General features: G+C 44.0%; 4 protein-coding genes across 12 annotated transcripts in view; 3 read left to right on the plus strand and 1 right to left on the minus strand.

The window, feature by feature from the left end:
• The window catches only part of LOC307042389 (uncharacterized protein), a 25176-nt gene extending 6710 nt beyond the window's left edge, over positions 1-18466 (plus strand). For 4 of the 6 annotated variants that reach the window (XR_013809093.1, XR_013809094.1, XR_013809095.1 and 1 more), the window contains 2 exons: positions 10007-10223; positions 10900-18466. Coding sequence is in view for 2 of the 6 variants with exons in the window: in XM_079686249.1 (XP_079542375.1) it covers positions 10900-11735 (836 nt within the window). In the remaining 4 variants the exon portion in view is untranslated. The remainder of the gene's footprint in view (positions 1-10006; positions 10224-10899) is intronic. The other 2 variants (XM_079686249.1, XM_079686248.1) reach the window with 1 other exon arrangement.
• A 3289-nt stretch (positions 18467-21755) lies between these two features.
• On the plus strand, positions 21756-30040 carry LOC307044548 (uncharacterized protein; the record flags this gene model as incomplete). Its single annotated transcript, XM_079689859.1, has 4 exons — positions 21756-23515; positions 26310-26411; positions 27142-27457; positions 29970-30040. Exons 1-4 carry the CDS (start codon positions 22448-22450, stop codon positions 30038-30040), a joined length of 1557 nt encoding a protein of 518 aa, XP_079545985.1. The 5' UTR covers positions 21756-22447.
• On the plus strand, positions 27435-39097 carry LOC307043928 (uncharacterized protein). The gene is made up of 8 exons (XM_079688889.1): positions 27435-27545; positions 29970-30102; positions 30189-30288; positions 30499-30605; positions 36685-37266; positions 37356-37499; positions 37807-38062; positions 38289-39097. Exons 2-8 carry the CDS (start codon positions 30100-30102, stop codon positions 38948-38950), a joined length of 1854 nt encoding a protein of 617 aa, XP_079545015.1. The 5' UTR covers positions 27435-27545; positions 29970-30099; the 3' UTR covers positions 38951-39097.
• Positions 39098-50724: 11627 nt separating this feature from the next.
• LOC307045238 (homeobox protein orthopedia B-like) lies at positions 50725-56493 on the minus strand. Of its 4 annotated transcripts, none has more exons than XM_079690765.1 (3): positions 56374-56493; positions 55628-56019; positions 50725-52498 (listed from the first exon to the last, which is right to left on the minus strand). In XM_079690765.1, the coding sequence occupies exons 1-3, from the start codon at positions 56408-56410 to the stop codon at positions 52004-52006; spliced, it is 924 nt and encodes a 307-aa protein (XP_079546891.1). In that variant the 5' UTR covers positions 56411-56493; the 3' UTR covers positions 50725-52003. The 4 variants fall into 4 exon arrangements, with proteins under 4 accessions (XP_079546891.1, XP_079546890.1, XP_079546889.1 ...); XM_079690764.1 differs by having other exon boundaries at positions 55607-56019; XM_079690763.1 differs by having other exon boundaries at positions 56335-56488.
• Between the last annotated feature and the right edge of the window lie 15351 nt (positions 56494-71844).

The raw sequence follows: 71844 nt of genomic DNA on the forward strand, positions 1-71844 counted from the left end.
TCCACCTGGCCCTCCACTCAACCATTGGCCCCTGGGACCTCTATGATGGACTCCACCTACACAGAGAGAGGGTGGGGATATTTGCAAAGACCCTCAAAGATGCAGCCCTGGGACGCAGTCCTCCCACCCCCTCCTCTAGAGGCCTTATAGACCCTCCCACACCGCTTCCTCCCCATCACCACCCCAGGATCACCACCCCTGCTGTGAGGACACACAACAGCTCAGCCTGGACCTCCCACTCCCCACGCCCCCAACACACCCAGAGGAGGCTGCTTTCACCCAGCTCAACACCTGCACAACATCAGCAGCAGAGATATGCAGCAACAGCTGCTCCTTGTCTCCCTCCCCGCCTACAGCAGCGGAGCTATGCTGCAGTTGTAGCCCAGCCTGCTGCCACCCTCCCTCCCCCTGCTACCTCTGAACTGGGAGACATCAGGATGATGCTGCACACCCTGTGCACCCGACTTCTGTCCAGCTAAGACATTACATTTATATGTTATCGTAGTAATCAGTACAATAGCAATATTAGTGAAAATAGTTGTTTTATTTGTTGTTGTTTTTTTTTATATATTTGTCTCACTATACAGGTTCATTTTGATTGTTTTGTATTTTTTAAAAGATGCGTTCTTTTCATATAAGCTGTTGGAATATTCAGGGACTCCACTCCTCAACCTTTGAGGTTAAGAGTGAGAATCCAGAGTTCTTAGAATCTATCAAAGATGTTGATATAATTATATTAACAGAAACATGGTGTAAAAATGATCTGCTCACTCACTGTCCTCCAGGTTATAATGAAGTAATGGTGCCCTCTATAAAATCAAAAAACATACGCAAGGGCAGAACATCGGGGGGGATCTTGGTGTGGTATAAAGGAGATCTTTGCCATCAGATCTCAGTAGTAAAACAAGGTAAATCACACATTTGGCTAAGGTTAGATCAAGCCCTGGGCATAACTGACAGGAATCTATACATGTGTGCTATTTATATACCCCCAGTAGATTCTCCTTATTTTGAAGAAGACATTTTTGAAACTCTCCATTCAGAAATAGCCTATTTTCAGGCCCAGGGAAATGTGCTTCTAACTGGAGATCTGAACGGACGAACAGGAATTGAACCTGATGTCATAGACCCACAGGGCAGCCACCATGTATTTGGTGAGCCCCCCCTGTTTACCACACCAACCGTCAGCCATCGGAACAGCCTTGACTCTGAAATCAATCAGAATGGCAAAGAGATAGTGCATCTCTGTCGGGCCTTAGGCCTGTACATAGTGAACGGGAGGTTCAGAGGGGACTCTTTAGGGAGATTCACATACTCCTCAGCTCTAGGGTCTAGTGTAGTAGACTATGCAATCACTGACATGGACCCCTCCACTATCAGTGCATTCACTGTCAGACAGCAATCCCCCTTTTCAGACCACAACCAAATCAATGTGTTCTTTAAAGTCTCAGGTCCAATGAGTGACACAACAAGGGGACCCAGTAAGCTGTATACATTAAATCCTACTTACAGATGGGCCCCAGACAGTGGAGACAAATTCACCATGGCCTTGAACTCACCTGATCTGATGAATGACATGTCACTATTTGACCAAAATCAATATGTTCCTACCAAAGATGGTGTAAACATGGCCATTGATTATATCAATATGATATTTCACAAGGCAGCTATTAAAGCTGACCTTGTAAAACAAAAGCGGAAGCCTGTTAAAAGGCAAAACGCTGACAAATGGTTTGACCAGGAATGCAAGACCATCAGAAAAGACCTGAGAAAAATAGCAAATGAAAAACATCGGCAACCAAACAACCCAGCCTTACGCATTAGATACAATGACCTTTTAAACAAATATAAATGTACAATAAGGAACAAAAAACAAAATGATACCCACATGAAACTTGAGGATATTGAGAAAGCCATTGATCAAAATCAATTCTGGGATCTGTGGAGCAACTTCAACACAAAACAACCGCAAGCATTACCCATCCAAAACGGTGACATCTGGAGAGAACATTTTGAAAGTTTGTACAAAGACATACCAATAAATCTAATGAATTCAGATCAATGTATTACAAAAGAGAAACTCCAAACATTAGAAGAAACTATTAAAGACAACCAAAACCCCCTTGATTTCCCAATGACTTGGGAAGAGTTGACCACACAGACACAATCTCTCCGGCCAAGGAAAGCTTGTGGCCCAGACAACATTAAAAACGAAATGCTCAGATGCAGCACCCCAGAGATGCAGGGTACAGTATTAAAGCTGTTCAATATCATATTGCAGTCAGGATGTTTTCCTGACATCTGGTGCAAAGGGCTCATTTCCCCCATTCATAAGAGTGGAGACAAATCAGACCCTAATAACTACCGTGGCATCTGTGTCAGCAGCTGTCTGGGGAAATTATTCTGTAGTATTCTAAATAAAAGAATACAAGATTTCCTTAACCGACAATCCATCTTGAGTCAAAATCAAATTGGCTTCCTTCCAAAACACCGCACCACCGACCATGTATATACCCTTCACACTTTAGTTAACAAACATGTACACCAAACAAAACATGGTAAGATATTCACTTGTTTCATTGATTTCAAAAAAGCTTTCGACTCTATTTGGCACGAAGGGCTCTATTATAGACTTCTACATTGTGGTATAGGGGGCAAAATGTACGATCTGGTTAAATCAATGTATTTAGGGAATAAGTGTGCTGTTAAAATTGGAGACAAACAAACTGAATTCTTCACCCAGAGAAGAGGTGTTCGTCAGGGTTGCAATTTAAGTCCCACTTTATTTAATATATATATAAATGAACTTGCTGTTCAGTTGGATCACTGTGCTGCTCCTGGCCTCTCCCTCCTAGAGAGAGAGGTGAAGTGTCTGCTTTATGCTGATGACCTTGTTCTGCTGTCTCCTACTGAACAAGGACTACAACAACAGCTGGACATAGTAGACCAGTACTGTAAGAACTGGGCCCTGGCAGTCAATATGAAGAAAACTAATGTCATGGTTTTCCAAAAACGCCCCAGATGTCAGGAGAACAAATACCAGTTTACCATAAATAATCATATCATCGAACATAGTATGAGTTACACCTACCTCGGTTTAACCATAACAGCATCAGGAAGTTTCAACATGGCAGTGAATGCACTCAAAGAAAAAGCCAGAAGAGCTCTTAATGCAATTAAGAGAACATTTTATAATGTCCAAATTCCAATTAAAATCTGGCTCAAAATCTTTGATAGTGTGATCCAGCCCATTGCGCTGTACGGTAGTGAAGTATGGGGTCCACTCAGTCACCAGAGCTATACCCGCTGGGACAAACATCCAACAGAGTCTTTCCATGCAGAATTCTGCAGATACATTTTACGTGTTCAGAGAAAAACACCAACAAATGCATGTAGAGCAGAATTAGGCAGATACCCACTGATCATTAACACTCAAAAGAGAGCACTGACATTCTTTAACCACCTTAGATCCAGCCCCCGAGACACCCTCCACTCCAAAGCCCTCCAAAGCCAAGAGCTAACCCCAGAGAAGAGTCCCCTATGTCAGCTGGTGCTGAGGCTAACTGCCCCCTCTCAGAGCCACTCTGACCAGTCTCTCAACAACACTGCTCTCCAAACACCAATCACAGTCAAACGCATTATAACACAATGTAAAGACAACTATTTACAACATTGGGAAGAAGAAACTAAAAGCCAAAGTAGATTAGAATGTTACCTGGCTCTAAACAGAGAGTATGAGCTGGCAGAGTATCTCTCTACTGTCAGAGATAGAAAGCAGAGACAGATCCTAACCAAGTACAGGCTCAGTGACCACAAACTGGCAATCGAAACAGGAAGACTCAAAAGATCCTGGCAACCAAAAGAGAACAGAATATGTGGTCACTGTACGACAGGTGAGACTGAGACAGAGATGCACTTCCTCCTGAAGTGCCAAACATTCAACGAAGTAAGGAGCATTTATTGGAACAAGTTGAACTCTGTAATCCCAGGTTTCAAGGAGGTTGATGACCTCTCAAGACTGAGAGTACTCCTAGGAGAAGGAGACAAGGCACACCTTGCTGCCCAATATGTATACACATGCCACAACCTGAGGGACAGTGAATGAGACTCTCACACACACACACACACACACACACACACACACACACACACACACACACACACACACACACACACACACACACACACACACACACACACACACACACACACACACACACACACACACACAAACGTGTTGAAATGTAATTGTATCACTGTATATATATATATCATCAATAATATGTACAAATTTGAAATGTCTGTTAATGTTGTTAATTATTTTGTATTGTGATGCTTTGGCAACATTGTTTAATTTAACTTTCATGCCAATAAAGCCCCATTGAATTGAATTGAGAGAGAGAGAGAGCCATTAAGTTACTATTCAACAATCATCAAGTTTGCGTATGAAGTCAAATACCTACATTAATTTATTACCTTAAAAGTGTAATGTTGATGCAGGTAAATGGTAAGTTTAGGTTATTAGGCAAGAAGCCAGTACTGTATGAGAACTAAGCTGTTTAGCGCCTTACAATGGCGTTTAGTAGTGCACTAGCTACCAACGAATAGAGCATGGCACCGCAGTAGGATGTATTTTAAAATGCTAGCAGTGGGCGTGCTTACACTGACATTTAATATCAAGGTTTAACATTTTAGACAATCGGGTATATCGTTGCATTATCCCTTGACCCAAAGTCAGAAGTAACTTAATCATTAATGTGTTTCACTGCACTATTTTCACTGTCTCATGGCATATCAAAGTTTAGCTATTCAACTTAGCTTAGAATGGCGTTTAGCACCGATCTAAGAATGGTGAACACACGAGAGCAGGTGCATTTGCTAATGTAATGTAAATGATTATTATCAAGATTTAACATTATTGACAGTCGGATATAATTGTTACATTTCCCCTTTACCCGAAGGCAAAAGTTATTTCGAGCATTTCAGCTAAAACTATGTGTTAATATTAACAAATATACCTTGCACTGGCTGTGCAGCTGCGGGTGATGGTCTCGTAGATGAGTGAGCAAATTCGATGTGTTGCTCCCTTTCGCGGATACCTTCCGCCGGCATGTCCTGCACACGGGGGCACCGTCCTCCACCAGTTGCCCCTCGGAGTTTTTTAAATATCCAAAGTAGGACCACACTTCTGATCTTCTGCGCTTAGAAGGTGGAAAAATGGTACCATCGCGGCTTCCTTCTTCTGCTGCCATGCTTAAAGTGAGAGAGTGTGATAAAAGAACCTAGGACTAGTGGCGCCTGCGAACGTTCGAAAGTGTCACGTGTGTGGTGTAGAGCTCTAGTAACGCACATAGATAACATTATGTTTTGAAATGCAAAGTATTTAGCGCGGTAACAGTGTAATACAGTGTAACCGTGGGAGTATTAGGGAAATGAAAGCTCTCCCGGTGTAACGGTGTGCGGTAATTTAACCCACCGACATAACACCGTGTTTTGAAATTCAGAAGGTTATCTCACCGTCAAAATATTTTAGCGCAGTTACCGTCTACACCGGTAACCGTGACACCCCTAGAGACATCCTTTAAATACAATTGAATAAATGAACAGGGGGAAGACCAAGATGCAGCAGTGCAAATATCTTCCACTGACATTCCTCCGTGCAAAGCCGCGGAGGAGGACATTCCTCTGGTGGAGTGCACATTGATGTTCTCTGGGGGATCCACCCCATGAGGAGACATAAGCCTGTGACACAGCTTCACACAGCCAGTGTGACAGCCGTTGTGCAGACAGAGGCTGCCCGAACGAGCGCTCTCTATAATGCACAAACAGGCGCTGAGAATGGCGCAAGGCAGCCGTGCGCGCCACTAGCAAGACAGCGCGCGCACAGGACAGAGGAGATGAGACGCGGCTTCTTCCTCCGACCTGTGAGGAGGGGGAAAGAAGCCATCCAAGGTGATCACTCATGACTCTAACGAGTTTGTGATGACCTTTGGCATAAAAGCCGGGTTAGGGCGTAAAACAGCTGAACTGCCATCTCCTTGGATCCGGAGGCATGACGGAGCCACAGAGAGAGCAGACAAATCACTCACCCTTTTCGCTCATAGAGCCAAAAGTAATACTACTTTGGCTGACAACAGTTTAAGGGTAACCTGGTCTAAAGGTTCAAATGGGGCTTTGCTTTAGTGCGCCTAACACCAAAGCCAAATCCCACTGAGGCGCCAGTGCGCGTGACACAGGTCTGAGTCTCCGTACTCCTCGCATAACACGGCTGCTGCGCTCTGCGAGCCCCTCTGTTCAATTCGCCGGGAATATACATTGCTCTGATGAGAGCAACGTGTGTGCGCGCCCAGGACAGCAGCCGCCTGGCTAAGTTCAGAAGCTGCGCAGATCGTACTCCTCCCTGGCGATTGAGGTAAGCTGCTTCCATAGCCGTGGCCTGTTGTCTGTGCGAATCAACACATTGATTGTACAGCAACGGGGCGACTCCCCCGTTTTTTTCAGAGATTTAGAAAAATAGCGGAGTAAAAACCGCGCAAGACACTGTTCCTGGGATGACAGGAGTGTTTCTTGTATCCCATGGAACTGCTGGGGGGGAGAGGCTTCTCTGTGATGTGCCGTAATGGTCGTCATGGTGAAGAGCCACGCCATCACCGCCGCTGCTCGTGAGGCAAAAGGGCTGCGAGGGAGTTTCCACACGCTGCATTTCACTCCGTCTCTCATCATGAGGCGCGTACACGCCCAGGGGATGAGAGGTGTGTGCATGCTGTCCACACGAGGCGTTATAACGGTGCTCGTGGCTTATTATGACCGTGTGTAGGAGGCATATCTGGGACAGAGGAATACCGCGAGCTCTGCAGTTTATAAACCAATAGGTTAAAAACAGCAGGCTTCTGTAGCGAATGAACCAACTCTGGAGTCCCCCTGTTGGAAGAGACCCAGGGGTATCATCACGTGACCAGCTGACGCCAACGCAGAGCAGCTGCGTCACGGAGAGGGCTGTGTGGGTTGTGACACGCCGGAGGAGAGCTGTCAGTTCCTCCACTCGCTGCCGCGAGAGCCGCGCTCTCATGCTGGCTGAGTTTAATTCCACTCCCAGATAACGATTGTCTGAGAGGGAAGAGGACAGCTCTTCTTCCAATTTATTATGAAACCCAGGCTTTGAAAGGTGCGATACGAGATGTACCGTCTGTGAAGCAACTTCCTCTCTGGAGCGAGCCAGCAAATAGCAGGTCGTCCAGAGAAAACCACACTCTCATCCCTCCTCTGTTTAGTGGCTCCAGCCTTCTCTACACAAAAAAAAAATGCGAGGAGCCAGGAAATATCCAAACGACAGACGATTGTCTGGTCTGATATTCCCTGAAATGAGAAAACGCAGGAATTTCCTGTGTTTTGGAATGATGGGTACGTGGAAGTATGCATCCTTCAGGTGGAAGTGAACCAGTCGTCCTGGTGAACACATTCCAGCACCTGTTTGATCGTCAGCATGTGGAATACTGACAGATCGAGGATGTCTCATTCCCCCAGTCTTTTTCGGGATTAGAAAAATAACGGGAGTGAAAACGCCTAATTTTCCTCCCTTTGAGGAACCCTGGAAATATCCTCTTTCAACAGGAGTTCCAGCGGCTCGGATTGGAGCGCAAGACATAGCTTCTGGGATAACAGGAGTGTTTCCTGTATCCCATTGAACTGTGGGGGGGGAGAGGCGAACTGCAGGACGTATCCTCTGCTGATCAGCCTGCTCATCCATCTGTCCATCAGACACACGCGCTGCCACTCTGAGAAAAACTCTGAGAGCGGGCGCATGTGCTCAAGATGTGTTTTTGGTCGTCATGGTGACGAGCCACGCCAGAGCCCCTACCGCCGATGCCCGTGAGGCAACCCAAGGTTTGCTTGGACCGAAAGGGCTGCGCGGGGGCCTCCACACGCTGCGTCTCACTCCGACTCTCATCATGAGGCGCGTACACGCTCGGGGGATGGATGGAGGTGTGTGCAGTGCTGCCCACATGAGGCGTTAACGGCGCTCATGGGTTTATTAAGGCCGTGTGTACGAGGCGTATCTCGGACAGAGGAATGCCGCGAGCTCTGCAGTTTATTAACCAACAGGTTAAAACCAGGCTTCTGCAGCGAGCCCCGCTGTCTACTAATCAACAGATTAGTGGCAGCCGGCTTAATTAGTGCGCTCTGAAATTTATTAACCGACAGGTTAAAACCAGGCTTTAGCAACGATCCCTGCTGGCTATTAACCGACAGGTTATAGGCAGCTGGTTTACAGATTTAGCACTCCAGATAGGACTCACATGGGTGTGTCCCAGTCAAAAGCCCAGCGGATCCCATTGGCTGGGGGTGTTGCCAAATTGCTAGAGGGCTTTGCCAAATTTCGCCATTTGTTCGATTACAGGATTTAACCATGAGATGGCGCTTCATTGACAAGTACACAAAGACAACTGGGTGTTGTAGAACTTAGTCTGTTTGCAATGTTTGCAGCTCTGCAGTTGTGTTTGTTGAATACTGTAGCATTTAATCACTTATTTGTTATGGTTTTCACAGGCTACTATAATGAAAAAACATCAATATTTTAGATCAAATAAAGTAGTTTGCTTTATGCAGTATATTTTTTGTAATATTGTTGGGCTGTTTTTACACAGTACAGTAGATTGAAGTAAATCAATTTATACATTAAGATAAGATAAGATGGACCTTTATTAATCCCCGTGGGGAAATTCAGTAGTTCAAACAGCAACAGGGTAAGAGTGAAAAACAGGATAGCACAGATTCACACAGATTAATAAAATCTAAAATAAGATGAGCGATACAAATAAAAATAATAATAATGAGAAACTATGAAATAAGAAATGAATAAAACTAAAATATAATTATCATATCATATATTATAATGTATTGTATTATTGAGTAATATCATACATTAACCCCATTATATAGATGCCACATTGAATGGATGAACACATTTATGCATCAATAATTACAACAGAGTATTTCTAAATACAAGTTGTAAAAATACAATATGTATTTAATATTAATAACATAATGATTCATTTCAGATGATAATACTTTTCAGGGTTAGGTCCGGTCTGACAGCGCTTAGCTCTCTGCTGCAGAGAAGACCACTGCTCTAAACAAAGTCAAAAATCCTACATCCAAACGGAATACATATAATTAATTATTATGAATACGTTAATATGGAGCTATTTCAGGGTCATAAGTTTTGATCATTCAAAAAAATACAATTTATTTGAAAGTTCAAGTTTTTATCCTGAACTTTGAAAAATACAATGATGTATTCAAAATAAAAATAAGTATTCGAAATCATTTTACAGGTTGAATATTATTTTGATTCAGTTCAGCCATTTTTTTAAATAAAATATTTATTTTCAGATTTCACTTTTATACATATTTTGATATTTGAATCCTTATTTTTTTTCAGTTACATTTTTATCGTTTTCAGATTCAAAACAATTATTTTTTCAGTTTCAAATCTTGTTTTTTCAGGTTTCACATTGCTTTTCACCTTCAGATCGTTTTTCGCTTTCAGATCTTTTTTTCTCGCTTTCAGATCTTTTTTTTTCGCTTTCAAACTTTTGACCCTGATGTTGCGTGGGGGGGCGGGGCTTGTAGTGGCAATTTCTTATGTTACTTTATATGGTAAAGCCAAATGATTATATTATGCTTAGAAATTGTATTGGAGCAACTCAACCTGTTGAACCACAAGGGAGCATCCCGCCAAGGTCGTACCTGAAGAATCCGGCCCTCCCTAAGGGAGGATTGTAAGATAATAGTTTTCTGTAGTTGTCTTATCTTTTACTTCCTGCACAGCAATCAGTCCTCTATAAAACACACACACACATTATACCCTGTGTGCACTCCTGCAGACTACTCTATACTCTGTGAGACATGTACCTTCGAGGCGCCTCGAATAAAGAACTTAAAAGACAACGCTGCCTGCTTTCACCAGTTTATTATTGATTACTCTCATTGTACATCTTTACAGTATTGACGAGTTTAAAACATCCACAACAAATTGGTGTCAGAAGTGGGATCTCTGAAAGCTCCGTCGGGGACACCCAGGTACGCTGGTGGTTGGCCGCCGGGATCCTCGGATTCTCCTCTACCTCGACAGAAAGTGTTACGGGACGAGAGGACCAGCGCCTGAGTGAAACTGATTGACTTCACGAGATCCAACGAACTCAATTCCTCTAAAATATCTGGTGAGATGTACAATTTCTAATTGTTTAAAAGTAAAGCGTAATTAACCTCCATGACATTTATTAAGCGGGTTGCTCAAAAGTAGGATATTTGGTATATCCGTAGGATATTTGGTATATCCGTCGTAAAAGGTTTTACGATCAGTTTTTGTGTGATTTGTACTGAGGAACAAATATCACATCACCGACGGGTGAAAAATAGTGTTTTGGTAACACGGGGTGTTTTGGTAACACTTAAAGACTTTCTCCATGAGGACAAAGCAAAGTAAGGGGGCAGAGCCTCCTGAGGGCCCAATTGTAGATGTCATGCGAGCAAAATATGGTGAAAGCAGTCTGTCTAAATTAAATATATGGACGGAAATGTTCGGATTTCCAAAGGGAGGATCTTTGAGTAAATTAAAAATCAAAGACCTAAATGACAAATTACAAGAGTGTGAAGATGGAATGAGAAAGAAGAGTACAATTAAAGTAAAAGAGTTGGAAAAGATAGAAAGTCACAGAAAGTGGTTAAAATACTGGGAGGGTGAAGCAGAATGCCGTGAAAGGAGGCAGTTGGCCTCGGCAATAAAGAAAATAAAGGTGGATGATGAAAGTGAAGGAAAAAGGGAAAATAAATGTTGTCCGAAATCACACAAGCCATTCCACCAGACATCCACTTCTCTGTATCCATCTCTTACAGGTACGAGGGACCCTCTCCTCGACCACGGATTTCCGTTCCACCCTCAGGCCCATCCACCTCCCCCGTCGTATCGAGACCCAAACCATCTGGACGCCGGTGTCATGGGTGGGGATCCAGCAGAGGCAGTTCCACCTGTTCGGGCATCTCCATCTACAACACCCAAAACGGGGACACAACTCAGCCCGAACACCTTAAAAAAAATCATAGAGAAAGGAGAAAAACGCCAAGACGCCGCAAGAAGGAGAGTTCCTAGAGAAAAAGCTAACAACTCTGAAATATACAAACAGCACCTCCGGGACTACGACCAAACCAACAATGACGACAGCGAGGAAGACGTTTCGACAGCGGAGGAGAAAGAGAAGGGGATAATGCAGCATTCTTTCCCTATGGTCCAGGTAGCGGGACACGATGGACCGTCTGTCGTGTATCGCCCTTGGACCATCAGAGACATGAAGGACATGATGAATGACCACCTTCCTGACATTCAACAAGACGGAGAAAGATTCTCCACAGCCCTTCTCCTTTTCTGCCAACAGTTCTCTCCCACCATGCCTGAGATAAAGACATTGCTGGCATTAAAAATAGGCCCAACTCATGCCAGCCATTTCACTGGTCTGATGAACGGTCACCAACACCAGATGAATACAGAATGGCTCCACCGCAATAATGAGGGATACCGCAACGCAATTGCCATCCTCTGCGCAGCAATTAAAGCAAAATTCCCCGCAAAGGTTGATATGGAAAAAATCACCGCCTGCAAACAAAATCCTGATGAATCGGTAAATGACTATTACCACCGCTTGCACCTTGTTTTTAAGCGGCATCCAAGAACCTGATGGCTACCCAGTTGGGGTTGTAGGAGTTTGGGAAACCCATCTCAGCAACGCTTTTCTCAACGGCCTGTCCTCTGCTATCTCTACATATGTGCGAGCCTCCTGCATTGGCGTTATGGACGGTGCCCGTCTGGAAGAAATCCGCCGACATGCCATACATGCCGAGAAGCGCCTCTCAGAAGAAAAAGCTAATGACGACAAGAAACGCCGCGACCGAAAAGACAAGGCCCAACTGACCATGGTCCAAGCCGTTACAACCGCCTGGTCACACCAACCCCAAGGAGACGGCCGTGGCAGGGGGGGCCAAAGAGGCAGGGGAGGTGTCCGAGGCCGTGGAGGTTTCAGAGGAAAAGGCAGAGGACGAGGAGGCAACTACACTGGCAATAATGGTGCTTGTTTCCACTGCGGTGAAATGGGTCACTTTATCGCTGAATGTCTGAAGAACACCCAAAAGAAAGACACTCAATCTGCTCAAAACAATGACAATTCTTCAAACTGAAATCGTCTGCGGGAGGAGGTGGAGGAAGAGGAGGGAATTCGGTCGAGTGAGACGGGACCTCTGCCTGCAGCATCAAAACAGGGAAGTGCCACACACACACACATCGTGCAAGCGATTGATACATTAGAAAAATTAGGAAACATGCCTGTGGTTAAAGAGGGTACATATTTGAAATATGACACTGAAACAGCATTTAAGAAATTTCCCACACTAACTCTGGCTATCATGGGTGTAGATGTTACATTTTTGGTTGATTCTGGGGCTACACATTCTGTGGTAAAACTGGCAGATTTGCCAAATTGTAAATTTAGTGGTAGATTTATCCACTCAATAGGAGCTGCTGGTGTGACTGTAAAGGAGAAGTTTTCTGTACCAATTCAGTGTAGAGATAACGGTGATGCCAGCCATCCATTTCCCACATCAGTAAAACACAGTTTTCTTCTGTCATCTGTCTGCCCTATAAATTTATTGGACAGAGATCTGATCCTCCGGTTTGGCCTTGATCTCATTTCTACAAATGAGGGTCTAAAGGTCAGACGACCATCTCCTATGATGGTCCAAAAACTCGCATTTGACGAAGAATTGTTGTATGTGTATCAATGGCTGGCAACATTTCCTGATTCTCAGAAACTGTTGCGTTTGGCCCGTCAGCGTGTCTCCTCACTGGCTGTGTTTATGGAAGCTCCTCATTTGCATTGCACTGCTAGTGTTTCTGATGATAAATGCAAATACTATGATGAACAGTTTCTGTTGGAATGTGTGAATGATGAAATCATGCTTAAAACGATGTATTGGAGCTCGCTGCGCAGCGCTATTTCTGTCACACTCACACCTGCACAACACCAGCTGTATCAAATCCCAGGGGCGGTCCCACACATTTCACTAGCAAGGGGCCCCACTGATAAATGGAGGGATTTGGGTCCATTCGTTAAAGATTGGGAATCTATTACTGATTGGACAGCCACACACACACCTCAGATCATGTACTCTATGTCACATGATGTGTTTAAGTACGATGTCAACTGTAATGTACACGCGCTGCGTACTCTGGCTCTGATTGGGGATGATTCTGTTAACCCTGTGCCAGGCCCAGGGGAGCCTGTGTTTTTTCAGGTTACTCTCATATTTCTGAGCTTCCTGCCGCGCTAAAAGATGTGCCTCCGACACTCTGGGCAGCTCACAAATATGATGTTGGTCTAATCCGTTCTGCCGAACCTATTGTTATCACCCCAAAGTCTACCTACCGCCCAAACCAACCCTAGTACCCATTAAAGCGTGAAGCTGTTGATGGCATCCGGCCAGTTTTTACCTCTCTGCTTAAACAAGGGGTTATTGTTCCATGTAATGATTCTCCGGTGGGCACTCCAGTGTTTCCTGTTAAAAAGATCCGGGACAAACCTCCTGACGAATGGAGATTTGTGCAGGATTTACGAGCTGTAAATGAAGCCGTACATGCACGTGCGCCGCTCGTTCCAAATCCTTATTTCATTCTCTCTCAGGTTCCAGCCTCTGCAGCCTTTTTCACTGTTGTAGATCTCTCAAATGCATTTTTCAGTGTCCCTGTACACAAAGACAGTCAATTTTGGTTCGCATTTGAATATGAGGGTAAGCCATACACATTCACACGTTTGTGTCAAGGCTACTGCGAATCTCCCACTGTGTACAACCAAGCATTATGTACAAGTTTGGCCTCTCTACAAGTTTCCAAAGGCACCGCTCTCATACAATATGTTGATGACCTCATGATTTGCGCACCCACAGCAGAACAGTGTGAAGCTGATACCATCTCCTTGTTACAACACCTCGCAGCTGAGGGCCACAAGGCCAGTTTGTCTAAACTTCAGTATGTGCAAAAGACAGTTACATTTCTGGGTCACATCATTTCAGGAGAGGGAAAAACACTTTCAGATAAGCGTATTGCATCATTGGCTGCTCTGCCAAAACCTGTCACTAAGCGACAGATGATGTCATTTTTGGGTATGTGTTCATACTGCAGGTCATTCATTCCTAACTATTCTCCGCTCGAACAGCCACTCCGTACAATCACGCATGTCACCGGTTTGAAACCTGCGGATCGCCTTATATGGACGCCAGAAGCCGACGAAGCCTTCATTAACATGAAGCTGGCTCTCCAATCCCCGCCGACGCTAGGTCTGCCTGATCCTACCAAGCCTTTTACACAGGCAGTAGATGAACGCGATGGGTGTATGACCTCAGTTCTCCTTCAAGATCATGGGGGAAAACAGAGGCCTGTTGCCTATTTTTCCTCCAAGCTGGACACTGTAGCTGCTGGCCTGCTTAAATGTCTCCGTGCAGTTGCTGCAGCTGAAAAAGCTCTCAACTCCTCACGTGACATTGTAGGTTATGCACCTTTAACACTGTTGGTTCCACATGCTGTTTCTCTCATCCTCTGTGAACAGAGAACATCACACCTCTCTACTGCACGTTATCTTAGGTATCACACATGCCTGTTAGGCATGCCTGATGTTGAAGTCAAACGCTGTACCGCTCTGAACCCAGCATCTCTTATGCCTCTCCCAGAAGACGGTGACGAACATGACTGTGTTGCCGAGCTTCTTATTGTATGTACTCCCAGACCTGACTTAAAAGATGTACCCCTGACCAACCCTGACCTTGTTTTGTATGTTGATGGGTCCGCCTCTCGCGACCCTGTGGGCACTAATCGGGTGGGTTTCTCTGTTGTTTCAGATTCTGCTGTCCTCTGTTCCGGACCGCTCCCATGCCACCTCTCAGCACAAGCAGCAGAGCTCATAGCACTGACTGAGGCCTGCACTTTGGCAAAAGGCAAATCTGTAACTATCTACACTGACTCACGTTATGCCTTCGGGGTAGTACACGATTTTGGGGCTATCTGGAAGTGTAGACAATTCCTGAAATCTGACGGTAAGCCAGTGCTTAACCATGTCCTAGTTGCAGGCTTATTGGACGCCATTCTGCTCCTGTCTGAGGTCGCAGTATGTAAATGTGCTGCACACACCAGCAACACCGACCCCGTTTCATTAGGAAATGCTGCTGCTGACTCAGCTGCAAAGGCAGCCGCCCTGATTCCTCTCACACCACACGCACACTCGTTTGTTAACATCCCTGTTTCCTCCATCACTGACAATATGTCGTCACTAACTGCCATGCAGCAGTTAGCTCCACCAACAGAAAAAGCACAGTGGAAAACTGCTGGTGCTACCTTTGACCCCACCTCCAGCATCTGGGTTGGTCCAAATTCCAATCCATGTCTCCCGAGGCATTTTTCTCACATTTTGCAAAATTGACACATGGGTTGGATCATGTGTCAAAAGGAGGGATGTTAGAAGCTATCAATCAACATTGGTTCACAAGGGGATTCACAGTAACAGCTCAAAAGCATTGTGAAGCATGCTTAATTTGCATTACGCAAAATTCTGGTAGACCGGTAAAGGTTACAGGAACAGGTGCACACCCACCCCCAACTAGACCGTTTGAGCACCTAATGCTGGATTTCATCGAACTTAGTCCATCAGAGGGTAAGAAACACTGTCTTGTAATGGTTAACATGTGGTCCAAATGGGTTGAAGCATTTCCGGTAAACGCACAGACAGCAAATGCTGCGGCTAAAGCTTTACTAAGGGAAATTATTCCTAGATGGGGGATACCAAGCAAGATCTCTAGCGACAATGGTTCACATTTTGCTAATGAGGCCATTGCACAGATAGGAGAATACCTTGGCATGGACATCAGAAAGCATTGTGCTTACCATCCACAGAGTGGTAGTGCGGTGGAAAGAGAGAATGGTACAATCAAAAACAAGCTAGCAAAATGCTGCGCAGACACAGGTTTATCCTGGACACAAGCCCTGCCCATTGTGCTGATGTACATGAGGATGCGGAAACGAACACGGAGTCAACTCAGCCCGTTTGAGATCCTTTTTGCAGCTCCTCCACAGATTGGGATCAAGGCTCCAGGATGTCCTCTCCCCTCCACAACTTTGTGTGAGGATGCTATGTTGTCATATTGTGTTAACCTGTCATCCAATTTAGCAGATATCAGATGCCAGGTAGCGGCAGCTATACCTACCCCTACTACTGGTCCACTCCACCGTATCCAACCAGGCGACTTCGTGCTGGTCAAGGACTTCCGGAGAAAGAGCTGGAGATCCAGCCGTTGGCAAGGTCCCTACCAGGTGCTTCTCGTCACCCAGACAGCGGTCAAGGTCGCCGAGAGAGCCACGTGGGTCCACGCCAGCCACTGCAAAGCTGTCATCGCCGCCCCAGTCTAGCCGGTCGAGTAGAAACAGACGACGACAAGTGACGTGCCAAGTCACCACCAGCACCACACACGCAGCACATACACCCTAGTACCACACACAAGACTCATGGGCGACGGCCAGCTGTGCTTTTTCATATGCCTCTGGTTCCTCGTCTGTGCCGTCATGGTGTGGGGTTTAATTGACATGGTCATGAAGGCACGGGCTCAGTCAGACTAGACACATCCACGAAGCAGACGACGACACCAACATAAACTGTTTGCCTGATCGCTGGCGAGTGATTGAAGATGGAACCCCTCGTACAAGAATTGGCTAACGCCCACCTGGAAAGACGACAACGCAACCGTGAGCAATGCAGAAACTGTTGGAGGGTCTGGACACTAGTAGAGTGGATCCTTTGCATATTCCTTATGGGTTTTGTGTTTGCCATAATCCTATACTTCATGTATCCATGGTTAGTACACAACCCTCTAATCAAAGTCAAAGTAGCAAAAAGGTACGTTGGGGAATCCGGGAGAACCGTATGGTCAAAGGGGCTTATCAAAGCAGGGATTGGTAACATTACTCTGGGAGAAGGGGAAGATAGCACAGTGCAGTTAGACCCGTGTAACTACTTCCCTTGCCCCGACCCTATGAAGCTGGGGCGGGCAGACGTTTACATCTGCTATGTAATAGATGGCACTTACACTAGTACCCACTGTTCCGGAGGATGGGCTTTGGTTTTATGGACCACCTCACGCAAGGACTGGGGTTATACCTTATGGGCCGACAAAACAAAAATCAAAAGGAGACTATCTATCTCTAAAGTCAACTCATCAAGTCCCGCCGTCCTACTACAACTACAGAAGGCCAAAATATCAGACAGGGGCTATTACGTTGTTTGCGCATATGTATCTGGCAAAGACCCATGTGGCGCGTTTTATATAGACATCACCCCCAAAAATGACACCCCTAAAGCCAAACCTCTAACACAACTTCTAACATCAATAGGTACATCAACCGTTCTGAAACATGACCCTTCCGTAGGTAACAGCATTGACGACTTAAAAGACGACGTTTGGAAAACTAGTAATAGACTAGACGGTAACGTATGGTGGCACACTCTAAGGTCATTTCTGCAGGCCGCAGGGCAAAACGGTTCATGTTATGCATGCACCCTTTTCCCCCAGGACTCATCAATGGCATTACCGGTTCGCCCACGACCTCTAAACAACACAGAACAGCTGTGTGCCTTTATGGCCCTGACCGGGTCTACCAGAGGGTTGAATAAATGGTATTTTGAAAACGCCTCTCTTCCAGCACCATGTGTTTCTAGTATGATCTCCTCTGCATTCGTACAATACACCGCTCTACCTCAAACCATTGACAAAGTTACGACCAACCCAGATTCAGCCCCCACTGATTCCGACACTGAAGAGTCAGACACTGAACTGTAAAATTGTGTGTAAAATTGCCATTCCCTCTTTTCAGTATTCTTTTTCTTTCTACATACGGAGTCTGTCCTCCACAAAAACAGCCATTTTCCATGATATGTTTATGATGTGTTTACTTAAACCAGCGATGGAGTGTATTCATTGATGTGTTATATCAGTCTATCCTGTCATTTGTTTTATTTTCTTGATTGATCAAATATGATCAAAAGGGGGGAATGTAGTGGCAATTTCTTATGTTACTTTATATGGTAAAGCCAAATGATTATATTATGCTTAGAAATTGTATTGGAGCAACTCAACCTGTTGAACCACAAGGGAGCATCCCGCCAAGGTCGTACCTGAAGAATCCGGCCCTCCCTAAGGGAGGATTGTAAGATAATAGTTTTCTGTAGTTGTCTTATCTTTTACTTCCTGCACAGCAATCAGTCCTCTATAAAACACACACACACATTATACCCTGTGTGCACTCCTGCAGACTACTCTACTGTATACTCTGTGAGACATGTACCTTCGAGGCGCCTCGAATAAAGAACTTAAAAGACAACGCTGCCTGCTTTCACCAGTTTATTATTGATTACTCTCATTGTACATCTTTACAGTATTGACGAGTTTAAAACATCCACAACAGGCTTAGCAAAGAGTAGTTTGGCATCCTGAGTGACATGCCTCCCTCTGTCATGTTGCCTTCATGGATGTTAGGTAGCGCGAGAAATATAACTCAATACTTTCTATACACGATACTCCCGTGATAGGTGGGAAATAAAACTGATACCAGCGTCAAAGTTCCGTTAAGCGAGCTGTTGAGCATCGTAGTTGGCAACAATCAAGGTATAACCGCAATAAACTGTGCTAGAATGTGCTAGCAGGTTGTTCTGGTGGACCTGACGCCATCCCCCGCTGTCTCACGGAGAGATACCGCAGGTCCTTCCTTCCTGCAGCGGTCAGACTATACAACCAGCACAGCCTCTAGACCCCGCACAAAACAACTCAGACTATAACACCTCTTGTTGATAAATACCAACTATGTGCAATATTTGCAATATGTGCAATATATATATGCCGTTAAAAACTGTGCTGCTAAATCCGCAGAACTGTTACAGGGTGTGTATTATGTAAAATGTGTAACTTTAAAATATATAATTTCTTTTTTTAATCTTTAATACTTTTTTCATGCATGCTTTAGGTAGCATTAAGCTGTCTTTGGCTCTTCTCTGCTGTAACAATGTAAATGTATCCCCTGTGGGACTAATAAAGGTAATCTGATTCTGATCGCAAAAACCAAGCCAAACTATGCGTTCATGGAGCTACGTGGAAGTGGGGAAGGACAATGCTTGATTGCGGATACGTAATTTCACATTCTAGCACAGTTTATTGATCTTATACCTTGATTGTTGCCAATTACGATGCTCAGCAGCTTGCTTAAAGGAACTTTGACGCTGGTATCAGTTTACCACCAATCACGGGAGTATTGTGTATAGAAAGTATTGAGTTATATTTCTCGCGCTACCTAACATCCTTGAAGGCAACATGACAGAGGGAGGCCTGCAACTCAGGATGCCAAACTACTCTTTGCTAAGCCCCGCCCCCCCACGCAATATCAGGGCCAAAATTCTGAAAGCGAAAAAAAAAGATCTGAAAGCGGAAAAAAAGGTCTGAAAGTGAAAAACGATCTCAAGGTGAAAAGCAATGTGAAACCTGAAAAAACTAGATTTGAAACTGAAAAAATAATTGTTTTGAATCTGAAAACGAAAAATCTACAACTGAAAAAAATAAGGATTCAAATATCAAAATATGTATAAAAGTGAAATCTGAAAATAAATATTTATTAAAAAAAATTACTGAACTGAATCAAAAATAATATTCAACCTGAAAAATGATTTCAAAGACTTATTTTTATTTTGAATACATCATAGTATTTTTCAAAGTTCAGGATACAAACTTGAACTTTCAAATAAATTGCATTTTCTTGAATGATCAAAACTGATGACCCTGAAATAGCTCCATAGTTAAGTCTTGTTCATTGTTTTTCACTTTTATTAAATGTTTGATATTTCCGGCACAGACCCTTTCTTACCGGCAATGCGCGATAGAAAAAACAGAAAGTCCGACAGTTTAAAACATGCGAACACAAACCTACAGACTGGGGGTTGGGAGATCATAGGAGGGGGGAGAGCTGTGGAATGTGACCACCATCCCCCTTGGGAGACTTACTCCACACATTCCGATGGCCAATTCGTTTTAAACAAAGAGTTTGCAGCATTCAGAGTAGGCAACATGGGGGGTTGGGGCTTCTCAAAGGAGAAAATGCAGATATAATTCACTCTCTCAACTCGCTGGTATCTTGAGCTGAGCGCTCATTGGTGGTTTGTACCCCTTGCTGCTGATGAAACTCTCCATTGGCTTTGCAAAGGTTTGTTGTTGTTTTGTGTCGCCACTTCCATTCACATTTTTCATCATTGTTCCACAATGTTTATCATGAAATTAATATCCATATATTTTATACTATACTTGCACTGCTTACCGTTTTCATACTTTATATATCTTAGCATATTCATACACACTGTTAATACTGCTCACAGGCTGCTGTGTATATCTAGTGTATTCATACCCCTCACTGTTTATTCATCATTCAATTAATTCTATATTTTATTCTGTAGATCATGTACATTACTTTTCACTTTACTGCTTGTTGCACCGTTAGAAGTTAAACTGCATTTCGTTGTCTCAGTACCTGTAATCTGTGCAATAACAATAAAGCAGGCATCTTTATTGTAGCCTCAACAATCAAGTTCTAAGTAGTGCAATATGAAATAAAAACAACTACACTCTTTTGGCAGTGTTGTGGTTGTGTGAGAGATGGGAGTCGGAGGCGGGGTATCAAAGGTACAAGCTAGACTTTTATTTAGCATCTAAAACCATTGTAAAGAACTTCATGCCCGGGAAGCGAAGACCGGCGGAAACAGGAAGTCCGGTTCACTAAAATGTCCGTGCAGAACAATACCCCAACCCATAGATCCGTGGGTGAATAATGTCAATCACCACAGTGTACACATTAACAACAACTACACTATTTTGGCAGTGTAACAATTAAACAAGAACTACACTCTTTTGGCAGTAACAATTAGATAAATAATAAACTGTCAGACTGACACTGAAGACAAACAAACTCTTTTCAGCAAACAATCTATTTAGTTGACTCTGGGTGACATGTGGCGATTTAAAAAAATCGTTTTTTGGCTGTTTAGATGGTGTTGCTCCATCTGGGTCACTGCCGGTGGTTGAGACGGTGGGGTCTTTGGCGACTAGTTTTATAACCCCATGTACACTACTTAGGTGCTTCAGGAGATTGGCATTGCTGTTATTCGATGTGGACAATGCTTTCTGTCCTGCACACAGTTTACATTTGACCGTAATATGTTGTGCGTCCTTTATCCCCACAAATTGAAAATAGTGGTTATATCTAGGCCTGTCACGATAATTAATTGTTTTGGACGATACATTTTTCTGGAAATTATTGCGATAAACGATAATATTGTCGGCACCGTTTTAAGACCATTTTAGACATAATGATAATATATAATAATAATTCAAGTACATCCTTTCAAACATAACTTTTTATTGAACATTCAACATTGCAAATGAAATGTGAAATAATATTAAAATATATAAATTAATAAATAAAACAAATTAATTAAATTATAATAAATTAATTAAATCACACACAACCAAAACAATAAATTAAATAGAGTCAGGCTGGAAAACAGAGCTCTCTTTCTCTCATATATATATATATATAAATAAATAAATATGAGCACACATTATCTCACAAGCAAAGAAAAACTCCTTAAAACAACAGTCAAGTGTACAGTCCACTGTCAAAGACCCAGATGCCTCAACAGGCCATATCCAAATCTGTTTTTCTAAGTTTTCGAGCAAGGAACACCAACATGTTTGCATTGTCGGGCGGGGGCTCTCCATCTCCAGCTGCCGTGTTTGCTCCCAGCTGGGAAAACGGAATGGGGTGGTTGTGTTTTAGGTGGTTTAAAATGCGTGGTATTGCCTGCTTTTGTCGCTACCTTTTTTAAACCAATGTGACACACCGCCCGGCTCATTCAAGTCCGTAGGTTCGCCTCATTGATTTGGTTTGAATCCAAAGTACTGCCAGACCGGAGAATCGAGATGTGTCGTTAGGTTTTGTAACTGTGGCAGCGGGGTGTGGTTTGGGCGCTGGCTGCTGGAGTGAAGGGAGTGGCTCGGCCGGAGGCCAGACAGCTGATCGGAATCAGGTAATCAGTGCGGGAAGAAAAGCATGTCTTAACCTGGTTCTGTTCTGTGATGCAGTAGGCGGGATCCTGGAAGGTCGCGAAAGGACCTGTGAAGTTTCCCACCCGGGCAACGTTTGAGACCCGCGCATATTGTTGTTTGGAGATAATAAACGCCTGTGGTCAACCAACCTGCTCTTTCCGTCCCTGTTTGAACCCTGTGTGAGCGGAGAGGCTCACAGTGGCACCTGAACAGGGACCTGATGTCGGAAGGAGAAACCCCGCTGGGTCAGGCCCTCCAACGTCTCGCTCACATGCAGGAGACCACCACAACACTGCAGCGACAGCAGAGCGAGGCTCTGCTCGGGATCGCCTCGAGCCAGCGCGAGGACCGGGCTCTCCTACGGGAGCTGCTGCAGCGTCCGGCCGCTCGGGAGGCCGATCCCGCTACCAACCCGGCCCGACCGCCTTCAATTGCCCTCCAGAAATTGACGGCAGAGGATGATCCGGAGGCATACCTGGACATCTTTGAGGGCACAGCGGCGGCGTGCGGTTGGCCGGAGGAGGAGTGGGCAGCGCGGCTATTGCCTCTGCTATCTGGGAGTGCGCAGCTAGCCGCCCACAGCCTGCCAGCAGCCTCTCGGCATGTGTACCGGCATCTGAGAAAGGCCATCCTGGACCGGCTTGGCAGCACGCCAGAGGGACACCGCCGCCGGTTCCGGGCCCTCCCCTTCGAGGACGCTGACCGGCCCTTCTCCTACGCGCAGCGGCTCCTGGATGCAGCGAGCCGCTGGCTCCAGCCGGGGGTGCGCTCCGCTGAGGAAGTCGTCGGGCAGGTGGCGCTGGAGCAGTTAATCGCCGGCCTGCCATCTTCGACGGCGAATTGGGTCCAGTGCCATCGCCCCGCCAACCTGGAAGCAGCCGTCGTCCTTGCGGAGGACCACCTCTCGCTTCCCCGGCGGAGCATGAAAGAGGAGCCCCGACCACCAGCCGTCTCAACGGGCAGACCCGTCCCAGCCCCGAGGAGGAGGTTTCCTGGAGCAGCTGCCCTTCCCTCCCCACCATCACACGGCCCCAACCCCGCAGCCCCGACACTTTCCCCCCTAGCTCTACCTTACCCTCCTGTTTTTATCTCTCCCCAGGGTCCGGCCTACGCTTCTGGTCGTCCGGTACCACGGGGGGCTCCTCAGACGTCAGGGCAGGATTGCTGGTGGTGCGGGCAGCCCGGCCACTTCCGACGGGAGTGTCCTCTCATGGAGGTCGGACAGCTGGTTCGGGTGGCAGGACCGCCAGTTGCCGCCCCCGATTTGGAAGGGACGTACCGTATACCGGTATGTATACAGGGGGGTACACACCAGGCTCTGATGGACACGGGCTGTAATCAGACGATGATACATCAGCACCTGGTTCAGCCTGGGGCATTGATTGAAGCATCGTGGGTGAAGGTGAGGTGTGTGCATGGGGATATTCACCAGTACCCGGAGGTGACGCTGGAAATGTCTTATAAGGGAAAAAAGCATAGAGTCAGGGCTGGAGTTAGCACTCGCCTTACGCACCCTCTGATTTTGGGAACGAATTGGCCGGGGTTTGCTAAGCTAGCGGGGGCTATGGGGGTGCGTTCACGGACGGCAGGGAAATGTGAGTTGTGTGCTGTGTTTAGTGGAGAGTCGGAGGCGGCTGACGACGTCGAGGGGGAAACGGACACGGAGGGGGCCGCGGAGGTCCCTCTGGACCCGCTGGTGTTTCCCGTGGAAGATTTCCCCCTCGAACAGTCGAGGGACGAGACCCTTCAGCACGCCTTCGGCCAGGTGGTGAGTATTGATGGCTCCCAGCTACACCCAAACGCAGCACTCACTCACCCACACTTTACGGTGGTTAGGGACAGGCTGTATCGTGTAAGCCGTGACACACAGACAGGAGAGATAAATACCCAGTTGTTGGTGCCAAAAAGCCGTCGGGAAATTGTTTTCCAGGCGGCTCATTATAACCCCATGTCAGGTCACCTAGGGTACGACAAATCACTACACCGGATAATGGCCCGATTTTATTGGCCGGGCATTCGCGCAGATGTGAAGCGGTGGTGTGCATCTTGCCGTGAATGTCAGCTGGTTAACCCGCCGGCCATCCCCAGAGCGCCTTTGCGCCCGTTACCATTGATTGAGGTGCCTTTTGAGAGAATTGGAATGGACCTCATCGGGCCATTAGACCGGAGTGCACGGGGATATCGCTTTGTACTAGTCCTAGTGGATTATGCAACGCGATATCCCGAGGCAGTGCCGCTGCGTAATATCTCTGCAAAGAGCGTCGCGCAGACACTGTTTCGCATTATCTCCCGAGTCGGGATCCCGAAAAAGATCCTGACTGACCAGGGCACAAAGTTTGTCACGCACACTACGCGAGCTGTATGAACTATTGGGCGTCCATTCAATACTGACTAGTGTTTACCATCCGCAGACCGACGGCCTGGTGGAACGGTTTAACAAAACACTAAAGAACATGGTTCGTAAGTTCGTTCAAGAAGATAGCCGTAATTGGGATAAATGGCTAGATCCTCTGTTGTTTGCAGTGCGGGAGGTGCCCCAGTCCTCCACGGGATTTTCTCCCTTTGAGCTGTTATTTGGTAGGAAGCCCCGGGGTGTTTTGGACCTAGTTAAGGAAAACTGGGAAGAGGGTCCAAGCACCAGTAAGAACGAAATACAGTACGTTATGGACCTGCGAGCAAAACTCCACTCACTGGGGCAGATATCACGGGAGAATTTGCTCCAGGCTCAGGAACGTCAGCAGCGCCTGTACAACAGAGGGTCAAAACTGAGACAATTTTCACCGGGAGATAAAGTGCTTGTATTACTCCCATCCTCTAGCTCTAAACTACTCGCCAAGTGGCAAGGACCCTTCGTGGTCACACGACGAGTGGGGGACGTAGATTATGAGGTGGTACGTTCTGACAGGGGGGGAGCAACACAGATTTACCACCTTAACCTCCTGAAAGCATGGAGGGAGGTGGCGTCGGTTTCTCTGGCCACCACGGTGATTGAGAGAGATGAGTTGGGACCGGAGGTCATTAAAAGCAACAAAGTAGCCCCGGTCTGTTGTGGCGACAATCTCTCATCGGGCCAGAGAGCAGACGTTGCTTCGGTGCAAAGGCAGTTTGCCGACGTGTTCTCTACGCTGCCAGGGCGCACCTCTCTCATACACCACCGCATAGAAACGCCCCCGGGCGTGGCCATTCGTTCACGGCCCTATCGGCTGCCTGAACACAGGAGGAAAATTGTTCAGGCGGAGCTTCAGGCTATGCTAGAGATGGGAGTGATAGAAGAGTCCACCAGTGACTGGTGTTGCCCCGTCGTGCTGGTACGTAAGTCCGACGGGTCAATCCGGTTCTGTGTGGACTACCGCAGGGTGAACGAGGTGTCCAAATTTGATGCTTATCCAATGCCCCGGGTCGACGAACTCCTGGATCGGCTAGGCACTGCTCGCTTTTACACAACGCTGGATTTAACCAAAGGCTATTGGCAGATTCCCCTTTCTCCAGAGTCTAAGGAAAAAACGGCCTTCTCCACTCCGTATGGTTTATACCAATTCATCACACTTCCTTTCGGGTTGTTCGGAGCTCCAGCAACCTTCCAGCGGCTCATGGACCGGGTGCTGCGTCCCCACTCTGCATATGCTGCTGCTTACTTGGATGATGTCATCATTCACAGTGAGACATGGGAGCAGCATATGCAGCAGGTGGGGGCGGTGCTCGAGTCCCTGAGGCAGGCGGGACTCACGGCCAACCCGAAGAAGTGTGCGGTTGGACGGAGGGAGGTACGGTATCTGGGGTACCACTTGGGCGGCGGGCAGGTGCGGCCACAGATAGAGAAAACAACCGCCATTTCAGCCTGTCTGGCGCCCAAGACGAAAAAATAGGTCAGGAGGTTCATGGGGCTGGCCGGCTACTACAGGCGGTTCATCCCGTCCTTTTCGGAGCTGACCAGTCCCCTGACCGACCTGACCCGAAAGGGTGCTTCAGATCCGGTCCAGTGGACGGAGCGGTGTCAGCTGGCGTTTGAGAGGGTTAAAAAAGCCCTCTGTGGTAAGCCGCTTCTGTATTCTCCTGACTTCTCTCTCCCTTTTGTGTTGCAGACCGACGCCTCGAACAGTGGGGTGGGGGCCGTTTTGTCCCAGCACGTAGAGAGGGTCGACCGCCCCGTACTGTACATTAGCCGTAAGCTCGCCCAGAGGGAGGTAAGTAAGTAAGTAAAGTTTATTTATATAGCACTTTTCACAGAAAGGATTCACAAAGTGCTTCACAGTGAGATCACGATAAAAAGGAGAATACATGGTGTAAAACAAGGAACACACAGCTACATATACACATCAAAACACAACATCAAAACATAAAACAAACTGTCAAAAAGAACCTTCACCTTTACTAAAAGTCTGTCTAAACAACAAGGTTTTCAGCTGCTTTTTAAAAAGCTCCACAGAGTTTAAAGTGCGCAAGGAAAGTGGCAGCGCGTTCCACAGTCTGGGGGCCACTGCTTGAAAGGCTCGATCCCCTCTGGTTTTAAAGTGCGTGTGCGGAATGACCAGCAGGCATTGGTCAGAGGATCTAAGAGAACGTGCAGGATTATAAAGTTTCAGCAGCTCAGAAATATAGGCAGGGGCTTGATTATTTAGAGCTCTAAAAGTGAGGACTAGTATTTTAAAATGTATCCTGACACTGACTGGGAGCCAGTGTAGTTCTGCTAAAACTGGTGTGATGTGCGCTCTTTTACTAGTGTGGGTTAAAAGCCTTGCAGCAGAGTTTTGAACAACCTGGAGACGATGAAGATCCTTCTGGCTCAGGCAAGTAAAGAGACTATTGCAGTAGTCTAGGCGGGATGAAATAAAAGCATGAATGATCATCTCTAGTTCCACCTTTGATACTAAGGTTCTCAGCTTTGAGATGTTCCTCAACTGGAAAAAAACTGAGGTGAACTACAGTACGGTGGAAAAGGAGTGCCTCGCCATACGGTGGGCGGTCGGCGCCCTGCGGTACTACCTCCTGGGGCGCCCTTTCACCCTCTGGGCGGACCATGCCCCGCTCCAGTGGCTCCACCGCATGAAGGATGCCAACGCTCGGATCACTCGGTGGTATCTGGCGTTACAGCCTTTCAACTTCAAGGTGATCCACAGGCCGGGTAACCGGATGGTCGTGGCTGATTTCCTCTCTCGCTCGGCGGAGGGGGGGGGGGGGGGGGGAGTCAGCTTGCGGCCGGCGGGATCCCGGCCTGAGTCGGGCGGTGGGGGTATGTGGCAGCGGGGTGTGGTTTGGGCGCTGGCTGCTGGAGTGAAGGGAGTGGCTCGGCCGGAGGCCAGACAGCTGATCGGAATCAGGTAATCAGTGCGGGAAGAAAAGCATGTCGTAACCTGGTTCTGTTCTGTGATGCAGTAGGCGGGATCCTGGAAGGTCGCGAAAGGACCTGTGAAGTTTCCCACCCGGGCAACATTTGAGACCCGCGCATATTGTTGTTTGGAGATAATAAACGCCTGTGGTCAACCAACCTGCTCTTTCCGTCCCTGTTTGAACCCTGTGTGAGCGGAGAGGCTCACAGTAACCAATTCCATTTCACTTTAAATTCCCCGCGAGTAAGTCACACGTTGTCTCCCGCTTGTCGCTATATTATTAATTTGGCTGCTACGCTGCTGCACGTGCACGCGGAGTGTCCTGACCTGGCTGTGTGTCAGCCCCGCCCCTCACAGCGCGCCTGGCAGCCACAGCGCTCCAGGCTAAAATGCTGGTCACATCTTTATGTAAACGGCAATTTATCGAGCTCAGAAAAGTTATCGAGTCCATTTTTATTTATCGTACGATAAGTCAATTTATCGATTATCGCGACAGGCCTAGTTATATCTCCAAGTTGTAAATGCGCTGCTGCTCTCGCTGATACTTGCATCTGCCATAGTGTGTGTGCTGGTGGTGGGCGTTGCCGTGTATGTGTGTGTGTTAGCAAGTGTTTGTGTGTCTGTGTATTTTCCCCATAAGGCAAGACTCGCCCAACTCTGTCTCTGATTGGCTTACCCTGAAATGTTACCCCGCGTTAACCAATCATCACTCCTCTCTGGTCACTTTCACTTTTACATGGTACTGTGAGAGGACATCGCTGTATTCAACTGTAAATTACATCCGCAGGGAGATTCGGTTCAGTTGGATCACATAATGTAACGCAGTGTAACCCATTTAAATCACAGTAACTATAACGGCGTTACTGAATGGGAATAGGTAACTAGTAACGTTATTAATTACCGCAAAAGGTAGTTGCGTTACAGTAATGCGTAAGTTTGTAACGCGTTAGTCCTAACACTGATACACACACCTGAGAGGCACCTGAGAGCTGCCGTTTCATTCAGACTCTTTAAAAAACAAAAACGGTCTCATTTTAACAACTCGATGTGTGATTGTTATAGCAGTAATATTAGACACTAATAATACAGTAAACTATTAACACTGTACATATTATTGTTTGCCCGTGGGATTAGGATTATCGGTAGTGAGAGCCGTGCTGCATTTTCCTCCGGTCGGATGTGATATAAAAACAAAGCGATTATTTTTTGTTGTTGTAAACTCACGTGGATTAAACTAGTTGTATTATTGCATTAATTTCAATTCGCAAACATATGATACATTAAATGATCGTGAGGATGATGAATGAAAATCGTGTGTTTGAGCCGGGCTGCATTTCCTGATGAAAAAACATAGCGATGGTTTTGTACTTACGCCAACGTGAATTAAACAACATTATTTTGTTAAATAAAAACATGGTGATGTTTTGTAAATGATTACATGTCTCTTATTTAGCACAGAATATGATCCTATCCGTGACATATGGATCTTAACAAATATCCGCTATATCAGATACCTGTAGATCTATCAGCTGTTTATTTCACATGAGTTCCAGTGTGGCAGCTTTTCACGGCTCCCCCTGGTGGATCCATGATCCATTGCAGCTGGTTTCATAAAAATTACATTTATTTATCAAGGGGGCGTATCAAGTCCTGCGGGGGGGTTTTCCTTTTCAGCAGGGGCCCACCCCGTGCAGATCACGGACCCGCACGGGTAGGCGTCTGAAAAGAAGTGCTACATCTGTACACAGGGCTTGAGGCAACCCAAGGTGGGCTTGGACCGAAAGGGCTGCGCGGGGGCCTCCACACGCTGCGTCTCACTCCGACTCTCATCATGAGGCGCGTACACGCTCAGGGGATGGATGGAGGTGTGTGCAGTGCTGCCCACATGAGGCGTTATATAACGGCGCTCATGGGTTTATTATGACCGTGTGTAGGAGGCGTATCTCGGACAGAGGAATGCCGCGAGCTCTGCAGGTTATTAACCGAGGTTAAAACCGGCAGGCTTCTGCAGCGAGCCCTGCTGTCTACTTAATTTGTGTCACATTTTCATTATTATGTTGATGTATAACTGCATAGTATTTTCATTATTTCAAACATAAGGTGACTAAAAATGGCAACCATATTTTCAGTTTTGGCAACCAAAAGCTGATGCCTGGTTGCCAGCCTGGCAACCACTTTTAAAAGTCAGCGTTGAGCCCTGGTGTGTGAGAAAGACGAGGTTAAGGTAGCATTAGTGTACAGTATTTAATGGGTGGGGGGCCTTTCTCTCTGAAATCTGGTGTTAGTTCACATCTATTTAGATTTAGATGTTTCCTTTTTAGAAAATGCATTTGTCTTATTTTATAATATGTAGTGATTGCATGAAATTGTATGGTTTTATTCTCTATTTTAAAACTTTCTTTGTCACGATATTAGAATTCAACGTGAATTCTATCGACTATCGGAGAAGACGCTTCAACTTGCCAAGATCAGCACATGGCACTTGAGCAAGGCAGATTAGCAGAGTTTCATGGAAAGAACTTGGATGAAATGACAATAGGGCCAGATGGTATGTTATTTGTTCATTATGTCTTTTTTCTCAATTTTTCTAATTGCTTCACAATGTTTAACCTGTACTCGGTATATCTCCAACAGAAAGAGTTCTTGGTAGTGATGAAGAAGAAGAGGAAAGAAGAAGAAGAAGAAGAAGGGAACGGGGACATAGAGGAAGGAAACGTTGCTTCTGCCGTTGATGGTATGTTAAGCACTTTAGTTTGCTACAAATGCAGTATATACACTATTACATACCTTTGGTCAGGGTCACAGCAATAGGACCAGTCATGGAAGTGAGAAAGTGTTCTCTCTTTTCCAAGTGTGATCAATTTCCTCTCCAATATTATTGGTTATGGTCAGCATTTCTACAGTAAAGTTAATGAAGAGCTTTTAATTTGTATAAACCCAACAGAGGAGACTATTCTACCTACTGAGGGGAATAAAATCCCTCAGAACCTGAAGACACCCAGATTGCCAACAGCAGAGGGACACAAATCGCCTGAAGACATACTTCAAAAGGTACATTTTACAATGTTCTTTTTAATTACATTATTTTACATTTGGCATTTGCCTGATGAACCTGGGGGCTGTGTTGTCTGGAACCTTGTGTTCCTGGTAGGGTCTCCCATGGCAAATTGGTCTCAGGCAAGGGGCCAGACTAAGATTGGTTCACAAGACCTCATGAAAGACGACACACGAAGTGAGGATACCCGGCCCGGAGGAAGCCCGGGGTCCCCTTCTGGAGCCAGGCCCAGAAGGAGGACTCGTCGGCGAACGTCTGGTGGCCGGGCTTGCCACGGAGCCCGGCCGGGCACAGCCCGAAAAGGCGACGTGGGCAACACCTCCGCTTCTCCGTCCCGCGGGCCCACTACCTACGGGAAACAGCGATGGGGTCGGGTGCGCTGCCAGAAGGGTGGCAGTGAAGGCAGAGGGTCTCAACGGACCAGACCCGGGCGACAGAAGCTGGCTTTGGGGACGTGGAACGTCACCTCTCTGGGGGGGAAGGAGTCGGAGCTTGTGCGGGAGGTGGAGCGTTACCAGTTGGATCTGGTTGGGCTCACCTCTACGCACAGCGTCGGCTCTGGAACCTTACTTCTGGATAGGGGTTGGACTCTATTCTTCTCCGGAGTTGCTCAAGGTGTGAGGCGCCGGGCGGGTGTGGGGATACTCACAAGTCCCCGGTTGGGTGCTTCGTTGTTAGAGTCTACCCCAGTGGACGAGAGGGTTGCCTCCCTACGCCTGCGGGTTATGGGGGGGAAAACTCTAACTGTTGTGTGTGCTTATGCACCCAACAGCAGTTCAGAGTATACGGCCTTCTTGGAGACCCTGGAAAGAGTCCTGTATGGGGCTCCTGAAGGGGACTCTTTAATCTTGCTGGGAGACTTCAACGCACATGTGGGCAATGATGGAGACACTTGGAGGGGAGTGATTGGGAGGAACGGCCCCCCTGATCTGAACCGGAGTGGTGGTTTGTTACTGGACTTCTGTGCTAGTCATGGATTGGCCATAACAAACACCATGTTCGAACATAAGGATGCTCATAAGTGTACGTGGTACCAGAGCACCCTAGGCAGAAGGTCCATGATCGATTTTGTTATCGTATCATCGGACCTGAGGCCGTATGTTTTGGACACTCGGGTAAAGAGAGGGGCGGAGTTGTCAACTGATCACCATCGGGTGGTGAGTTGGGTCCAGTGGCAGATAGACCTGGTAAGCCCAAACGTGTAGTTCGGGTGAACTGGGAACGTCTGGAGGAGGCCCAAGTTCAGGAGGCCTTCAACTCACACCTCCGGCGGAGCTTTTCGGGCATTCCTGTGGAGGTTGGGGACATTGAACCAGAGTGGTCGGTGTTCAAAGCCTCTATTGCCGAAGCCGCGGCGGGGAGCTGTGGTCTCAAGGTCCTAGGTGCCTCAAGGGGCGGTAACCCTCGAACCTCCTGGTGGACACCGGTGGACAGGGAAGCCGTCCGACTGAAGAAGGAGGCCTTCAGGGATTTGTTATCCCGGGGGACTCCCGAGGCAGTTGCAAGGTACCGACAGGCCCGAAGGGCAGCAGCCTCAGCCGTGGCCGAGGCAAAGCAGCGGGTGTGGGAGAAGTTCGGAGAAGACATGGAAAAAGACTTTCGGGCGGCACCAAAGTTGTTCTGGAAAACTGTCCGACACCTCAGGAGGGGGAAGCAGGGAACCATCCAAGCTGTGTACAGTAAGGATGGGACGTTGTTGACCTCAACTGATGGAGTGTTAGGGCGTTGGAAGGAGCACTTTGAGGAACTCCTGAACCCGACAACTCCGCCCTCTATGTTAGAGGCAGAGCTGGAGTATGACGGGGGATCGACACCAATCTCCCGGGGGGAGGTCACTGAGGTCGTCAAACAACTTCACAGTGGCAAAGCCCCGGGGGTGGATGAGATCCGCCCAGAAATGCTGAAGGCTCTGGGTGTTGAGGGACTGTCATGGTTGACACGTCTCATCAACGTTGCGTGGAAGTCGGAAACAGTACCGAAGGAGTGTCAGACCGGGGTGGTGGTTCTAGGCTTGGGCGGTATGACGGTATTACGGTATACCAGGGTATTTCGAAATACCGTCGGTATGATTTTCAATACCGTGACGTCACAGACTGTGCGCCAAATCATAGATGCGTTTCATTCTATTACACTGACACGGAGTTTTGACAGGGACGACATTGGTTGTAATGCACAGCGCGCGCCAGCAGAGGGCAGGGGAGGGCAGTCCGTCTTTCCCGTTCTCAGAGCTCAGCACAGAGCTGAGCTGAGCAAGATGGCGGCAGCATTTGCCGGCCCCGAACTCGGACAACTAGTAAAAAAGAAAAATGCCTCTGCTCCTGTTTGGGACTATTTTGGGTTTACTCGTCGCCAGTGACTTCATCCAGCACAACGAGAGATGGAGGCACTTCTTTGGGAATGTTTAAGACGGGGTGAGTGAGTGTTGACATTTTTTAATCCTATGCAACTGGTTGATGGTTTTGTAGTCGAGGTCGGACGGTTTTACAAACGAAAGCATTTACGTGCTAAACATTCACGCGAGTAATCCAATGAATCAAATAGAAATAAGGTTTTTAACACATGCACGGAATAATATTGCCAAACTAGTTAGTGAATATAGCAAACTTTATTCAATAAGTGTTAGAAATTAAAATCAATGTTTTAATGGGGAAATGTAGTTTAAACATGCCGTCAGTTTTAATGCTCTTTTATACTGAAAAAAACAGAAATTCTTGTGCACAAGCAGTTAAGCTTTTATTCTGAAAATCCTTCATTACGCATGTAGCATGTGGCTAATATACGATTTCCTAAAGAGGTGAATTTAGTAGCGAAATGATATGGAGTGGTGCAAACCGAAGCCTACTGATTTAACACTACAACTATATATGTCGAGATACTACCATGCTGAATATTAAATGAAGGTACAGTTTATTTGAATACATTATTGTTTACAGACGAGAGTAGCATGTGACAACATCCGGAATGACCGGAAACCAAACGAGCCGAGAAGTATTTTTTAGAGTATTGATTACAGCGTTTAGAATGTGTTAAACGAAAAGTGATGAAAGAGAATATGAGGAGAAGAGGCGTGTTGAGCATATATTGGATGTGAAAGGAGCCAATCCTCTGTTTAAATGCAACAACGGACATTGGAGACGAGGCGAGCCGGCTGGCGGGGAGGAGCCAGCAGAGGATATATAACAGCACCGGAGGAGAGATCCAACTCTTGGCTTCCCTAACGAGGAGCGGATCACAGCTGTTTGTCTGACTGAACAATATCATGCTTGTGACCAACCCGCGCCTTTTTTAATTAAAGTACCCAATTGAACTTTCACAGAGACTCCATTTAGTCTCCTTTTAAAGCTTCTCTCCTGGACGGGAGAATAACGAACACAGTTTACATAAGTCAAGTATTTACTCCCGGAAAATGTTTATGTATGATGATATATTGTTAACTTAGCTCACTATGGAAACAACGTCGGACATCTACAAACGCGTCCTGTATCCGATCTCAAAATGTGCCATTTGCACAATGTGTCATGTATGCAGCCCTTGTTTTGCACTTGCGCGCACGTCGCGGCACTTTGCGAGCGTCTACCGGCTCGGGCTGCATTTTACACCGAACATATAATATACCGTTCGAAACATCTATTTGCCGCCGAACGCCACCTCACTCAAGTCGACCCAAGTCATACCGTCAGTGGCGGCTGATGGAAAATATTTTTGGTGGGGCTGGCTGTTGATATAGTGAGTAAAAAAAAATTGGCGGGGAGAAATTACCCCTTAAATTGGGACTGATACCGTCATATACTTTATACCACGGTATGAAAAAAATGATACCGCCCATGCCTAGGTGGTTCCCCTTTTCAAAAAGGGGGATCAGAGGGTGTGTGCCAATTACAGAGGCATCACACTACTCAGCCTCCCCGGGAAAGTTTACTCTAAGGTACTCGAAAGGAGGGTCAGGCCGATTGTCGAACCTCAGATTGAGGAGGAACAATGCGGATTCCGTCCTGGTCGTGGAACGACGGATCAGCTTTTTACTCTCGCAAGGATCCTGGAGGGGGCCTGGGAGTACGCTCATCCAGTCTACATGTGTTTTGTAGACTTGGAGAAGGCGTATGACCGGGTTCCCAGGGAGTCACTGTGGGAGGTGCTGCGGGAGTATGGGGTGAGGGGGTCTCTACTCAGGGCCATCCAATCTCTGTACTCCCAAAGCGAGAGCTGTGTCCGGGTCCTCGGCAGTAAGTCGAACCCATTTCAGGTGAGGGTTGGCCTCCGCCAGGGCTGCGCTTTGTCACCAATCCTGTTTGTAATATACATGGATTGGATTTCGAGGCGTAGTCGTGGGGGAGGCAGGGTGTCCGCGGGGTCTTAAAAAGTATTAAAAGTTGATAAATCAATTTAGCGAAAAATAAGGCTTTTAAAAAGTATTAAAAAGTATTAAATTGCATTTTCCAAGGTATTACATTTTGTAGCTTGTTTGCAATAAGTATATAAATTATATTCTAAAGTTTGCCTGAATTTAATCATTGCGTAGGTGTATAGTGTGATTCTGTGTAGTTATTATTTTTTTTCATCCCGTTGGATTTTACGTCATCTGAACAGGACATTGCACGCTCACTGATGACTGCTGCTTGATAGCGCGCGAAGGTCAGTTTACGCCGGTTACAACATGGGGAAATGCAAGTTTTCATCCAAATGGTTGGAGGATACGGAGTTCGAACCATGGCTGAGGCCCGTGTCTGGGAATAACCGTGAGGCCTACTGCTGCATGTGTCGGAAGGCGATTAGTGTTGCCTCGATGGGGATCAAAGCCGTCCGGTCCCACATGCTAAGTGCTAGCCACAAAGCCGCTGTGGGACGCAGACAGCAGGTCTCAATCGCGCATTTCTGCGTAACATCACCGCCCCCACCCACTATCGCTGAAGTTACTACAGCCTCCGCCACTTCATCTAGCGCTACTGCTGACCTCCGAGTGATGCTGGGCGCCACTCCAACGCTGCAGGCAGAGGTTCTGTGGTGCCTCAACACCGTAATTAAACACCAATCCATCAATTCCAATGAAGGGATTTCCGATCTTTTCCGAGCTATGTTCCCAGATTCGGAAATAGCCAAGAAGTTCGCCTGTGGAAAAGACAAAACAGGGTACATAGTCCGATTCGGCTTGGCCCCTTACTTTAAAGAACAGCTCGTTAATAGCATCAACAAGGCTGGGCCGTTTGTGCTGATGTTTGACGAGAGCCTTAATCAAGCCACCAAGAAAAAACAGATGGACGTCCACATTCGTTATTGGGATGATGGCTGTGTATGGGCCAGGTATCTTGGGTCGCAATTTTTGGGACACGGAAGAGCCGAGGACTTTTTTGCATCACATTAAAGTAAGTGTATCTCTAGTCTACTTGCATTTCATGTTTAGGGCCTGCCTGAGCCACGGGTCTTTTTTTTTTCAATCCCAGGTCTTTTTTTATTTTCAAAACATATGTTATGAATATGAGTTATGTGCTTTGTAAACGACTGAATCTTTTGTTGCACACATGGCTATTTTTGGTAGATTTGGCATCTTTTCAGACGCTCTTAGGCAATTAGCGAGTATTATTTAAGATGCGACTAGAAACACATTTTTACGACAAAAGTTATTACCGGGGGAAATGCGAAAAATATACATAAAGATCTATTATATGGTAATTTAGCATGCTGCTCAGAGTAATCTCAGTCAGCAGCAGCGCCGTATAGATAGAATAGATAGATTATATTATACGGCTCTGGTCAGCAGCAGCACAGCGTCTCTCCCTCTGGTGAGAGTGAGTTACTATGGTTACGGGAACGCTCTGTGTCTCTGTCGCCCTGAAACTTTCTCGCGATTCACAGTGGGAGGAGAGAACGGAGATACCACCAGTAATGTGTTTCAATTATAAAATGTAAGTTAATATTGCAATCTTGCTTCATGACATTTGAACACCAAATAAATGACTAATTTAAATGTTATGAGTGACAAACCTATAGTTGCACCTTACCGTGCATCTGAATGACCCTGTATTTCAAGAATACACTTTCAAGGATTGTTGTCATTAATTTATTACTGTTAATTCACAGGAATGTGGTGCACAACTGAAGATGAGGCAGCTTATGTCTGTCAGCATGGATGGACCCAACGTCAACTTCAAATTGGTGAATCTTCTACAGAAAGAGCACGCAGAGCTCTATGGAGGTGCTCAGCTTTTCCTTGTTGGAAGCTGTGGCCTTCACACTCTCCACAACGCAGTAAAGGCCGGTTTTATGATGTGGCAGCTTGAAAGGCTCCTGAGAGCAATGCACTACCTCTTCCACAACGTTCCTGCGAGGAGAGAGGACTTCACCAGTCTGACAGGGTCCTCCTGCTTCCCACTACCATTCTGCGGCCACAGATGGGTTGAAAATGTCCGTGTGGCAGAGAGAGCGGTTGAAATTTGGCCGATGCTACAGAAGTACGTGGATGGTGTCAAAAACAAGAAGATCCCAAACCCTGCCACAGCCTCTTATGACACCATTGCGGCAGCACAAGGGGATCCACTCATCATAGCCAAGCTGCAGTTCTTCTTTGCGATATCCAGGACCTTCAGCCCCTTCCTGTTAAAATTTCAAACTGATGAGCCAGTGATGCCCTTCTTAGCTAAAGACTTGGCTGAGTTACTGAAGGTAATAATAACAGTAATTAAACTGAATTGGATTAATCCACACTAATGGTTCTGTCATTGATTTCTTGTTATTTCTTTATAATATGGTAGAGTCTACTGAGACGGTTTGTGAAGAGTGAAATGCTAGAGGACATCACCCCCCTGAAGCTCACCAAAGTCGATGCAGCTGATGAGAAGAACTGGGTCTCCCCGATGAATGCTGACATAGGCCTTGGTGCTGAATCTGTCATCAAGGTAATTTTGATATATTTTCAGAGACGTACTGTATATGTATAGATCTATACAGTTATGGGCCTACTATGTCTTTGCTCTACCTGTACACTGATCCAGCCAGTTTAATATGATAAATTGACCTTTTTACCATTTTATTATGCTAATGAAGGATTTGTTAAAAAATTAAATGAACTTGCATTACATATTGTGTAGTTTCAAATAAATGTATATTGAAACTCATTTTGTCATTTCAATGAGAGGTCGATATAAACTTTATTTTGTAAATCATCCTTTCTGCACAATTTACAGTCTATGTATTATTTGTCAGGCACTTCAGAGCAAACCAGGAGGCAGAGTAGGTGAGCTTTCTGTGCTCACGTTCAGGAAAGAGTGCATGAAGGGCCTGGCTGCAATGGTCAAGAAAGTGCAGGAGAAAAGCCCCCTCAAATTTCCAGTCGTCAGGCACATTGCATGTTTGGATCCCACAAACATGAGCAGGGATCCAGAGTGGTGCATCAGCAAGATGAAGAGTGTAGTCCAAAGATTCCTGGAGGACAAGCAGTTGGCAGGAGGAGTTTCAGCTGGTAGGAACAAGTATTGTTTAGGGACAATAGAAGCTTGTGTGGATTTAATTATTACGCATTCTTGTTTAAATTTGTTTTAGGAAATCTACAATACACTGTGCTTTTTATGTGTACAGATGCTGCGAGCTATGTATCTCTCAAACAACGGATGAAGCAGATGACTGTGGAATGAAATATAATGACATATGAATAATTACTTCTTTCCCTTTCTCTGTCAATGTTGTAGGTGATGTGATCGTCCAGCAATTTCAAAGATTTCTGTCTGTTGAGGGTAGAGGTGAAGGCTTCCTCTCCTTCCAGCCATTTGAGCAGCGGCTCGATGTTTTCCTGCACGAAGCTCTCAGCACATACCCTGAGCTGCGGAGATTCTGCCAGAGCCTTCTACTTCTGTCCCATGGTCAAGCCACTGTTGAAAGGGGGTTCTCTGTCAACAAGAAGGTTGAAACTGTCAACCTCCTTGAAGAATCCCTGGAGGCACAAAGGTTGATCTGCGACCAGGTTAGTGTCTGTGGGGGCGTTCTAAAGGTGCCACTCACTAAGGAGCTCCTGGCTTCTGCAGCCTTCGCAAGATCAAGGTACAGGATCTACCTGGATCAACAACAGAAGAAGAGACAGAGTGCCACACAGAGCCTCAAGAGAAGAGCAGTTGAAGATGAGCTAGAACAGCTCAAAAAGAAAAGGAAGATCCTAAAAGAAGTGTGCGGCGTCCTTCAGAAAGATGCCGATCAACTTGCTGAGCAGGCTGAGGGAAAAGCTGGATCTTTAATGGCTCAACTGCTAACAAAGTCCAACACCCTCAGGAGGAGGCACAAAGAGAAATGCATTGAGCTGGAACAAACCGAAAAAGAGTGGGACAGCAAAGCAAATGAATTGAGGCACATGCCATGATGGGTATTTGTGAACTCCTACATGGCATTACCCCGCTGAAGCTGACCAAAGTTTAATGTATATTTCATAGTACAACATTTTGTCATTTGTTTTGTTTATTGGTCAAATAATTGTTCTAATAAACCTTGCATTGGGTTGGTCACAAAATTCATTCTCTTGTGCTTTGTTCTATCTGAATTATGATAAGGAGTTATCATAAACGGTTTAATTGTGCTATCTTACAATCAATACTGTATATAGTAAATGTGAGGTAAAGTGTGTCGCCAATGTTAGAATTTGAAGTGGCGATGAGGTCTTAAAATGTATGGAAAGGGTCTTAAAAAAAGTCTTAAAAGTTATTAAACTTGACTTCAGGATTCCTGTATATACCCTGGGGAGGGGGTCTGCAGTTTGGTGGACTAAGGATTGCACCACTGCTTTTTGCAGATGATGTGGTTCCGATGGCTTCATCGGTCTGCGACCTTCAGCACTCACTGGATCGGTTCGCAACCGAGTGTGAAGCGGCTGGGATGAGGATCAGCACCTCCAAATCTGAGGCCATGGTTCTCAGCAGGAAACCGATGGACTGTCCACTCCAAGTAGGGAATGAGTCCTTACCCCAAGTGAAGGAGTTCAAGTATCTCGGGGTCTTGTTCTCGAGTGAGGGAACAATGGAGCGTGAGATGGGTCGGAGAATCGGAGCAGCGGGAGCGGTACTGCATTCTCTTTACCGCACCGTTGTGACGAAAAGGGAGCTGAGCCAGAAGGCAAAGCTCTCTGTCTACCGGGCCATTTTCGTTCCTACCCTCACCTATGGTCATGAAGGATGGGTCATGACCGAAAGAACGAGATCGCGGGTACAAGCGGCCGAGATGGGTTTTCTCCGCAGGGTGGCTGGTGTCTCCCTTAGGGATAAGGTGAGAAGTTCGGTCATCCGGGAGGGACTCGGAGTTGAACCGCTCCTCCTTCGCGTCGAAAGGAGCCAGTTGAGGTGGTTCGGGCACCTAGTTAGGATGCATTACATTACATTACATTACATTGCATTTAGCTGACGCTTTTATCCAAAGCGACTTACAATAAGTGCATTCGACCAGGAAGATACAACCTTTAAGAAAACAGAATCATATAAGTACATCAGGTTTCATAGAGCCAAACATTTCAAGTGCTACTCAACTGGCATTTAGAAAGCCAGCCCTTTATTAGTATATAAGTGCTTTGTTAGTAATTCTATCGCTCGAAGTGGAGTCTAAAGAGATGAGTTTTCAGTTTGCGTCGGAAGATGTGTAAGCTATCTGCTGTCCTGATTTCAATGGGGAGCTCATTCCACCATTTTGGAGCCAGGATAGCAAACCCACGTGTTTTTGCTGACGGGAACTTGGGTCCCCCTCGCAGTGCGGGTGCAGCGAGCTGTTTGGCTGATGCAGAGCGGAGTGCACGTGCTGGGGTGTACGGTTTAACCATGTCCTGGATGTAGGAAGGGCCAGATCCATTCGCAGCATGGTACGCAAGTACCAGTGTCTTGAAGTGGATTCTAGCAGTTACTGGAAGCCAGTGAAGGGAGCGGAGGAGCGGTGTGGTGTGGGAGAATTTGGGAAGGTTGAAGACCAGACGAGCCGCTGCATTCTGGATGAGCTGCAGAGGTCGGATGGCACATGCAGGTAGACCAGCCAGGAGGGAGTTGCAGTAGTCTAGGCGTGAGATGACGAGAGCCTGGACCAGAATCTGCGCTGATGTCTGGGTCAGCTGGGGACGTATCCTCCTGATGTTGTAAAGCGTGTATCTGCAGCAGCGGGTTGTAGCAGCGATGTTTGCAGTGAAGGACAATTTGTTATCTAGGACCACACCCAGATTCCTTGCAGTCTGAGTCGGGGAAACAACAGAGGTGCCGATGTTGATTGTTAGGTCAAGAGTGGGACAATCTTTTCCCGGAAGGAAGAGCAGTTCAGTCTTGTCAAGGTTGAGCTTGAGGTGATGAGCAGACATCCACCGAGAGATGTCTGCTAGGCAAGCAGAGATGCGTGCGACGACCTGGGTCTCTGAGCGGGGAAAGGACAGAATTAGTTGGGTGTCGTCAGCGTAGCAGTGGTATGAAAAACCATGCGGGCTAATGACAGACCCGAGCGAGTTTGTGTACAGGGAGAAGAGGAGGGGACCAAGAACCGAGCCCTGAGGGACCCCTGTAGTTAATTGACAAGGGTCGGACTCGGACCCTCTCCAAGTAACCCTGTAGGTGCGGTCGTTGAGGTATGAGGTGAGGAGGGAAAGTGCAGTGCCTGAAACTCCAAGTTCTTGGAGAGTGCGAAGGAGGATCCGATGGTTCACTGTGTCGAATGCAGCAGACAGGTCCAGAAGGATGATGACAGAGGAGAGGGAGGCTGCTTTAGCAGTGTGCAGTTCATCAGAGACAGCAAGGAGAGCAGTTTCTGTTGAGTGACCTGCCTTGAAACCAGACTGGTGCGGATCCAGAAGGTTGTTCTGATGGAGATAACAGGAGAGTTGTTTAAAGACAGCGCGTTCAAGTGTTTTAGACAGGAACGGGAGGAGAGAGACGGGCCTGTAGTTAATAACATCAGACGGATTGAGAGTGGGTTTCTTAAGGAGAGGGTTTACTCTTGCCTCCTTGAGACTGTTTGGAAAGTGACCAGAAGTTAGAGAAGTGTTGATGAAATGGGTGAGAAATGGTAGAATATCAGGAGCGATAGTCTGAAGGAGGTTTGAGGGGATAGGGTCCAGAGAACAGGTGGTAGGACGGGCAGAGGTAACGAGGGTAAGAACCTCACTTGGAGAGAGAGGGGAGAAGAAGGTCAGTGTGTGGGTGAAGGGAGGGTCTGGTGACCCAGCGGTGAGTAAAGGTGAGTCAGAAAAGGAAGAGCGAATATCATCAACCTTTTTTTCAAAGTGGTTAACAAAGTCGCTTGACAGAAGGGAGGAGGGGGGAGGTGCTTTGGGAGGGTCCAAGAGGGTGGAGAAGATAGAAAATAGTTTTTTGGGATTGGAATAGGAAGATTGGATCTTATCTTGAAAGAAAGTGCTTTTTGCCTGAGAGATGGAAGCAGAGAAAGAGGAGAGGAGAGCCTGATAGGTTAGGAGGTCGTCATGGTGTTTGGATTTCCACCATTTCCGCTCTGCTGCCCGAAGGATGGTTCTATTAGCACGCAGTGCGTCATTTAGCCAGGGAGCAGGAGGGGACTGACGAGCCGGCCGCGATGTGAGAGGACAGAGAGAGTCCAGAGAGGATGAGAGAGTAGAGAGGAGAGTTTTTGCAGCAGCGTTTGGAGGCAGGAGTTGGAACGAGTCAGAGGAAGGGAGGGCTGAGAGCACCGATGAGGCAAAGGTAGAGGGGGAGAGGGAACGGAGGTTACGGCGGACAGGAGCAGAGTTAGAAGAGATTAGGTTGTTATGTTTGGAAAGGGGTAGAGAGAATGAAATGAAGAAGTGATCGGATGTGTGGAGCGGGTTTACAGAGAGGTTAGAAGTAGAGCAGTTCCTTGAGAATATGAGATCAAGGACATTGCCAGCTTTATGAGTTGGTGGGGATGGAGACAGTGAGAAAGCAAAGGTGGTTAACAGAGATGTTAGTTCAGATATCTTCCCTGTCTGGAGGTTGAAATCTCCGAGAAGTACAGCGGGAGGGCCAGTTTCAGGGATGTGTGAGAGGAGATTATCTAACTCCTCCAAGAAGTCCCCCAAGGCGCCTGGTGGACGGTAGAGAACAACAATGGTTAATTGTATAGGATGGGTTACTGTGACGGCATGGAATTCAAAGGTAGAAGGAGTGAAATTAGGTAGCTTGAAGAGGGAAAAGCTCCATTTGGGAGAGAGCAGGAGACCAGTGCCACCTCCTCTGCCAGAGGGTCTGGGTGTATGGGAGAAGGAATATGCTGTGGAGAGAGCTGCTGGGGTGGATGTGTTGGATGGAGTGATCCAGGTCTCCGTGAGAGCAAGGAAATCCAGAGACTGCAGGGAAGCGTAGCCAGAGATGAAGTCAGCCTTAGGGACAGCTGACTGGCAGTTCCACAGGCCCCCTGAAACGAGATGTTGGATCTCAGTGGAGCATGTGGGATAGACGAGAGCAGGCCGGTGAAATCGATTAGGAGAAACACGGGGCCAGTGATAATTGCGAGAAGACACCTGGGCGCCTCCCTAGGGAGGTGTTCCAGGCACGTCCAGCAGGGAAGAGACCAAGGGGTAGACCTAGAACCAGATGGAGGGATTATATCTCTTCTCTGGCCTGGGAGCGCCTTGGGATCCCCCAGTCAGAGCTGGTTGATGTGGCCAGGGAAAAGAAAGTTTGGGGCTCTCTGCTGGAACTGCTACCTCCGCGACCCGACCACGGATAAGCGGGAGAAGATGGATGGATGGATGGACATTTGGCAGAAATTGGTCAGAAAATATATCAATCTTCCCTTTTGCACTCTTTAAACTGCTTATGTTCTGGACAACAGCTTAAGTGTTATTGTTATAGATGGTGGCATATAGATATGTGTGGCTTGAAGTTAGCGGACACCCTTTTATTGAGAGCAGTAGTTTCAATCACACCCATTTATACAGCACATAAACAGCACATGGCAATGTTGTTTTTTATCAGCATTAATAATTATTTACTCATTATACCAGCTCCACAGAACTTTTGGAGACTCCAGAGGCCTGTACTACAAAGTATGATTCATATGTTGCAGGTGCGACAAAGTGTAGTTGTACGTTTACAGTCCTGCAGACTGTATACAGCAGTGTGCCTTTTGTTGCTGCAGACTGTTTAACTCTGCAGGGGGTTTCAGATGAATTAATGACATTTGTCAATATAAAGGGAATACCCAATAGTAACTGTTGTCTTCTATACTCATTCCTTGGTAATTAAATAGTGATGAGCCTGGCAATTTAGGTCTTCACATAGACTGCCATTTTGGCCAGCGTCCCTTCCTGCCTTTGGCTGCAGCAGGTGTGTTGCTTGTTACCTGGATTATATTTTTAAGGCTATATTTATTGAATATTATAGTTTGCTCATCTTGTGAAAATACAGGCCATAGTCTTGTGCCTGTCTGCGATTGCAGTGATGCTAATTAGTCGCTTTTCGGCACCTCCCGCTTTTTTAACGCTGATTTGGGTGACTTGTTTGATTCGTGGAGAACCGAAGAGTTTTCGTTTTTGGAGTTGGGGGGGGGGGGGGGTCTGTCAGTCAGTCCGTCCGACTGACGGACGGACGGACGGACAACTTCTCACTTCAAAAAAGAAGAAGAAATCTAGACCGCAAAATACTTAAACAAGCGAGTGCCTGTTTTTCCTGGCCAAGGACAGGTTCCTTGAACACAACACGAGCGTAACGTGTCTTCAAGTGGTATATGTCTCGTCTGAAAGGAGTGTAGACTAGAGTGCTGAGGGAGAGCACCGGAACGCCGCTTCAGCTCTTCAAATATTGCAGTACCTAAGGAGCCGTGTCTTGCGTGGCTGTGTCTTTAGTTGCAAGCACAGTGGCGATCTGTTGTTATTAGCATCTGGTTAGCTAGCTATGCTAACAAATTGAAAGAGCTTTTCTACAACCAGGTGGAGGAGAGCCCTCTCCTGAGAGGCTCAAATAACCTCAGCTCTGTGAGGTTAAGGCACACCTTGATATGATAATTATAGTTATTAATGAGACATTAGAGACTAAATGAAAAACAGGTATAAAATACTATATGACAGTAACAAAAAAGTTGTTAAAAATAACGAATAGAGTTTAAAAGGGGAGTGATTTGTAAAATATCCAAGAAGAAAAATCTGCTTACGGTGTGCTTATATGGGTGTTGAGATGTATCCATGTTGCTCTCAAAGTGCACCAGATTGATGCTTTTAACTTCAATATTTAAAAAAAAGTATTCCCGGGGGAGCTTGCCCCCGGACCCCCCTAGAAGAGGTTAGGTCCCCCCCTCACTTAAATCATGTTCACATGGATAGGGTACTAAATACATTTGCACACATCTTGTGTCCATATCTTTCGGTTTTGGTGGTCATGCCACAACCGTGCACATGCACGCATTCGCGAGTCATGGTGAGATATCTGGATTAAGAGGTTGCTTTTTCTTTGCACAGCATTAAAGAAAGGCCAAATGAATGGGCTGTGATTTTAGTTTTTTTAAGCAGAAGTTGAGTTCAATAATTTGTACGGCCCTCGGAGGAGGTTGTACAAATGTAAAGGAAAAAGGTTCCCCACCCCTGCTGTAAATAATAATAAAAACCCTTGATTTATAACTTAACATCTCTGTCTCCTATTGATCTGAGTATATTATAAAGAATAGCCAGTTAATTGAAGCATTATAGCACAGGCCTTTGTCAGATGGTATATTACGCAGTTTTTTTTCTGCTTCGAATAGTTCTCTTTTTTCACCATACCTGTGTTTGCATCAGTGGATTGGTCATAAGGGGCACCTAGCAGTGACTGCAACTACCCAATTAAGTGAATGCAAAGAGGAATTATAGCTTACACATTGCCTTTTTGTTTAATTTAAATGTTTTTTTCTGGTTACTTACATGTAAAGCTGCTCAGAAAAGAGTGCCCTGGACAAAGACTGAGACCCAGGCAGTTGATAAACACATGAGTCGATTTATTACTTCTTGTCTTGTGCCAGGGAAGAGCGACTGCGAGAAATGTTTAAAGGCAGAACCAATAGCTCTTAAACATCGGGATTGGCAGACCTCAAAGCTTGATGTTCACAACCGTATCGCAGCATACAAAAGACAAAATCCGCGAAAATAGGAAGGTTGGACTTAATTTTGTCCCGACTTTGCTTTTTGTTAAAAAAAGACAAAAAAACATTTTGCCAAGATTTTTGAAAACACACTTATTTGGGTAAACACACTTATTTTTCCTATACTTGAAATGTGAGATCTAAGGATTATTATTTCAATATATTCCCAAGATAATTTAACTGAATACTATTTGTGTGTGTGTGTGTGTGTGTGTGTGTGTGTGTGTGTGTGTGTGTGTGTGTGTGTGTGTGTGTGTGTGTGTGTGTGTGTGTGTGTGTGTGTGTGTGTGTGTGTGTGTGTGTGTGTGTGTGTGTGTGTGTGTGTGTGTGTGTGTGTGTGTGTGTGTGTGTGTGTGTGTGTGTGTGTGTGTGTGTGTGTGTGTGTGTGTGTGTGTGTACATACAAATGTCTAAAATGGGACATTTGTATGTATATACATACAAATGTCTAAAATGGGACATTATAGACATGTCCCTAGGAGTGACATTGAAATCTGTGTATGCAAATTAAGGTCCCCTATAACCATTTCTACTCGGTTTATTCTGAGTCCCCATTAGTGATGGGGATAACATCATTTTATATTTACTTTGTTTTTAGTATGTTTTTTTTGTGTTTGAGTTAACTAAGCAAGGGCAAGTGTCCTAGATTTTTTTCAGACCTCTAGGCCCTCTAGAAAGGGTGGTCCCCTGAAGTGATGATCAGAAACTCGGTCCTCAATGCACATGGAAACCAGTGTGTGTGTGAGTGTGTGTGTGTGTGTGTGTGTGTCACAGCAGTGGAAAGGGAGATGCTGAAATTAGTAAGCCTCAAATTAGGTTAACACTTAATTTACTTTATCTATGTTGGTTTTTATGAAGAGCTTAGATTGAACATTCTTTTAATGCAATGCATTTCCTCATCAGGCTAACCTTAGATCAACTACAAGCAATAACAACAATGAACAGAAGCAATGAGATACAACAAAGGAATGATTTTCACAGATGAGGCTAATGGATAACTATATTTTACGCTCTTAAGCAAAGACACACTGAAAAGCAACTTCCTATAAAGGCCTAAATTGGATTGAATTGAAGATTTTTCACCTTTATCTCACACAGGGGAGACATTTTCTTGCACTAAACCCTGTATCACCGGGCTACCACATACATCCCTGCAATCATCCAAATTCACCAAAACCACACACATCTGCTGCACACACACACAGCAGGTGGTGTGTGAGTGTGAATGGGACATATTGAGTGGTAACCTACTCTACACTCTAACTAGATAAAAGGTGCAGGAAAGAAACATGTCGGTAATTGATTGCTAATTAGTCCTTTTGTTGTCTTCCATTGTGTCCTGACAGAGCTTTGCCCTAGGCTGTCTATTCACTCGCAGTCTCAGTGGCCTCACAGCAAGGAAATAAGCAAAGCCAGTCCATAATGAGACACACCGATGTAACCTCAGCAGATGATAGAAGGTGCTTTACCAAATCTGTTCTTGAAATGTTGGATTCAAATACAGAAGTTTTGATAGTGTAAACAACACATTTATTTTAGTTTTTCACCTCACAGTTATTCTCAGACAGAAAAGCATGCATGGAAATTATATTTAATGATGAGGTAATTCATTTCCCTCCAAAAGTGTCCAGTTGCAGATAGGCAAGGCAAGTTTATTTATACAGTATAGCACCTTTCAACACAAGGCAATTCAAAGGGATTTACAAAAAATGAAAGACATTAAGAAAATTGCTTTTAAAATCAGTGATTAAAAAGAAAAGATAATAAAATAAACATTAAAAGAAAAGATACATGGATAAAAGTTACAGTGCCGTCTAAGATATGAATAGTTCAATTAAAAGCAGCGACAAAACGAAAACTCTTCAGCCTGGATTTAAAAGTAGTCAGAGTTGCAGCTGACCTGCAGGTTTCTGGGAGTTTGTTCCAGATATTTGGAGCATAATAACTAAACGCTGCTTCTCCATGTTTAGTTCTGACTCTGGAGACAGAAAGCTGACCAGTCCCTGAAGACCTGAGAGATCTGGATGGTTCATAATTTAGCAGGAGGTCAGAAATATATTTTGGGCCTAAACCATTCAGTGCTTTATAAACCAGCAACAATATTTTGAAACCAATTATTTGACACACAGGAAGCCAGTGTAAAGACTTTGAACAGGAGTGATGTGATCCACTTTCTTAGTGTTAGTGAGGACTCGAGCAGCGGCGTTCTGAATCAGCTGCAGCTTTCTAATATATGTTTTAGTGAGACCTGTGAAGACACCATTACAGTAGTCCAGTCTACTGAAGATAAAAGCATGGACAAGTTTTTCCAAATCCTGCTGTGACATTAGTCTTTTAATCCTAGATATATTCTTTAGGTGATAGTCGGCTGATTTAGTAACTGTTTTAATGTGACTGTTGAAACTCAGGTCACAGTCCATGACTACACCTAGATCTCTGGCTTTATCTGTTGTTTTGAACATTGCAGGCTGAATCTCAGCGCTAACTTATACGTTCTGCCTTGGCTCCAAAAACAATTACCTCAGTTTTATCTTTGTTTAATTGGAGAAAGTTCTGACACATCCAGTCATTGATTTGTTCAATGCACTTACTCAGTGTTTGAATTGGAGCATAGTCTCCTGGTGAAATTGTTACGTAAATGTGTGTCATCCGCATAGCTATGGTAACTTATTTTGTTGTTTTTCATTATCTGAGCCAGTGGTAGATAGTGTCCCCCCTCAGCTGCACTGTGCTTTACAGTATGTGGTGCAGCGGACTATGAGCTGCTATACCCACATCTCTCTCCCTCTCTCATCAGTGCATGAGAAATTACCTAATGAGGAATGGGTCGCACATTTCCACAAACTCATTAACCCACGAGCGAGTGAGACTAATTGCAGCGTTTGGGTAATGTGATTTCACATCTGTTACTGCAGCCCAGGACACAGTCAGCACAGGGCTGGATCTTGTGGGATGAGCCACACATAGAGCTAGATTTACCAGAACCGCTGTTTGGCTGTGGGTATAATATTTGATCAACTTTTGTCATGCCATATTGTTTAATTACAGTCCACTGCAGGTGGGCCTACTGCATTTACTCTAAAAAATAAAACAAGTCTAATGCCAAAGCTGGCATGCGGACCATAGAGGTAAATAAATAGCATAAGACAAAATGAGTTTGAGTTTTTGACCATTATGAAACAAACAGTCATTAAAGTTTAGAACAAAAGGTATACATTTTATTTATTTATTTATCAAAAGATGTTCAGTTACTTTCAAATTGAATGTCACATTACGTGGGATGGCTTACAATAAATTGGTGAAACATCCATGGGTGACATGAATATATATAACATTGTTTATCAAGTACGGTTTTCCTTCTTTGGACTTCCATAATTAATCTTTATTTATTTACTTATTCATTCAAATGTTTTATTTTACAAAATAAAATAATGCTATCTGTATCGTATTGTGTAGTCTGTTAATGCAATCTAATTGCTTATAGCGGAAACATAGGGTTTGACACACGCACTCACACACAGAAAGCACAATGAGAAATAAATGGATTTTTCAGGGTATTCACTTGGGTTGGTATTTTCAATAATTCTGCAAATTACTGCAAACAAATATATGTTAATAGAAAAGGTGGGAACCAACTGTTAATATGGGAAAAGTAATGTACTTCTGTTAATTATGATTAATCCTTTGTTTAACCCCCCTGCATTGTTACAGAAACTCCAATTATAAGTTTACAGGCAGTAGGACTGCTTATGGTAATGCCATATCTCATCAATTACCTTTCTGTGACCGTAAATTGGCCTCAGCGCTGACAACGAGATGAGGTTAACACGCTGATTAATTTGAGCTGCTGTGATTTCAGGCTCAAGTTGACACTCATAATCTTTGACACAGACAGTGAGGTCCGCTTTCTTCCATAATGGAAAAAAGGTTATTTACTTCTCTCTGAGCTCAACTGAGTTTATACACATTACATATCAAATTATTATAATTTGAAATGAGAGTAACACAAACAAGGTGAGAGTTGTTCTTACTACACAACTGATGGACAAGTAATGAGAAATGTTGAATAAATGTCAAATTATAAAGCCAAACTGAATAACACGGATTATCTGTATTTTTGTTTTGCATGTTATGTAAACACAATGCAAGCTATGGCTAATGATAAATCAGAAATAATAAAAAGATTAAAGTCAGTTAAACCACTTCAGGGTGACAGTATGTGAGTAAAGGTTGTTTAATGTCTTGGAGAAGTGTGTTTGTGTAATGCTTTAGAAACAAATGGAGGATAATCTGTCATTTAGTTTCCAACACATTCAAAAATCAGTTTTTTGTTTCACATTTCCCCTATTATTAGCCTCGGAAACTCCCAGATCAACATGTGTAATTTTGTATCTAATAGATAGTTTGCCTATTGCTTGTTAGGTTGTTGCTCATCACTTTGTTGGAAGTGAACAGCTGTTTATGCTGAATAATGCCATGTTAATGATATAATGTTGCAGGATAAACAGTGATGCACAATATGATCACTGCATAGTTATACATTGTTTTAAGGATGTCATTTAAGTGTTTATAAATTACTACAATGTGAAGCCAAGTTGTGAAAATGATCATGTGAAAGCTATAGTGAGGCTGTGCTCGTCTATTTGTGACGAAAAAAAGAAGAAAGCCTTATTAAAGAATTTAAGTTGAGCTATTTCGCCTATACTGTTTTTTCCAATAGTCATTTAGCACCCACCTAATAGCAAATGGTACTGTTGCATCCCTGTGGCTTCTAATGCAAGATTTAAGCTGCATATATCAGATTAAAGTGTGACCCACATTACAGTCTATCAACAGGGTTATTGATAGGCTGCTATGGAGAAATTCTAGTTGCCTATATTTCTGTTATTCCCATGAGAACTGAGTCCCCTTCTGGAATAACAAGATCTGGATATTATAACAAGGTCAGTTTTGCTAACTCATTGATCGAATCATATCTGAGCTAGCTCTTGAGTTAGGATCAGAGCCAGCTTTGGCCTCAGACTAAAAACTATAGAAACGATATGACACACACAGGCCTGTGTGTGCTCCTGTTTAGTTACAGTCCATCCAGTCTCAGTGATGACCGTCATGGTGAAAGGCAATGACCGTCACATCACTGCTCTGACATCTTTACCCCTCCTGTCTGCCCACTGGGAGCAGTCACCCTTCATAAACCCTTTAACCCTGTAAACTCACACACTGGTCACTGAGTAACAACCATGATATAAGTTTGTGCAGAAAAATTCATTAGAATATGTAAGCACACTATAAGTAAAAGTCCCATTATATTTGTGATGGATATAATCCAAATAACTACAGGTAGCCTTACATGAACCTACCAGAAGGGTGGTCAGTACTGAGGTTCCATAAATATATACAGGATAATATAAATTCATGCAAAAATGGTCATTATAACATCTTGTTTTACCTAATGGAGACATAAATCATTCTTGTTTTGACATTCTTGAAAATTACTTTTATTTGTTTGTTCATTTTAAATTGGTACAAACCCGTCAATGTGGTGCATTTCGATGTAAGATCAAACATTTAAGAAATGTATTAAGTAATAGCACATACAATAAGTTAAAACATGTCACAAAAAAGACCAGCGGGTACATAGCAAGAATGTTTTATCTACACAAAACATCCTAAAACAGCGTAGGCCTACTGAAATATTTGTTTTTTTCCTCTTTAGATTTATGCTCCCGTCTCATGCAAACGAGACTGAGGTCGCCTAAGAAAAGTACCTCAATTAATTTGAGTGGGCACCGGTTTCTCCTTAAATTATCCAAGCGTTTAAATCCACATGCACAGTGCATGCCCGAGACCCAGTTCAATAGGCCTGCCTACAGTATGGTGCGTGTGTGGTAGGCTGTTACCACAATGTATACCCAATCTTATAAATATCCGTTTGACATAACACAACTTCACCTGAACACAATAACATGTGTGCGTAAAGACGCACCCAATGAAAACGTAAATACGACGATTGTTTGGCTCTCAATAATTAGGGCCTATATTCTAGAGATCATTACAATAGCATTTATCATCAATAGTTGATAAAAAAATCATTTTTGAATTAACAAGATACATAACCCCAAACCCATGATGTTTTTTCTTCCATTTGTCCATCTGTGTTGTCCTTTTCTCTTTTTTCATTATGTCTAGATGTCACATACAGTCTCCATTTTCTCACATTTCAGGCCTGATTAGTTCGCTCGTTATGTCATTTGATCTAATAGCGGGAATAAAATCAGAAAAAGAGCCGCACGGTGGGGCTTGGAGATGAAGTTATGAGGAGAGGGGTTCGGTGGGGATTCTTTCAAAAGTCACTAAGTGAAACTCATGGACACTGTGTGCTCCAGCGCTTTGCGCCGCAGTGACGCGATGCTTGTCCCTCGCCACATGTCACTGTCCGGGGAACCACACAGCTGCGGGGAGCCCGATACGTTTGAGGGGCCGGAGAGAGAGGCCGACATTCCGGGGAAATGCGACTGGTAGAGGTGTGACTGCAGATTGCCATTTGGGTTCAAGCCGTTGGAGAGACCCATGGAGTTTGGTGGGCCAGGACCAAGGCCGCACTGTGACAGAGACTGCATGCCCGGCTGGCGACCCATGGACGGCGGGAGCTGCAGCTGGGAGACCCCCGGCATCCCCGTGGCCCAGCGAGAGTCGTTGGCGTGGAAGGAGCACAGGCTGTTCTCCATTGCAGCCGCGGCAGAGAACTGCTGCAGACCCGGCGTTGGGAGCAACGTCCCCGGCGAGCGGAAAACGTTGGTGGTCTTCTTCCTTTTCTTCCATTTGGCGCGTCTATTCTGAAACCAAACCTGCAACAGGAGAGACAGAACCGTTAGCCATCAGAGGAACACATGTCTGAAGCAGTACATATCTGTTTATTACACTGTGAAGAGAGCTGACTTTAGGACATTGGGGTCGTTAGGCTAATGAAACTAAATTATTGCATATAAAGGCCTTACAGTCAGGCACGTGCACAGATAGACCCCAAAGGGGGCTTGAGCACCTGCTTTTTGCCTCTGATTAAAGAAGTAATGTTTTGTTTGATTTTTGCGCACATGTAACCCTGTTCTTAAGGGTGGGGTATGTAGGCCTAATTTTGGAGAAACCAGATCGAGTGCGCTAGAATTTGAAAGTACACAACCGGGAAAAATCTGCCTCTTCCTTCAGACTTCCTTACAGAACCCCTCTTCCAACACACACGAATGCGCACATGACCAATGAGGGCACGAGATAAGTTTGTGCACAGATGGAAGGCTGACAGGCAGGTAGGCCATCCAGTTATTTTTTAAATGATTGGTCGTGCTTTTTACAGCGCAACGGCTTCCACAGATGACATTTTTGTATGTATTTATTGTCAAAGCATTTAATATATTAATTGCTATCGGGAAGTTAAGAGCATTCCATGGAATATAACAAAAAAGTGTTTCTGAAATAAATTACATACCCCACCTTTAAAGGGTTAGCAACACAAAAGTTCCAAGACATGGACGTTACACAGTGTTTTCAACACAGAAGTGCTTTAGCGAATCGGAATGCAGATCCTGCAGTAGGCTACCGGAGGTGTGTGTGTGTGTGTGTGTGTGTGTGTGTGTGTGTGTGTGTGTGTGTGTGTGTGTGTGTGTGTGTGTGTGTGTGTGTGTGTGTGTGTGTGTGTGTGTGTGTGTGTGTGTGTGTGTGTGTGTGCGTGCGTGCGTGTGTGTGTGTTTAAGCTGTCAAATTATTGTCATTATTATTATTATTATTATTGGCTATATTTATAATATATATAGGAGGGCCAGAAAATATTGTGTAGGGAAGTTAGAGATTTCGTCCTTGATTCCCTGGTGAAATCTACCCTGTTGTCCTTAGCGACACAACATCTCTAGCAGTGGGTTCTGGTCTAAAGTCTATAGCCTGCGGCGTTGAGTTGAGGCAAACACATTGACAAGACATAACGGTAGATCTTCTGCAATTGGCCTAAAGACCTCCAATCAGAATATATTCACTTCCACCGTAGCCAGGACTTTGATTGGGTAATATTTGGTGTGATGCATGAGTCGGTTTAAATTATATAGCCTAACATTTAAATAATCTTCTTATAAGGTGGCTGCAAAAGCCAACCATCCTGTTTTCAAAAACGTTATGTTTGGAACTGAAACAATCAAAATACCAGGGTTGTGAATTTCATTGTAAAGAGAAATACAACATACAAAAGGCAATTTGTGTACAGGCAGCAGTCATAGTTGTATTACTGGTGTTCGGTAGCAGTAGCCTACATCGAACAATGTATCTTTCCAAAATCATTTACAAGCAGATTAACAGAAAATTGCAGTACAAATGGCCGGCATCACTGTACACAATCCACGTGAAAAATTCTCCACATGCACACTCGAGAACCACAAATACACCGACTCACGTACTGAGCTAAAAACGCACGGTGTCCCAGTTGGGCTTTATAAAGATTTCATCATCTTCGGCCGTGATTAATGCGCGCGCGAGGCCGTGAGTCGATGCCTCCGTATTAAAAGTGAAATCTCGCTCTCATTCCGCTCAGCCATCCGTGAAACGTCGCCCAAACCCATTACATTCGGGGGGGGAAAGAAAATGCAATTTCTCATTCCATTAAAAAAGTACAATATATTCTTGAGTCCTATTAAGACGTCGCTGATAGAGCATTTTAAAGGCTGTGGAGGCACGGGCCCTGTGAAGGCTGCACCTGCACGAGCTGCACTAATGTTTACCAACAGCAAGCAGGAGCCGAGCTGTACCGAGCACAGAGGATCCGACTCTACATACAATAAATAATTGATTATTAAGGTGACTAATGATTATAGTCTACTGGTTTTATTGCGTTCGGTGGGATAATTTGCATGAATTTCACATCACTGGTTAATAACCCGTTCAGTTATAAATAAGACTGAAATTGGTTGATCATGTGTTTGGTTTATTAGAGGCTGGTATGTTTCTGCACGCTTGTTAAGAAAAAAGCACTTAAGTATTAGACAGTTTAAATTGTTGCAAAAGTGATAACGACCACAATTATTAAATAACATTTTTTTTAAATATAATTTCTAGCCAAACATTAAGTCATTTTTGTGGGGATAATTTCAATAGATGTTTTTTTATAAAATCGCGTACATATTTGGCCGGGGTAACTCTCTTCCATTTGTAATGCTAAAATAAATAGATACATACATTGTCAAAGTCTTTAAAGCCACCCATGTAATGTAATTGTTAGGATAAACAGACACCAAACATTACCACTAATGTAAATGTTTAGGATTAAAGTCACCACATATGGCTTTGTACAAAATGTTTATGTTGAATCTGAATATTTCGGAGTTTATGAGGAAGGTGTAAATAGTTTCAGCACCTCAGACAGGGCTACTTTTATTTAGATCGGACTTGACTTCTTAGAATTAAATATTTCTTACTATCAGAATGAATTTGAACACAACATAGGAGATTTTAATTATACAATTCAATTAAAGTAGGCTTGAGGTGGTGGTATAATATGACTCTAATTATAATCTGCACAACAGTCCACTGTAACATTGTATAATATTTTAATTAATATAGAGTGCACTAGTGACGTAAATTCACTCATTAGCTTTGATATTTCAGACATTTACTCCCAAAACATAATAACCACAATATTTGGTGACACAAATGCGTTGAGTGACAAATATTTTAAAATACAGTTAAATAAATATAAAACTGTTAGAACTGAACAAACTATATCTTACAAAAGAACTGAGTGACTGAATGTTCGCCTGTTGTGAACATATAATGTTTTGCTCACTGTTTTTCAGATGGAGTTAAAGGATTATTTTTTAGAAGTTTAAATCGCTTAAAAACTATACAAGACCAAAACACATTCCCTGATATACAACGGCAGTATTTTCATCCTGTGAAATTCACATTGCAGATGTGTTTACCTGAACTGCAGATGTGTTTACCTGAACTCTGGACTCGGTGAGGCCGACCCTCAGTGCCAGTTCCTCCCTCATGAAGATATCAGGGTAGTGGGTTTTGGCGAAGCTGCGCTCCAGCTCGTTGAGCTGCGCCGGGGTGAAGCGCGTCCTGTGGCGCTTCTGTTTGCTGGAGGACTGACTGGAGCTCTGCTGCGGCTGCTGCTGCTGCTGCTTCTCCTGCTCCTTCCCGTTCACTTGCATGCCGGCAGAGTTGGATCCAACCGTAGCGATATCTTCTCCCGGCAGGAGAGTGGTTCCCTCTACAGAGTCTGAACCAGGGGCCATGTCTCCAGGATGCCCCTGGTCTTGCAACCCACCACCCAGCCGGCACTTGAGAGCCTCCCGGTGTCCGAGTAACTCTGCAGCATCCTTCATCCCTGAGAAGATGAGGAGGAGAGTCTTTGAGTAAATACATGGGGAACCTTACAGCGCAGCATCTTTAAATGAGAGTTAGCCTGAAACGGTTTTTCTTCTTGATGACAACAGACACGCATTAATTCAAAGATTATAACACATACACTCAATATAGCTTGGGTCGTAATTTCACTGGTAATTTTAGCTGTCAGATAATTCCCCCGGAAAAATTACTGTAAAGAATTGCTTTAAACAACGATAAAACACTTAGCTGTTAACACAATCAAGCACAGTCTATCTATTACATCACAAGGTTTAATAAGAAGTTGAAAGCTTACACTGGAGTTTAGGGCCGGAGTTTAGTGATGATAACTCACCCAGCCGAGCATCCAGGAGGTCGGCGTGAGAGAGCATCGCGTACCGCTCCAGGGTGAAATCGCTCCAAAAAAATCCCACAACTTTGGGGCAATTTAAAAAGTATACATCGTCTAAATGAACGAAAATTCGGTTTGTGGTTAAAAAAGGAGGTCCCTTGCATTATAATGTCCTTTAGAGCGATGGGGAGGCGCTTATTAGTTGAAAGAACCCATGAGCTTCCTCAAATAAGAGCCAATCAGAACAGGAGCTTGGAAATGTCAGCGACGTGACTCCCCCCTCTTTCTTACACACATACGCACGCTCGCTAACGCGCACGCGCACAGACAAAAACGCGCACGAAACACTACAATTCAATTCATTCCTCTGCCATTCCGTCCTCTGATTTATTAGCTTTTCATGCTCAAATTATTCCACGTTAAACGTCTTAATGTGTTTGTTTAATCTCATATCTTTGTGCCATGACAGGACTCCTGTTTGTAGATGTGTAAAACACTGAAGGGGAGCTCATGCAAATATAAGGCTGCTTTATTTCAGCTCCATGTTGAGGAAACGTACGGTTATTTAAGCAAGAAAATGTATTGCCATTAAAAAATTCGGCATATACCCAAATCTCAATTTTCAAATCACTCATCAGCCTGCAGGCAGGAACCCTACTATTTTCAAGCTGAGTATGATTCTTGATATACAATACTCTGTATTTCCTGTTGAGGTGGATAGCAGATTGATTGTGTTCTGTTAACAGTGTGGACAGAAGTTAAAAAAAAGCAAATAAACAAATGTAGGAGATGAGTAGCCATACGCCAGGCCTCCTTTCCCCACCTCAGAACTTCCCCCGTCCTTGGATCACAAACAAAACGAATATCGTTCCCATTCCCCCATGGCAGGTGATTTGTGGAGACAAATCGAGGAAATAAATAAATAAACGAGTACAGATGGATTTAAGCTCTGTTAGTGATCGGCCGCTTTAACTCTTATCGACTTTTCATCAACGCAGGCGCAATTAAAGGTATTTAGGCCTGTTTGGTTCAAACAAAATCAGACGTGGTGGACCCTAAACGATTGTGCCCCTTTAGCAGTGGTCCATAAGTAGGTCTATTATACAATTAACAGGACAGCCATTGATCTGCGCCCCACTCTTACTTCTCCAGACAGTGCTGGTTAGAGAGGGCTTTTGGCAGATGTCAGGGTGAGCCTGCTGAATACCCCACCGCCTGGGACTAAATGGGCTTCTTTGCAGCGGCACAAAGGAGGCGTCCGAGCGAGGACTCCTCTCTCTCCTCCTGCTCCACATAGGCAGCTCATCTTTTATGCTCCTCAACCACAATCTGCCGGGACGCAGGGATGTAGACTATATGTGGCACAGCGTGAAACGTAAGGAAATAGACCTGTGCGTGGTGCACTGACATTGGGGAGGCTGTGAGCAGCTCCCGGAGGTTCAGGAGAAGAATTCAGCATTAGCTGAGGCTCGATGCATTTGATTCAGACGCGTAGACCAGGAGAGGAGAGGGACTGAGTGTTGGGAGTTGTAAGGCCAACCCTGCATGCGTTTATGAAGGGCTAGAGCCAGGAGAGACGGTCTGTATGCTTTGGAAGTGGTTTGTTTTCCAATTAGTGTAAGCGTAAAGACAAATGATGAAAAGTAAAATGAATAAATACGAATACATTTATTTTATTTTTATTTGACTCACGAAGCTCAGAATATTTCTTTTTTCCCCTCTAAAATAAGATGTCTTGTGCATGAATTAATATTTAAATAATGAATAATTTATGATAATACTATGTAAATTATGAAGTAAGTGAATGAAAGAGTACATGTATTTCATTCTAATGTAGGACTATTGTGCGGCAGTAATTCAATGTATTATTTGAATCGAATTTGAACAATGTTTTTTTCAAACAACAATGTTTTTTTCAAACAATTACAGTGACAGCATGTTCATTTTATAAATGTATTAATGATGTGTCTTATTACTATTATTATTATTTACATATTATATTGTTGTTGTTGTCGTTTTTGAAAATGGTGTAAGTAATTCTATAGCCCATTTCTGTAAAGATTAATAATTGGTAATCAGATTTTGCTCAACAAAAACAATATTATAATTATTAATTCATATTATTGAATTGTATTCTTTAAACTATTGAAAGCAATGCTTTTAAAAGACAAAGCCTAATGTAAAATATTTGTTATGGACACTGGATTTACACAAGAAATAGCACGTTTTAAAATCAAAAGGTTGCAGTTATTGTCACCGTGTATACCTATGTGAAGACTGCATGATAAATATCGCTATTGTGGTTTGTTGAAGTGAAAACAGGCCGGAGAGCAGACATCCCCTCAGCTGTCCGATCCCCAGGCTGTAACTTATTGCTGTAATAAGAGGAACCCACTTGAAATGGGTCTATGTCTCACTCAGCCTCCCTAACTGGACCGCATCAATCTTCCCCAGTAAAAACACACTCACATACAATCCTCCCGGGTTAATGCGGCGCATCTGAGTGCGGAACGGCTGTTTACACGCGAGGAGACACTTTTAATGGAAGCGCACCAAAAACAAATGCAATTTTGTAGAGCAATTTCAAAGATCAAGAATTCCGTGTCCACCCTCTCCGCGGTTTTTTAGCAATCAAACTGCGTTAAATCCATTGCTCATATGGGCCTTTGCAGAGCAGGTTAAAATAACACACGTAACAGAAGGCAGGTGCATGGATAAGATGTTTTACACCCAAACCAAATATGGACCAGCAGGCGAGCTAGTTGTTTCTTATGTTAAGGCCTACTGCATCGCATCGTGGACATATACATTCGTGCAGTTAAAACATAAAACAAATCTTAAAGGAAAATCGATTTCCCATCTGCAGAAACGGCTCTGTAACACACCGTTGTGTTCAGGTGATTTGATGACAGTCGGAGGAATAAGAAGCAGACCAATAAGTGTGTTGCATCCCAGTGCTGGAGATGCAGAGAGGCGAGAGCGGGGAGCCACAGGCAGGCAAAGCCATTAGAGGCTCCCCTCTTCGACCACCCAGCCTGGCTACACCACCCGGCGCATCTCATGCCCCAATTAGGCCCCATGCCCTGCGCCTGCTCTCCGTTACTGCGTGATCTGGTGGACAGGGCGGTAATCACGGTTTCAAATAAAATAATCAGCAAAGAAGAGCCATTTCCTTAATGAGGAAGAAGAGGCGTGTGTCACGGAGAATATGGTGTTGTATGTGCATGCGTGTGTGTGTGTGTGTGTGTGTGTGTGTGTGTGTGTGTGTGTGTGTGTGTGTGTGTGTGTGTGTGTGTGTGTGTGTGTGTGTGTGTGTGTGTGTGTGTGTGTGTGTGTGTGTGTGTGTGTCAAGCCCTATGTTGTGTGGTGTTGATGGTGGTTTGGGGGTTATTAAAATAGCAATGAGAGTCACAGTGTCATTAACACTTGGTGTTCAGAGTCACGGCAGGTTCAAAACGGTCTCGTTACCTCTGCTGTAAATATTTGACCCCGTGCTCAGGTGTTCTATGTTTAGGATCATTTGTAATCCAAAAACACAGCCAGCATTAACAATCTCAGGTTAAAATCAAAGGCATAATGTGATGTGGTCCATCAACATGTTATCCATGTTACTGGACCAGTGTCACTTGTATGTTACTTTCCATACTTGGTTTACATCTTTAGATGTTAGACTGCTATTTTGGCTTTTAGGAGCTAAAACAAGCTGTTTTTTGGCTGTTAGGCCAACAATGCATTCAAAAGAAAACACAGTAAATTCACCACAAAGCCTCATCAAAAATACATGTTTCTACACTTATACTCTCAACATAATCCCTCAGCAGGTGAATGCAGGATGAACCGTTATAAAACCAAGCTCTTAAAACTATACCATATGTGTGTTGTTGTGATGATTTAATGACTAATTATAGCTTAAAGAGACCACAAATATTGACTATTCAGCTAAAATTCTCTTAGACAATTAAGGAAATTTAACACATGATTAGTCACCTAATTGACTAAAAGGTTGCAGCCCTAAACATCACACACGTTCATTGAAACAAAAAGGTCACTGCTGGTGCTGGCGGTTGATCACAATATATGCATCCAAATCACAAATGCACTAAGTATTTATACCATTCAATTTTAAAGGAGCTGGAGCTGCCAATATATGGTGCCAACACCATTTTGGTAATTTCCCAAATGTAGTTAATTTTATCATTTCTACAGTGTCACAATTCTGCAAACTTTATAACGAATAAAATCCTTTAAATGTGTGGTGATCCATTTGATATTCAAGCTGTTTTCCTCTCTGTCTAAAAACTGGACATATTGGAAATTCAGAGTTTAAGGGCAACAGCAAAACAAATCTTCCTTGAAATCTGTTTCGACAGCTTATTGGCTCAGAGTATCTACTGAGGTCTGCTACACAATTCTGATAAAAGCTTGACTCCACATGATCGTGAGTGCTATATGTTTTAATTATTTTTTCAGTACTGGCAGCAGTGCAAAGCAGTGGTGCTTGAATGTGCTTTTTCTGCATTAATTTAATTTCTCTGCATAAATACCTATTTTAACACATTTAAAACGGAAGCATAATATTAAACCAACAAGGTTGGAGTACTAAACCTGTAATCTATTGTATTTACAGTCTGACCTCAGTCACTTGGGCTCCTCCAGCTGTCTACAGATCTAATTCCTTCTCCTCCCAGACACCTTGACTTTCCCTGCAGACAGTTCTGCTCCAGCTATTAGAATATGTTCGTTCTTAAGTCCGGTCATTAGTTAGGTCCATTACTGTGGCTCCATCATTAGGAAGCTGTAATGCATCATTGACGGTAATGAGTGCCTAACATTACAGGTGCCAGCCAGCCCTCGACACACTGAGCAGGAACCTTTTACACTGCAGCCTGGAAACATCTAAGCTTTACTCATTTTAACCTAGAATCTGTTAAAAGAGATCATTTATGTTCTGATGCGATATTTATTTCATATGAAAGATTTTAATTTCCTAACAAAGAGTTGATTTATGTAGGTGATTAAGTAAAAAATAATTGATGATTAAACAGTAAGAAAATAATATTTGTGATTGTCGCAAACGTGTATATTATTTCACACATACCTCCTGCAGAGACTTAAAAAAACAGATAAAAGGGGAGGACTTGGGTCAGTAATGTCTCTGAGTAGCTTGAAATTAGAAACATGTGCTGGTAATTATCAAACTGCAGCAAAGCCACATCATGCAATTTAATGCCTCAGCAAATTAAAGAATAAATGGGATCAGTCTCTTTGACCTTGCTCGCTCTGACTTGCCCAACTTGATCTACCTGATACTTCAAGTGTGTGACTCGCCCACTCTAGACATACAGACACAAAGGCAGAGAGAAATGTGCACATAAACACACATCCTAAAAATGAGTTGATTGTGTGATGATAGGGACAATGTGAAAGCAATGCAGCAAAACCTATAAAAGTAATCGAAAAGGTGCACATACACTTGTTGTATTCCTCATGTTTTCAGTACGTTACTCACCCAGCCAGCTCATCTCTCACTTCACAAATCCCACACTTTCCCATCCATCCATTCTCTTTATCATCCTCTCCTCGTCTCCTCCCCTTCTCTCTCTCTCTCCTCTCCTCTCCATCCACTCCGCCACTTTTCTGCTGCTTCTCTGCTAAACATGGCGCACTACCCCTCCCAAGATTAATTGATCATCAATTTAGCTCTAATTTGGACCAAGTCAGCTGGTAAATGGGGCAGTTTTCCCTGATTGTTAGTGAAATGTGTGCAAGTACATTGATACATTTTGATTATTTATCAATTACAACCAAATGAACTAAATCTATTGAATACATTCTAGCCTGATTGCCATAATAGAGTTTGAAAATATGGCTATTGATAATGATTCCGGCTAATAGTCTTTTCCGGCCGTGGTTGCCGGCTTGTCGGAATGACAACACAAAACTCATTTTTCACAGAATCAGCTGAGTGAGTGCGAGGCCGATCTTTCATTAATCAGTCACATTACGGAGCTGATACGCCGTAATACGCAACGCTTTCCTCACAAAGACTCAAACACTTTGTCATATTTTATGTTAATTACCAGTCATTTCGTTGTGTTCCATCAAGACATCATGTAATAGTTAACATATGCTAAGGTAAAGCTCCCCTGTCCCGCCCCCGGGTGCTCCATTGGAGGATGCCGTGTCTGTGTTTGTGGGGAGACACGGGGCCAATGATGAAATGGGCCCTGCTCTTAATTTCTTATTTTCCTGAGCTGAGGCGCTTATAGGAAGGGTGGAGCACAGGCTTTTTTTAAATGGACCTGCCATAGTGTTTTCCCAAAGTTAATGGAAAAGCAGCTTGCTGGAAAATAGAAGAGGGAAAAATTGGAATTAGGTTCAGAGGCTTTCACACACAATAACAAGGTAGAACTATGAGCCAAGGGCTCATTTCAGCACACACAAATTAAGGCTGTCATATTCTCACAGCCTTCCCTATTAACTAAAGGTGATTTTTTAGTTTTTTATTTATATTTTATAATAAAAGTGTGTGACACAAATGCTTCGTCTAAATCCGTAAAAATTAAAGGGACAAAATGCCATTTGATATAAACCTTGTAGAAATGGTAGCATGGAGAATAACTCTGTTCCGTTCAGTGATTTGATTTAAAATGTGTCTTACCTCTGCAGCCTGACCGCTGGGAAAAGGGAAGGAGCTGAAATAACTGCGATATCAGCCTTCCTTTTTAATCAATGATATGAGCCCCTCTGCACCAATCATGCTGCTGGAAGCAACTTAATGATCAGCATTTAGGCTGGGCAGGTAAACCACGGCGCTATAGAGCCAACACAGGGGCCAACTGCAGGAGAATTAACCCAGTCCAGATCTAATATGCTGGTGTCAGCTCTGGTTAGTTCATGGCTAACTGTGGCCTGTATTGGCAGTGGCATAGCATCCAGCGTTGTCTCCCTCATATGCCAGCAGGCAGCTATCTATAATCGATGGCCACTTTTAATTGGACAGGCTGTCTGTTAGTGAACAGTGAAGGTTGTGCAGGGGAGGCAGCACTGTATTTACCACATGTTTATTGTGGATAAATAGGTCGAGGATGTCGGAGGTTTTCTCTTTAAAAAGCCAATCAAGGATTCTGCTGTTGCATGACAGTCAATTATATCTGGACATTTCACACAGTGATCCTCAAAAAAGTATTCCAGTCATAAATGCTGTGATAAGCATTCAACGCTAAAGATGAAAATATTATTCTTTTATTAGTCTAAATATTATTTTTAAATGATGAGCCAAATATGCACTAAATATTGGTCTGGTGTTAAGCCATTGTGCACACATGCCTCATTGTTATATTATTGCAGAGTCAATAATAACAAAACAATTCAATGGTTTATAATAAATGCACTATAGCTTCGTTTCCAGTGCTACAATATAAAGGAAAAAACTTGGTTACGCAAATGTAATTCATCCTGATTGAACTGAGATGACTTATTATATCCAAACAAACTCATCTAAAAATAAAGGTATTGGAGTTGAAGATATGGAATCATAACAGCAATACCTTCTGTAATGTAGTCAATAAATGAAATCAGACATTATTAGCCTCATTTCTATACTGAGGCATGGAGGTCAGAGAAAAGGAGAAATGTGAATTAATTCTCTTTTAGCCGGAACGACCTACAGATGCTGGGTTGAAAGGATTTTCAATCCGTTTCCACATACTATTCATTATTTCCAAAATGAACTCCACGGAGGTAGGCTACCACCTTGACTAATAAGCCTAAGTGACTCTTCCTTTATTTTTCCTCTTGATTTGAACCTCGAGCCTGATACAGTGAAATGTATCATACAGATCTTCGACTACATGTTTAAAACTGGCCTACATCTGAGCAACATTGCCTTAATGGTCCATTCTCATGTCTCCCTCATGGATGATTGCTGCCCCCAATCGTAAGTCTCTGCTCTGCTTTTTTTCTCCTTTCTATTTTGTTATCAGGCTAGTATATTTTAAAGCACTGCGAGGAGACTGGAAGCAGGAGACAGAGGGCCACCGGTGGACATGCTGCTTTTGGCGCAGCCTCTAATTGATATTGAGCGAGCTGCTGGTGAGGAGCGCACAGGGCCACTGCTGGCTAATCTATGCTTTAATCAGCGTGTGTAATGAGAGTGGCGGCATGCTCGTAGAGAAAAGAGACTTACAAGCAACGTCTGTCAGGGTTTGGGGGAAAATATTGGCTCTAATTGTCGTGATTAAAGAAAACCAGAAGACTCTGGACTGCGAGGGACGTTGCTTTTCCTTCAGCACCACCTGAGCTGGGCCATCAGACGCTGTCCAAGGTGCTGAAGATGTAGACGCAAGTAATACGGACCTATAACTGGCACTGTGCCACCTATGGTGAAAATCTCTATGCATCTATTTTCAAACCTAGTGCATAGATCTCCATTAGAAAACCTGATCACAATTCTGGTGGGATAAGATAATTAGTGAATGAATCCGCTATTGTAACGGAACAAACCGTGCCGAGAGGAGAGGCAGGAAGAAAGCAGGCAGGCCGCAGACTGAATAGCAAGAGGAACATTAGTAGAGGTGTGTGTGGGAAAACTGTCTGGCAATTAACAGGGCATTAGAGATGACGTGCGTGCACTCACACACACATAACCATGCTTGCACGCACACGTAGGCCTACACATCACATGCCAAACACATGTATTGGCACACTTTGGCCACACACGCAAACACTTACAATGTGTGCAGCACCAGATAACAAATAGCCCTGTATAAAGTAATGCAATGTAAAAAACTAAACATTGTAAAACTTCTCAATTTTAAATGATATGCTACTGTATCAGAGGTGTTGATTCAAAAGGTATTTTGCGCTGCTAAATTGCATTGAGGTATCCAAGTTAAACCATGTGTAAAACATAGTTTTTCTTATGTACCACCTGTGTCAAAATAAAACTCAAATAAGCAAGAACTATACCAAAAAGTAGTTTTAACATTATATGAACATTTTTGACTGAGTTAGTATTTTTTGCAGTTGTTTTAATCGAATGCCACCGTACAGGTGTTTCTATTTTCTGGTCACTCAGTGTGTGACTGACAGACAGAGAGGAAGGAGGGGAAGCTTGGAGCCTCAGTAAAGCTGTCTGACAGTCTGCCTGCTGCTGAGATTAGCCTCATCTATCCGGTGTCAGTGACGCTCGTGTCCAGAAAATCACAGCATAAACGGGTCTGACTGAGGTGAGAGAGAAGGGGAGAGAATGAGAGAGAGAGGGAGAGGGAGAGGGAGAGGGAGAGGGAGAGAGAGAGAGAGAGAGAGAGAGAGAGAGGGGGGGGGGGCAATAGGGAGTCCACTTCCTGTCCCCGGTATAAACACTATGTCCTTTCATCAATCACTCCTGCATGAATTGATACACATTATGTGAGCAATGCACACATCTACAGAGTCTTGTTTGCCTTTTGTGTAAATAACACACTTGATGTGTAAGCATGTATTTCAAATAGATATATTGTTTTTTTATTAGCACAAGAGTGTGAAGAGGGATTTCCCCACAACAAAATGAGATATCCATCCAGCCCACCAAAGTGACAACTTCTCTAACAACATGATTGATAGCACAAACTGGGAGGATATCATGGCACTTTTTAAAGGTTAGGAGGCACCTGCAATCATTGGCTGACAAAATGATTACACTTGCACAAAGTGGGTCCCTATACATTTAAGAGATGATGAACATTGGGTGATGTTGTTGTTATCAATGATATTGTGTTTTTTTCTTATTTAACTGCAATAATTGGCGAATGACTAGTGGGAAATTTGAAATTAGCCGTTGCAAAATATGAAAATGTGTGAGAAAAAATGTGGGGTTGCAGGTTAAACCACATTCATTTGAGTATTTCCTTAATTAAACCAGTGCTTATGTTTACTTTTTATTTAAACAATTGTTACTTAAATTATTCATTACAAACCTGATGTGTTGTATGATTACATAATGTACATATCTTTAAACACTATTATTAACCTCTTTTATAATATTATTTGCCTAAATAACAGAACAACCAACACTGGAGCATTTCCCCTTTATGCTCCCTATTTGAAAAATGTCCGGCGGGACGGAGAAATTGAGATATCAGGAGCGATCGTATTTATGAGGCTTTCTGACAAATAGGCACAGTTACGCTTCGCACTGCCTGTTTACATAGACCAGCTCCATTTTATCGCGAGGCGTTTATGGAGCGTGTATGTTGTTGTGTATCGACGTGCAAGAGCGTGTACGTGAGTGTGCATGTGTGTTGTGCACAGATGGCCTGGTGACCTTGGAGGGGGTCACCTGTGAGGGGGTGATGCATCCCGCAGAGAAAGGAGACCAACCAGAGCTCCGGCTCACCTTCCAACCTGTGAAGATGCTGAAGTTGTGAAGGTGACTGCGTGCTTTTCCCTCATACATCTGGAAGTATGAACTTCCTGTATGCACTGTGCCTCTCCTGGGCTCCCCGGCGCTCTAACTGCCTATTATGGCTCTTATTGGAACGACCCAGAGTTATTTCCTTTACAAATAAAGTGCCTTTGAAATAGATTAGAGAAATATGTATGAATTTTAGCTTAATTTATTTGATCATTTCACATTACAAAGCAGCGTAGTGCTCAAATGTGATAACACGTTTTCAGTTCCTTTCATTATGTAAGATAAATTAGACCTCGATAGGATTTCACTGGGGCGCAGTAGTCCCCCGGATGAAATGTAATTTGTGGGGAGAATTTGTTGTATCTGTCACAAATATTCCCAATTAGCCGCGTAATTATTTGAGGGTTTCTGCAATTACGGCTTAAACCGGTAAATTTGAAGCCGTAGCTGTCCCTAATTGGTCTAGATTTGATATTTTGCATATTTGCATAATGAGGAAATTGGGAGGAAATTGTGTTCATCCATTTGTGAAAAAATCTATGAATTTTATGAATCTGAAAGCCATCCCCTTGCGGTGGGTGACTTTGCCTCAGCTCCCAGAGGAAGCAGGGCGGGAGCGCGCAGGGCACGGTCACGTCTCCATGTGCGCTCAATATACGGCAATATACAGTCACCGAGCAGTCGGCTTACACTGCAGGAAACTTTGCTTAAATCTATGCGTTTGTAACTTGTAAATAATATGGCGATTAAAAAAAATATCATAAAAAAACTGTTTTGATTTATATTTAGTACAACCAATAAAAGCACTACAGCATTACTAGAGTGGGACAATATGAATCACATGAAATATATGTTATGGAATTTGCTTTTAGCGACTGCTCATTTATTAAGCATTAGCAGAAGGGCAAGCTTATCTTTCTCATTGTCCATCAGTTAACAAACAATATGGCTGTATGGTTTTATTAAAAAGTCTTTGATTTTGTCATTAGGTTTATATTAGATAATTCATCCAGATTGGTCTGTGAGACTTAATTATGCATTATCACAGTGTGCTGATTGATATTGAGAAAGCTAAGTGTTCTATGTAATTGGTAATAAAGAAGGCAATTTTAGAAATTTGTCCAATCAGTAATGATTATGAGGCCGTGAGTAGGTAATGATGTTAACCCTATTTGCCTCTTACCCAGTCCACCTCTGGCATATCAAATCTTAAATATAATAAGGTCTACAAAAAGAGGAAATAGCCTGACCACTCACATTAACTTTATTAGACATATTTGTTTCTATAGTTAATGAAGATTTAAAAAAATTAGATCAAGAGGCCAAGACTCAGGTACAGTAAGACTCTCTTCCTACGTACTAACAGTGGTGTGTGTGTCTGTGTGTGTGTGTGTGTGTGTGTGTGTGTGTGTGTGTGTGTGTGTGTGTGTGTGTGTGTGTGTGTGTGTGTGTGTGTGTGTGTGTGTGTGTGTGTGTGTGTGTGTGTGTGTGTGTGTGTGTGTGTGTGTGTCTGTCCTCATGTGAGGGTTTTAGCCCGCTGAGAGCCGTATATCAGAAGCAGTAAAAGAGAGACGCTAAGAGCACTGATGAATGTCTGAGAGATAGATGTGTTAAGTGACCTTGGTACATTACACCCTCCTTCAAAGCCACAGCAATGAAGATTAGTATAGTCGTATTTTACCACCCCAAGTGTTCTTGTGTGTCTGTGTGCTTGTGCATTTACTATTTTATATTGTTGTTATTTTTGGAATTGAGTGCTTAGCTGCTGGGTTAAACAAAATGTGCTTTTTAATAATAACTGAAATAGATTTTCACCATTGATTAATCCGCTGATTTTTTTCTCAAGTTATCAATGTATTGTTTGGTGTACTAAGATACCATTTAAAAAAAAACAGCAAATCACACAATGAAGAGGCTAAACATTTAGAATATTTGGCAATGTGGCCTTATAAATGACTTGATTATCAACCAATAGTTTCCGAATATTTTTTTCAACTAATTGTTGCAGCTCTGTTCTCAAACAGTGACATCTAAGCTTTATAAACGTTATAGCCAAATATAAGAACAAGTTTGGCTCATGGAGGAATACATTTGGATGAAGTCTGTTGAGACCCTGAATTACTGAAAGCAAGGTTTTATTGAGAGGGAAAGAGCCAGCCAAAAACAAACACAATCACTTTGATTTATCGCAGGGATATCAGAGAAAATATCCTTCCTTAATAGTCGCAGGCAGCTCGTAAAATAGGCTGCATAATAATTTCACCATTTCATGGGATATTAGACCATAATGACCACAGTCCACCTCTCTACACCCCACAGCCCTACAGGCTACGCTACATACAGATATACACCTCAACCTCTGGGCAGACCAGTGTCGCGGCTAATTTATAGGTGAGAATGAAAGGCAAGCTTAATGTAATAGCTTCTTACAGCCTTGAGATACTACGGGCACCATCACTCCATGGGTTTAAGAAATGGGAAGATTTGGAAACAAAAAGACTAAGACCAAAGGGGAGAGAAGGTCGAGAGAGAGAGAGAGAGAGAGAGAGAGAGAGAGAGAGAGAGAGAGATATCGGACACATCAACACAGGGATTGGAGGGCTCACAGAACACATTCAGTTTTTTTCCCAGGGAAAAAACAACAGCAGCCATGAATGTGTTCCCGATGAATCTACAACTACAAGCCTGAACAAATAGAATCACACACACACACACAAACACAACGGCAACAACAACAGCAGCAGCTGAAACTGGCGTATTCTACTCTTTGAGTTAATGGGAATAAAATACCTCAGTGGATGAGTGCAGATGTGTTTGATACAAATAGTCATTTTCCTATTTGCTGCCTCATTGGGCATGATGAATGATGGAAGTCATGGAGGCGGTGTGATAAATGGCAGCACCTTGGCTCTACTGCATGGCCTATTGATTCTCCTTCTTTATTACCCCTCCAACCCAGCTGGCTGCTCTGCCCCCCCTTAGACGCGCACACACAGACACACTGAACACACACACACACACACAAACACACGCAAAGACATACACACTGCTCTCAGAGTACAAATACACACGTGCATGCAGCCATGTGCCCATTGAACACACACACACACACACACACACACACACACACACACACACACACACACACACACACACACACACACACAATGCATGCAACACATGCACATTTGGAGATAGACTGAGCAAGGGGACTGTGATGAGAGGCAGCGGGAAAAAAGAAGCAAAGAAAAAGTAATCAGAGGTTGAAGGAAGGGTGAAGAGAGCATAGGAGAGCTGTGTTTTCATATCTGTGTTTTAACAAAGCTATTGGGGGTTGGCTCAGGTCGAAATCCACATCCAGAGAATAAACCACAAGCCCCCCCCCCAACAAAAATATCCAAGAACATAGAGATGACTCAATTAAAGTGTTTTCTGAAGGTGATTTAATGTTTACTTCATTTCTAAATTCCAATCTGTCAAAGAATGAATAGTTTGATGAAGGATTGGTCTGTGTGTGCAACACCATCAGTCACACAGACGAAGCGGGCAGGATAAATCAGTGTTAGGACCATCTACTGAGCTCTTCATCATGAGGTAATGAGGGTAATATCCTGCTCTGCACACTAACATCCAAGCAGCTTTCAAATAGACAAACAGACAAGCCCTGACTGCTTCCTTCTGTACATTTTCACACACACATAACCATACTGCCAACGAGGCAGCGTGATGTTTGAGTAGCAGTGACAGGCGTATTCTGTGACAGCATGTGCAGAGGTGAACCCAGAGGACTACTTCCTGTTGGACAGCAGGAAGTGACACGGGTCAGAGGGAATGAGGTTAGACGGAGCTGAAGACAGATAAGGCCTGTCAAATATGAATCAAGGTAATGTCTCTATCATCCCTGTCATAAAACAAAGAAAACAGTCCTTTTTCTGGTGTTATCTCTCCAAAGCTCCACGAAGAAACAGAGGGATCAAACGGCACTGACCTCTCAGACTTAAATGTACCTTCTGCATCTCCTTGACCTTGAACCACAGAGATAATAATTCAGGGTCTTTCGGGCAGGTGATAAATGGTTTGTGTGCATGTGTGCACGTGCATGTGTCTCTGTGAGTCCATATCTAATTCACAAAAGCGAAAACAAATGGAGAGGCACTGAGCTAGACAAACAGAGGCAAAGCACACACACACGATTAAAGAACACACCTGCTAGTGAATCAGTGTTGTGTAATGTACTAGATTGTAACAGAAATTGCTGTTTTGCAATTAAGATCAACTTTGTTCCATTAGGCTGCAGAATAATTGAATATTTGTTGGGGCTTTTGCACTATGTTGCTCTCGAATTTCCAATAATGGGATTAACTGTCACTGCAGCTGTGTTTTGGTAACATTTTCTTATAAAAAACACAATTTATAACAGGCATTTCAAGTATACAGTAACTAATGCCTTAACTGATGCCTAACTTAGGATGTATTCATGATTTATAGCCATTCATTATAATGATCTTTTTCTTATTTTGTAGTGATTTAGTTTCATATGTTGATAAAAACAAGTACACCCCCATGGGGTCTCACTATCTAATAAACCATTGGTCTATATAATATATAAGAAATGGTAATATTTTCATTTTATACCAAGCTGCAATATAGAAATGCTCCATTCAAATCTCTGCAAAGAAAATGTCAATTAAGAATTACAAGCTTAACAATCAAGTACTCATACTTTTTATAAATAGCTCCTGTCAGTAAATGTATATTATATATAACATTATCAAATGATTGTCTTTGATGTGTAAATGCTGCATAAGCTTGTCATGGTTCTTATGTGAAATCTAAATTGTTAGGTAACTTCAAGCAGTCAATACATATTGTATAGGAGCAAAAGAAACCTACATATTCCCCCTAACTGAACGGGAAATAAATTAGCATGAAACTGAAAAAATCAGGGAACAAGAACCTCAAATGTGTACTTAAGTCAAGCACATAATACTTACGTTCCACTACTTAATATTAATAAATATATATTTTTCTTTATTGTTAATTATTACAATATGTAGGCCTATAGATATTTTTTTACG

Source organism: Notothenia rossii, assembly GCF_949606895.1.
Source record: "Notothenia rossii genome assembly, chromosome: 6".
NCBI classification, from domain to species: domain Eukaryota; kingdom Metazoa; phylum Chordata; class Actinopteri; order Perciformes; family Nototheniidae; genus Notothenia; species Notothenia rossii.

What these genes read in the sequence shown, in the direction of transcription:
- LOC307043928 (XM_079688889.1), top strand. An exon ending in ACTTGGCTGAGTTACTGAAG is followed by an intron (nt 37,267 to 37,355) that starts GTAATAATAACA and finishes ATAATATGGTAG; the next exon opens with AGTCTACTGAGACGGTTTGT. An exon ending in GTGCTGAATCTGTCATCAAG is followed by an intron (nt 37,500 to 37,806) that starts GTAATTTTGATA and finishes ATTATTTGTCAG; the next exon opens with GCACTTCAGAGCAAACCAGG.
- LOC307045238 (XM_079690762.1), bottom strand. Translation starts at nt 56,410, where the DNA reads ATGCTCTCTCACGCCGACCTCCTGGATGCTCGGCTGGGTGAGTTATCA. An exon ending in CTCCGGCCCTAAACTCCAGT is followed by an intron (nt 56,020 to 56,334) that starts GTAAGCTTTCAA and finishes TCATCTTCTCAG; the next exon opens with GGATGAAGGATGCTGCAGAG. An exon ending in TAAACACATCTGCAGTTCAG is followed by an intron (nt 52,499 to 55,606) that starts GTAAACACATCT and finishes CTCCTGTTGCAG; the next exon opens with GTTTGGTTTCAGAATAGACG.